This window comes from Ictidomys tridecemlineatus, chromosome 4 (genome assembly GCF_052094955.1).
Source record: "Ictidomys tridecemlineatus isolate mIctTri1 chromosome 4, mIctTri1.hap1, whole genome shotgun sequence".
NCBI classification, from domain to species: Eukaryota; Metazoa; Chordata; class Mammalia; order Rodentia; family Sciuridae; genus Ictidomys; species Ictidomys tridecemlineatus.
The window spans coordinates 44,010,073-44,082,161 of NC_135480.1; the positions used below are offsets into that span (position 1 = coordinate 44,010,073).

The window sequence follows — 72,089 nt, forward strand, 5'->3', positions numbered from 1 at the left end:
TCTAACCACCAAGTTCTGCATTTTCTCATTGGCCACATCGGTGGGACCTCTAAAGTCTCAGTCTTGAGATCACCCTCCCTGTGATCACTCTCTCTTATCTCTGATCTGGACCATAATTTTCCTGACAGACAGCTCCAAAGACCCTCCCGCTCCATCCACATTGGATCCAGTCTCTTGGCCTGACATGTCTCCCTGGCAGTCTCTCTCTCACCTCCATCCTTGAGAGCTTTAGATTCTAGAACTCACTGTTAATATCACTACCTTGAACACACCCTCTATCTCTCGGCACTTCTTACTGCCAATTTACCAAACAAACCCCATCTGGTTTAATCCAGCTCTCACTCTCTGCAAGCCTATTCCTGGGACTCTACCTTCTTTACACCTCACAGGGCGAATTGACTTAAACACTTGTTAACACTTCTTAACTTGCAATTTAAAAATAGAAACAAAAAAAAATTACTGTTCAAAAGGTAATTTTAACTAATAAAAGATATAAGAACAAAAACAAACATATTGTCACTTCTAGTAATAGGGTTTAGGAATCCATTCGTCTTTCATTTGATACACATCTGTGGCATTAGGAAAGAAGTTGGAAACATGCATATTATTAGTGCTTTAATAAAGCAGTTTCCTAATTGGGAAGTCTTCCAACATGGCTCACATTACTTGGCATTGTTTGGCAAATGGCAGCAAGAGGCTCCAAAATAGCAATCGTTTAAAGGAAGGAGGGCAGGAAGTAGAAGGTAAAGGCAAGGGTTGAGTAGATAGTAGTAGTGCCACATCGAGTGTTGAGAAACCTCCCATTATGAACGTGACGCAACAGACTCCACACTCTCACTGTCCAACAGGTCTCTGCACAGGAAACCACTGGGCTGTCCAGCATCTTGATAAGACGTATGCAGGCACCAAACTTCCCTCCAGCTCCAGGAGGCCCTTCTCCTCCAGCCAGAGAGTTATCCTGTAGCAACTTTCCATCCCGGAGGCTCTTCCTTTCAACACAGGCCAGCTTGCCACATCCAGCAAGAAGAATGGAGGAAAGGTAAGACTTTATCAAGAGCTTATTTCTAAAGTCACTGCTGTGCCTTTCCTCTCTATCATGTCTACATTGGGTGGAGTATTCAGGGAGCCCTAGGGCCCAAGGAAGAGAGAATAGGAGACATGAAGCTCTCTTTTAGTGACTTTAGCTCTCTAAAGGTTAACAGTGGAGGAAAACAAGCTGCTAACCCAGATTGTTCATTAGGATTGTTCCATCTTCATTCATTTAACATTAGTCTTCTCTTGCAAACTTTTCAACTGGTAGACTCAAATGATTGTATTTTCTGATCACAAATATACTCTGTGGCCCAGCCAGATCTGATCAATTGTAGTTCACATCCAGTAGCTGAGCTTATGGCAGATCTCTCAGCCAGTAGTCTTGGCACTTAACCACCAAGCCATATCCCCAGCCTTTTTTTTTGTATTTTATATATAGAGAGGTTCTCACAGAGTTGTTCAGCATCCCTCTGAGTTGCTGAAGCTGGTTTTGAACTTAAAATCCTTCTGCCTCAGCCTCTGGAGTCATTGGGATCACAGGCATGTGCCACAGTTCCTGGCAGAAAGACTGGATTTAGTATAATAATAAGAAAGTCTGATTGAAGAAGGCAGGAAGGAAAGAGTTGCCCACATTAACGTTCCTTCAAATGGTGTGGAGAAAGATGATGCTACCTGAAAAAGGAAGAGGAAATTAAGTCCAGCCCTTAGACTTAAAACCCAATGCCAGGCTGTCACAGTCAAATCTGGTACCAGATAGAGTACAGGCTCTGATCCCAGGTCTGTATCCAAGCACTGATTCTCTGGGCCTGCATTTGTCAGGAGGCCAAGGGACTATCTCCACCACCCTCCCCCAATCTCAGGTAGCCCATGGTGCAGCAAACTCTACCTGCTGGTAGATAGGACAGTAAAATGAGCATAGAACTTTGCCTTAGGGTTCAATCCCAGATACACTGCAGTGGGCTCTAGGCAAAGCTAAAATATCCCTATCCCTGGGCAAAAATTTGCAGGCATAGTGGAGACTTGCCCTGGCACCAGGCAGAGATCTTTGCCCTAGAGGGACAGACCTGCATTTTGGCCAACATTGCCATAAATCTCACTGTGGGCCTGGGGAGCACCTCCAAGACTTTGAAGTCCTTGAAGCTGTAACACTTAGATGTGACCCAGCTTAGAATCAGCCAAGGGAAGGTTTTTTTTAATTCCCTCCTCCAACTTCAGGTTGCAAAGAGGGAAGCAAAGCTCCATCCACTGAACATTAACTCAGGGTAATAAGCATAGAACCTTCTCTTGGAACTCAGGTCAGTAATAGCTATCACTGTGCAGATACTTAGAGCCCCTGTCTTCTGGCAGGTAGCCATAGATAGATGTATAAACCTACCTTGCTTCCAGGCAGAGTCATGTGGCTCAGTTGATTGGACTTGTGTTCTGGCCATAATCACCTGTGGATAGTTGGGTCTATCATGGGTCTCAGACTTGACTTTATTACAGCAGCAGGCAGCCTATGACAGCATGGGTCCTGGTGTACACCTGGGGTGCACTATTTTAAGTGGATTGTGCAGTCCGAGTGTGATCCAGCATGGTGGCATGGGCCTGGGGGCACAGAATTGCCCATTACATTCTTTCCCATACAGGCAGTGCAAACAAAGAGAGAATAATTGTCTGTCTGGGGTCAGAAAAGGGAGGTAGGAGCCAAGTTGTTATATAGAGGCCTGGAGCTGATCCTCTGTAGAGATGGACAGAGCTGAAGGGACTCCCACAGTGCCTAGCCACATAGTGTTGACTAGAAAAAGTATGTATGACTACCATGGCCTCAGGCAGAGGATTAAAGAGAGAAACTACACCTTTAGGCACTCCGCTAGATCCTTCAGAACACACCAACTGTGGTTTTGGGAAAAGCTTGGACTTGGACCACCCCCTACTGTTGAAAAAGCAACACACCAAGAGCAAAATCACAATCCTGGAATGAGGGGAAACCTAGGTATGAAACAGGAAAATGGACCACAGATTCAGAGAAAATAAGCAGGCTGATTGGAATTTCTAGATCAGAGGAGGCACAATGTCAGATTGTAAAAACCGGAAAAATACTCAACCCTTCAATATGCAGATAACCACATAAGCCAACAAGGATCAAAAACCATCAGGAAGGGCTAGGGGTAAAGCATGTGCTTCAACACACACCTTAAGTTCTATCCCGAGCATCAAAAAAATATTTTAAGTAAATAAATAAATGACACAACAACGACTTTCTTGGAACCATGACTTCACTTAATGAACAAAGCAAAATTCAGGAAAAGGGCCATAGGTAACTAACATGTGCAAACTGATAAGTAGGCAGAGAATTTAAATGGCTGTTCTAAGGAAAGTGAGCAAGCTTCATAAAAGCACTGAAGAACAATTCACAACTCATTCAGAAAACAGAGAGGTCGAAGTGAGTTTTCTGTTATATTGTGTGCATGTATCAATATGTACAACATATGCCATCAACATGTACAACTATAATGCACCAAAAAATGAGTAAATAAAAATGACATAAAAAATCTGTAAGTTGAAAAGTACATTAAGTAAAACTTTAAAACAATTAGAAGATAAAAATAGGAGAGGTTAAACAATCAAAATCAGTGAACTCAAAGTTAGGCTGTATGGTTGGATGTACATAAAGGAGAAAAAAGCAAAAAAAAAAGTGGGGGGAGGAGAAAACTAATGAGAGCTTTGGGGCAGCCTTAAAGAACAATATTTTGTATTATTGAGATTCAAGAGGGACCTGAGAAGGCCAAGGGGGTAGAGAGATCATTCAAACAGGTAAAAATGAAAATTTTCCTGAACCTAGAGGTGGAAACAAATGTCCAAGTTCTGTAAGGTCAAAGTTCACCAGTCTCAGTTACCTCAACCAAGCACAGCCAAGACCATGCTAATCAAGCCTTCAAAGCTGAAAGACAAATATAAAATTCTCAAAGTAGTAGGCCCAAAAAGGAATAAATAACACATTAGTGTGGTCTAATTTATCTGACTGCAGACTTCTCAGACACACCTCATAGGCCAAGAGGAAGTAGGAGGATATTTTTCACAGTTCTGAAGGACAAATACTACTGACCCAGAATACTGTGCACATCAAAGCTAGCCTTGGAAATGAAGGAGAGGTAAAGGTATTCAAAGCTGAGAGAATATATGAGCACCAGACCTGCCCTACAAGAAATGCTGAAAGGAGTTTTTTAACTAAATGAAAGAGATGATAATGAGGAAGAGGAAAACATCAAAAGTTATAAAAATCACTGGTAGGAGTAATTATACAGAGCAATATAGAAAGTTCTAATATTATAAACATGTTCTCATATTATTTAGTATGTTATAAACATGGTGACTAAAGCAACCATCTGTTTAGTATGAAGACTAAAATACAAAACCACTAAAAATAACAATAAATACACTAATATTTTAAGAGATAAGCAAAATAGAATGTTGTAATTGGAACGCCAAAACCTTAACATCTAAAGAGGAATGGATCTCAAGTGTAGAGTTTTTATTTGTATTTTTTCCTTGTTTCTTTTACTACCTTTGTGATCAAAGTTTAGTTACTCTCGCTTTAAAATATCTTGTTAAACTCTAAAGATATATTTTGTTAGACTCATGATTATCCTAAAGAAAAACGCTAGAAGAGATATCAAACGTAATAAGCAAATAACAAACGATACTATGAGACTAAATCATTTAATCACATAGAAAAACTATACAAATGAAAGGAACTACAAACAAATAGAAATTAACTACGAAATAGCAGTAGTAATAAAGTGTGTATCAATAATTGACTTAAAAATAAATGCATTGGGAATGAAGGGAAGGGAGGGAGAAAGGGAATAGGAAGGACAATAGAATTAATCGGACAAAACTTTCCTATCTTTGTATTTTAATAGACAACCAGAGTAACTCTGTATCGTGTACAATCACAAGAATGAGATCCTAATTAGAATAAAGTTATACTCCATGTTGTATTATATGCAAAATATATTTTACTATCATGTATATCTAAAAAGAACAACTAAAAATAAATAGATTGAATTCTCTAATAAAAACACACCAAGTGACTGAGTGGATATTTTAAAAGATACAATACACTACTTACAAGAAATAACTTCAGCTCTAAGGGCATACATAGATGAAAAGAGAAGAAAGTGAATAAGATATTCCATGCAAACGGATTTCTAAAGAGCAGTAGTAGTCAAAACTATATCTGATAAAGTAGATTTTAAATCAAAAGCCAAAATAAAAAAGGAAGGTCATTGTATTATGATAAAGGGGTCAGGTCAACAAGAGCAAGTAATACTTGTAAATATATGAGCACCCCATACTGAAGCACCCATATATCCAAATCAAACATTAACAGACTTTATTAAAGGGAGAAATAGAAAAATATGATAATAGTAGTGAACTTCAAAATCCAACTTAAAATAATTAACAGATCAGACAAAATACCAATAAAGAAACAGCAAAGCAAATCTGCACCCTAGATCAAGTGGATCTAAGACACATCTATAAGAGACTCTGTCCAATATTTGCAGGACAGAAATGTGTCCAAACGGCACATGGAACAACAGCACAAGGTAACAACTAAGCAAGTCTCAAAAAAATCTTCAAAAAGTAAAATCTTACCATACATCAACTCTGAGCACAATGCATTGAAATTGTAAACCAATAAAAAAAATGCAAAACACATATACATTAAAATTACTCAACACACCCCCAACCAACAAATCAGAGGTTAAGAAAGTTTGAAAATTTCATCAAATGATTGAAAACAGAAACACAACACATGAAAACCTACGGGATGTAGCAAGAACAATACTAACAGGCAAATTTAGAGCAGTCAACACTCACATCAGAAAGAGCCAGTCTTGCTAGCTCCTGTCTGTAGTCCCACCTATTTGGAAGATGGAGACAGGAAGATTTTTTCACCCTGTATTTCAAGTAGCAAGACCTATCTCAGAAAAAAAAAAGTGCAAAAAGATCTCAAATGAATAACCTATCAAGGACAAAAAAAAACAATAACTAACTAAACATAATATTAGTAAAAATAGGAAAATAATAAAGGTCAGAGCAAAACTAAATTAAATAGGGACTAAAACACACAAAGCTCAACAAAGAACTAGCTCCTCAGAGCAATAAACCAGATGGACAAGCACTTAATAGAGTAGAGGACTATCTACAGAAATGGCAGGATTAAAGGAAATGAGACACCCTAAGGAAACCAAGGGTGATATGCTATTTCCACCCCTAGACTATTGTGGAGAAAGGGAAGGAGCCATTACCAGAGAGAGTGTAGCTATGGGTACAGCTGTATTACTAGAAGGCGACAGGCAGGTGGAGAAGATCCACTGCCAACACACAGCCTCACAGCACAGAGCTAAGGGTTCGAAAACTCACACCCCTCTCCCCTGCCTTCCAGTGACCTAAAAGTATCACCCAGTAGCCCAATTCAACCAGAAACAAGAAGGAAAACGATGCCCTTGCAGGGCTCTCAGAAGCCACCTGTTGGGAAGTCAAACAAGGCAGAGAAGGATGGAAAGAGAATTCTCCTGACACATGAGACTATCCTTCACATCTCCTTGTATCTTCCCATTCCAGGAGGGTTTGTCAAACTAAATATCAGTGAAACATTTCTCATCTTATCTGCATTAAAGTTATTTTCCCTGTTTGCATATGCTTTCTTTGTATAGATTTTATGAAGTAATCACCCACCTTGATCAAAAATACCTTCAAAATTGAACAGAAATTAAAATGAAAACACATTCCTTATTGCTTAAAGTCTAAGTGTGGCTATTGAAATGCAGAACAATGACAACAATGACCTTAAGAAGATATTTATGAGACCTCAGCTGGGGCTCTAATGGTATAAAACCAAAAACCTTCAAAATTGCTATTCCCAAATCCTGAAAGGGTATGATCATGCTTGCATTCCTACATGACTCTCAGCCATAGGAACATTCCATCTGAGGGAGGAGGAAGATGGGAATGGGAGGCTATGACACTTCTATTAACCCCATGACCCAGGAGTTGGTTACTCACTCTCCTTACCTCCCATGGGTCAGTGCCCAGCCACATGGTGCCATCAGCATCAAGAGAGGATGGGAAACAGGATACATTTTTGGACCTAAAATTCAGGGAATCAATGGTACAAAATAGAAGAATGGCTACTGGGGAATTCTAGCAGTCTCTACAGGCCCTTGTGGTCTGTGAGATCCTATGAAATTTTGAGTGAGCTCCTAAGAAAAAGGATTCATCAGACCAAGAACAGTGGTAAAGCCTCAAACAGGGATCCAGAACACCAGGGGCTGGTATTGGGTCTTCCCTTGAAGATATCTATTAGAGCCTCAATTTCTTTCTGTTAAGTGAAAATTTTAAAATTCCTTAAGGCTCTTCAGGAATGCATTCTAAATATCAGGATATAGTAATAAATAAAACCCTCATGACATAGTCCTTATAGAGCTTCATGTCTGATGAGGCAGAAAGATACATTGCACCCTAAAAACAGATGTAAAGACTGTGAAGGAACTGGAATAGAGACAGCAAAATTTCTACTTTGTCTTCCATTTTCCCTTAGAGTCAACCAAGGCTGTAGAGCTTGGCTTTCTAGAGGATCTCATATGGAGGCATTCACTTCTGGGTGCCCCTCTGCAGGCCTGGCATGTGTCCTCCTCATTCCACTTGAGAGCTTTCTGCTCTGGTGGGTCCTCTGGATTCCAAAGCAATGTCTGCCCTTTGGGGACAGCTGCTATCTGTTCCTAAGTGACTTCCACCCACCTCTTTCATGTTGCCCTATTTGATTGGTATTTGGTATTTCTTCCCCTCTGTTTCTAAGGCTTGTTTATCTAGATTTTGTTTCATCCACAATTTTGATTGCCAGGTTGGATATAACCTAGGAATTACTCTTTGCTTTTCCCACATACACCTATAATCAACGCACAGTGGTGGTGGTCTAAAATGCTGGTCAAAAGGACAAAACCTCATGGGTTCAATTCCACCCTTGAGAGACCAGTGACTCTCATCCTGTTTGTTCTCTAATTCCATCTGCTATAAAATGGACAAAATATTATTTTTATCTCATAGATCTTGAAAGGATCCCAAGAGAAAATAGGGTAAATTCTGAGATTCTGTTCATTACAAAGATATGCATCGATCCCCTTTTTCTAGGTAAAATCTGTGTGAGCAACTTCTGTAAAACTTTAAACCCTGAACAGTTTCTATTTCCCCTCATAGATTCCTTTCACATAGAAACTTTTAGCAAAAATAATACTCTATGAGTGTACCTTTCCTCCCACATTCTCACCAACCTTTATTGTTGTTTGTATTCTTGATAATTGCCTTTCTGACTGGGGTGAGATGAAATATTAGAGTAGCTTTGATTTCCATTCTCTAATTGCTAAAGACATTGAACATTTTTTCATATATTTGTTGACCAAAAGTGCACTCATACATTGCTGGTGAGAATGCAAATTGGTGCAACCATTATGGAAAGTGTTATGGAGATTCCTCAGAAAACTTGGAATGGAACCACCATTTCACCCAGCTAACCCACTTCTCAGTTTATACCCAAAGGACTTAAAATCAGCATATTACAGTGATGCAGTCACATCAATGTTTACAGGAGCTCAACTCACAATAGCTAAACTATTGAACCAACCTAGGTGCCCTTCAATAGAAGAATAGATTAAAAAGAATGTGTTATATATTCACAATGGAATATTACTCAGCCTTAAAGAAGAATGAAATGATGGCATTTGCTGGTAAATGGATGAAGCTGGAGAATATCATGCTAAACAAAATAAGCCAATCCAAAAAAAAAACCAAAGCCTAATGTTTTCTCTGATATGTAGATGCTAATTCACAATAAGCAAGGGCAGCTAGGGAAGAATAGATGATTCAGAGGGGAATGAAGGGAGGTGAGAGGGTATAGGAGAAGAAAGGATGAAACAGACATTACCTTATGTACATATATCACCACATGACCAATGTGATTCTATAACATGTGCAATCATAAAAATGAGAAATTATACTTCATTTATGTATGACATATCAAAGTGCATAAATGTATTCTACTGTCATGCATAATTAATTAGAACAAATTTTAAAATTTTTTAAAAAGAATACTAAAGATGTTCTGGAATAGAGAATTAAATAGGTTTAGATTAGAGATTCCCTAACACAACAGTAAGCAGTCCTTCATTCCTGCACTTCAAATACCTCATTTCAATGGAATTCAGACTTCACAATTACTTTGTACTTTATTTTCTATAAAGCAGAACAATTCTGATCATACACAAATCTCACCCCCACACTGTGCACCCAGTTGACTCTAGGTGCTTAACAAAGCTACACTGAAACCTCACTTCAAAGGAACATTGGTGGTAAAAAAAAAAATCACTAATTTTGGAATACATAAGTACTTCTAAATAAACCCAGAGGTGCCAAAAAAAGAATGATGATGAATAAAATTATCTTATCTCATTTCACATGTGTATTCTGATACTTTTGTGGTATTTTCATCTTTATTTTCCACTTAACCAGAACCGTCTAAGATCACAAGATGCCTCCCTCGTGGGTTCATTCATTGAATAAGTGTTGAGCACACATGGGCCACACAATGGTAGGCACCTGTCTTCAAGGCCTCACACACAGAGCTACTTCTAGGCCCAGCCATCCTCAGACCTGCCTCTTCCTGGCTCTAAAAGGACTTCTTTGGAAGGACCCATTTTAGTCCTGGGGATGTCATCATCACTTCTGCATCTGTCTCAGTTCTTCTTCTTGAGAGAAAACGTCTGGCCCAGATCAGTATAGAGATGGTTCATTGTCTAGCCCGTTAAGTGGGAGTGTTTGAACTGCAATGTGTTTCCATGTCACTTGGAAGTCTTGAGGTTCAGGTCTGGGAGCTCAGGGTGTTCAGACAATGGGTACTGAGTTGAATTCAAATTTGAATTCTGGGCATCTCTAAATCTTGGTAGGAAACTTCAGCTCTATAATCCTGTTTTCCTCCTCTTTAAAATGGGGATAGCAATTTTCACATAGCAGGATGATCCTGAGAATCAAAGGTCATGTGGCATGTGCTGATCTTGTTTCTGTTCCCAGGGCCACCAGAGAAGAGTTTGGGAGCCTATATCCAACTATCCCATCCTGGAGGACAGAAGCCACACCAATCAACGGAAATTACCAGGACCTTCCTCTCACTTGTGACATACAGAATGTGGTCCCTCACTTGCTAGCCCTCATCATTGCCCTGGTCGGACTTGCAGGAAATGGAGTTGTGCTCTGGCTCCTGGGCTTCCGCATGCACAGGAACCCCTTCTCCGTCTACCTCCTAAACCTGGCTGCTGCCGACTCGCTCTTCCTCTGCTGCCACTCCACTGGGTCCCTGGTGATGCTCAGCATCTTCCCTCACACCCCTCCCCTTATGTATGACATCATAGAGAATGTGAAAGTCATTTCCTACATCACAGGACTGGGCTTGCTCAGCACCATCAGCACAGAGCGCTCCCTGTCTGTCCTGTGGCCCATCTGGTATCGCTGCCACCGCCCCAAACATACATCAGCTGTCATGTGTGCCCTGCTCTGGACAATTTCTGTGCTGCTGGACATCCCGAAATGGTGCTTCTGTTCACCAGAAAATGACAATTTTGAACACGATAGGTGTAAAAAAGTTAAGTTTTTCATAGCTGTATGGCTTATGTTTTCATTTCTGATTATCTCAGGGTCCAGCCTGGCCCTGCTGAGCAGGATCTGTGGCTCCAGGCAGATGAGGCTCACCAGGCTCTATGTGACTATCCTGCTCTCAGTGCTGGTCTTCCTCCTCTGTGGCCTGCCTTTTGGCATCTTCCAGTTCCTGATACTCTGGATTGAGAATAATATCGGTGCTCTGTCCTGTCTTTATGTGGTTATAGTTGTCCTGTCCTCTGTTAACAGCTGTGCCAACCCCGTCATTTACTTCTTTGTAGGCTCCTTTAGACAGCAGCTGCAGAGGCGGCAGACCTTCAGGTTGGTTCTCCAGAGGGCTCTGCAGGACACATCTGAGGAGCATGAACTTGGCAACAGCAATCTTCAGAGAAGACTGGGGATGTTGGGAAAGAGGGGAAAAGTGATGAGAAGCCCCTGCCCTGCTCCATCAAGCGTACCTATGAAAGTCAACCCTGCCCTGCCAACTTGACAGTTATCTGCTCTTCTCTCAGCTTCAACTCCCTAAAATGCCTCAGCAATTCCCCCAATGCCTTCAAATGGATATATTTTAACTATATTTTCTTACTTAGAGTGATCAGTCTGTAATAAGAATGTCTCCATTCTTTTTGACATTTTCAATAACTTTCTCACCTTTTTTTTCCTCTAAATCTTTTTATTTCTGATTTTCCTTGAACATTTCATTCTGATGGGAAAAATAATCATTGTTTAGAATTATAACTCTCTTATTTATGACTGCTTTCTACTTGAAGTTGTAGAAAAAGATCATTTCTATATATCTCTCAGAGTACATTCTGAGGGAATCGTGTTGGGTTCTGTGTGAGAGCAGTGCTTCAGGAAGAAATTTTGGATCTGAATAAGTGAATTCTCATACCTATAAGACTCATTGAAATCCTAAGATATTTAGGAGTACATAACTGGGAATGATAGATCAGAAAGAGCCCTGGATGTGTGAATTCTCAAGCTGATTCTATCACTAAACTGGGTCACTTTCCCCATGGGCAACCCAAGAAGGTAGTGAGGTTATTGAATTTCCAAATCTGAATCTTACACCATTTGTGATTTGAAATTTGTTTTCAGAAGAAGACCGTGGATTTGACTTCATCATACACTGAAGGCAACCACCAGCAGCCTCAGAAGTTCATGTCTTTTCAATATGACTGATTATATTGAACACATACTTTTCCCACCCATGAGGCAGCTCCCTGGACTTAAGACATAGTGCAGTATGTATTGGGCCCAGATATTGTCAATACACCAATGCTGGCTGTAAAAATAGATTTTTGGCTTTTCTCCAGGATATTAATGTAAAGTATAGAAGAAGAGCTCTCCTTGTACATGCTGGTCATACCGATACAGTTGGTATAAATATTTTACAGATGCAAACACACAGACAGGGATCAGAGTGCAAGGAGATCTCATTAGTGTGTACAAGGTATCCAGTAGATAGGGAAGACTTCTTGAAATATCTAGAAATAGAATTATGTGTGTACATTTCACCAGACTTGTGCCTCTGCCACTTATTTTTGAAATTGCCAAGAAAAAAAAATAACATCTGGAGGAAATGAGAAAAGAGGCAATTTATAGTGACATTATTAATTAAAGCATGGAAGTAGCTCTGGGAATGCTATTCAGCAGGTAAACAAGTTTCAGTGGTAAAGTTTTTCCTGTGACACCACAGTATGTAGTTGTGGTTGCAAGGGCCCTCTTAAGAAGGATCTTAAGGCTGGAGCACTGTGAGCCATGATCAATGACGGTGTGGCCTTGAGTGATAGGGTTTGACATAAGTTTTGCAAACTTATTTGGAGTCCACTGTATAAGTGGAAGTCCAGAAATGAGCATCTGGGTCACCACAAAAACTTTCTCGCTGGAATTTATTCCCAGGAATACGTCCAATCCAAAGATTCACACTCCAAAGACACAAACAATAGAGAGGTGAAACAAGAAGTATAATTTGTAGGAGTGAAGAGAGAAACAGTAGAAGGTACTCACTTCTCTGGATCAGTTGTTTTGCCTTCAAATGATTGAAAAGTGGGTACAGGGGGATATTGTGTTTTTAAATCAGTTCAACATTTTATTACTTTATAAAAGAAAATCAACTCAACATATTTTTATAAGCTCAGATATCTACGATGGCTTAACCAGTTATCGGAAACCCCATATTCAAAGAATTCAAGAAACTTTCTTTGAAGTGCAGCATACTGCGATTTACAATAAACTTCTGCTTTAATGTGCTGTTTCACATGGGACAAAATAATGCATATCAGCTCCAGAACTTCTGAAGAGTAATCAGAGATTTTAGGTATATCTGCAAAATTCTATTGATTCATTTTTAAAGAGCAATCAGAAAAAAAATGTGATAAAATTTTAACATATGTTTCATTTTATCAAAGTCCTACTTGCCAAAGCCTTGGCAATCACTGTTCATGTCTATAATTTTGTCAGTAGTGGATGTGTAAATGTTTATGATATAGTCATGCATTACTTTAAGATGGGGACATGTTATAAGGAAAGAATCCTTAGGCAATTTCATCATTGTGCAAACACCATGGTGTACTTACATGAAGCTATATGGTATAACCTACTGCTCACCCAGCCTATGTGGTGTATGTATTTACACACACACACATATATGAACATACATGTAATATACACACATACACTATAGCCTACTATTGTTGGGTTACTATGAGAAAATAGTATAACATTGCATCAAACACATGAAAAAATGCTATAATCAAGGAGTTGTATTAACATGAGATGTGTGTGGTTCCTGCCACATAATGTGGTATTCAGTTTTATGTTTTTCTTATGAGTAGGAGTATACTCTTAATTATCCATTAAAGTATACTATAAATAAATACATAATCCAGTAATATAGTCTCTTATTACCATCACCAGATTTTACATATTGTACATAATTGTATGTGCTTTCTTATATGCCAGTGGCAGTGCAGTAGTTACATTTGCACTGGCCTCACCACAAACACATGAGCAATGCAATATTATACAAGGTGGAAATGGCTACAGCATCACTAGGTGAAAAGAAATTTTCGTCTCCATTACAATCTTGAGAGGCCACTGTCCTATATATGGTTTGTTATTGATGGAAACATCATTAATATGTACATGACTGTATACACTCTTGCCTGTTTATCTGGTTCACAGAGTTCTGTCTGGCATACCGGCCGTCCTCATTCTGATTGACCTCAATATCCCTGGAGGTGGTCTAGTCCACAAACTGAACTTCCAGGAACTGTTTTTTAACCTTTTTATTCTGAGTTAATTACAAGACTAACCAGAGTTACAAAGCTAGTACATAGAGTTCTGTGTTCCCATCACCCAGCCTACACCAATAGTAAATATATTATAGAAATATAGTATATTGTCAAAATCAGGAGCTTGACATTGGTTTAATACAATTACCTGTGCTATAGATGTCACCTGAATTTCACCAGTTTTGGATGGATTTCATTTTTATTGGGGGGAGGATTTGCTTTTTTCTACCACATTTTGTCATGGGTAGAGACACACATAATCAACTTCACACCAATATACACACTCTTTACCACATGAAAACCGCTTTGTGTTTCCTCTAATAATCAAAGTTCTACTAGCCAAAGCTTTGACAATCATTGTTCATACCTATAATTTTGTCATTTCAAAGTGTTAAATGAATAGCATCATACAGTATCTAAGTTTTATATATATATATATATATATATATATATATATATATACACTTTTAGTTGTAGGTGGACACAATACCTTTATTTTGTTTTAATGTGGTGCTGAGGATCCAACCCAGGGTCTCATGCATGCTAGGCAGTTGCTCTACCACTGAGCTACAATCCCAGCCCAGTATCTAAGCTTTTAACTGAGATTTTTTTAGTCAGTGAAATATCCTCAAGATCCATGCAAACCATTGCATAAATCAACATTTTGTTATTATTGTTGTCTTAATGCAGAAGTGTTTGTGAGTTTTATGGATGTACTATGTCTTGTTTCACTGTTCACAAGTTGAAGGATGTTTAGTTTATTTGCAGTTTTCTATTATAAACAATGCCTCTATAAATACTTTTGGGCAGATTGTCAAGAAAACATGGTTTCCATCCTCTAGGATAAATTTCTGGGGTGAAATTCAAGAAGATTTAATAGTATATATTTAACTTTTTCAAAAATGCAAAGGTGTTTTACAGAGTAGCTATATTATTTTACTTTTTCTCTAGTGATATACAAAAAAAATTCACTTTCTCCAAATCCTGTTCAATATTTGAAACTCTGAGTAGTAATAATTTAGTCATTCTATGAGGTGAGTAGTGATATCTTATGTGGGTTTCTTCTCAGGGAACTCTCCTTGTTATGTAGATGGAGTCTTCTCCTGATGTTTCACATGGACTTCCCTCTGTGTCTCGGAGTGTTAATCACATTTTATATCAATACACCATTCATGTTGGATTAAAACTTATTCCAATTACCTCATTTTAACTTAATTAGCTAATTAAACACTTTATCTATGATTACAATTATACTCTGAGACACAGCGGATTAGGACTTTAACCATCTGAGTACAGCACAGACACAATTTAGCCCATGATTAGGTACTTCTCAATTATTTGCAAAGTGAATCACTAAGGAACTTTTCTTAATGTTTCAAAATAATTTTTATTCAGATGACACTACTAAAAAAGTAATAAGTAGCATAACTTGTAGAATAAGTCACAAAAAGGGAAACCATAGGCAATAAGGCAATATTTTTAAGGTCTACTCTAAGTGAATATAAATAGCAAATATTATGAAGTAAATAGAAGAAAAAATGTATGTGTTGAACACTTCAGATTTCATAAGGGAATTCATTTGACCCAATTCTTCATACTGATAAATTAAAAATATAAATACAAGTTTACTATTCAAAACAAATAATAATAGAAGTGAGAATGGAAAGGGTAGAAAGTGGCAGTCTCTGGAACATGGGGTGCAGGGAGACATTGAACTTGCATACACTTCTCTGTCATTTGGAACAAAATTTGTACACATAAATGTATTACTGCTGTGACAAAGAAAATTAATAACAATAAGTAGGGTCATGCCAAGATGATTCTTAAATGATCCTATAAAATTCATAATTGTTTAGTTATAAAGCCCCACAATGTAAGCTCAGATTGTTTGACATTACCACCCAAGCTTGTAGTTGGCAATTAAACACAGAATAGTAATTACTTACAGGGAGGTAGACAATGTTTGAAACAGGAGACGATGGTATGAGGGTGGAAAGGGGAAAGAGCCCTAGAAACATCTTTCAGGAATCTCATGAGAACAAAGAAATGTACTCTTCTGTCACTCAATGCAAGAAAGCGTCTTGCCCTTGAGAACTTCTGCACAGGTGAATGGAGACAGGTGAGATTCATTCCAAGTCCTGTCTTATTCCTGAAGTTTGTGCAGGTGTTGTGGTCTAAAGTCATATCCCTATTTTTCCACTTAGGTGCGCTGCATGCAGCGGGTAATGGAGCTTTCTTGAGGGAAAGACATGAGATGTAGATGTTATCTACCATGGGAGATCCAAATGGAGTCAAAAAGACATCGTTCTTTCTGATCATGCTCCTCATATACTCCATGTATTCCAATCATTAAAATCACTTTAACAGTGACAGTAATGCCCTACATTCATTTGAGGAGCAGGTGATGTACAGGCATTGCTTTCCAGAGCTGAGTTGCTGAAAATCCAGATTTCAATGTTTTGTATGCATTTTGAAGTTTCCTTTGTGTATCTGGAAAGGTTCCAGGAAGAAACTGATGGGCAAACTGGAATAATTGAGTAGTACTAAATGAAATCATTACTTACAACAATGAGTACATTTAAGGGAAAGTAACAGTACATGATGAAACACTCCAAGGCAAGCGACAGTGAAGCACTATTTCTACATGTAGGCTTAAAAGCACAAGAAAAGGACTGGTTTCCACACAGATCATAGCCATACTACAGCTGCAATAATAGGACAGGATGATCAAGCAGGTTGGAAAGCACTGCTATTGCCAACACAGGGTGTCATGGCAGAAAACTGAGACATGAAAATCTGAGCTGAGCAGTTCAGCTGATACACACCCTATGCCACATGTGCCATAATGCTTCTGGGTACCCAAAAAAGCTACATGAATCCTACATCAAAGGCAGTTCAATTGTCAACATCAGTTATATGGGCATACACAAGTCCTTCTCAATGTACACAGGTATGTCCTCAATAAGAATTATAATGAATGAAATTATCTTCATAACATTATATGTGCATGTTCTAATAGCCTTTTGCACTTTCGTTTTTTTATATATTCCATTTAATCCAAACCATCTAACACTCCTTATCCACACATTCATTCTTTGAATGACTATTGAGAACACTCTGGAGCATGCAGAAAGAGGCACTAGGGACATAAAAGTGCTCCTCTTTTAGTGCCTGATACACTGAACCTTTTCTAGCCCACCTGGAATAGCTGGGCTCCCACCTGTCCTAGAAAGGACTCATTACCCTCGGAGTCCCAAGCTATGATCTTCTTTTTCCTTCACACCTGGGCTAGTCTTTGTCATGAGATGGCATTGTTCTCCATGTATCTGAATTCTCTGAAAAATGGTCCTGAGGATCAATGATAAAGTAACAAGAACTAAGTCTATTTTTGTATCTCAGTGTATCAGTGGAGGACTTCTGAGCATGAATTCAAGTATTCCAGCCTAGGTGATGAAACTTACATTCCTGAATGGAAGTGACAAAGCCAGTCCTGGAATTTTCATCATGAAAATCTTGATCCTGAATCAATCAGAGTTGAGGAAAGAACCTCTCACATCTAGGTTATGTCCAGGAAATTATTTCTACTATACATTATTATCATAGTTATCATTAGCTTCATAGCTACATTTGTTGAGCATTTTTATGGGTTATGATCTGCATACGTTTCTTCACAAAAACTAAAGCATTTGAGCTTCACATTAGCCTTATAATTTTTAAGTCATTACTATCCCAGAATTGTTAATGATATTAAAAGTGACATAAAACTAACATTTATTTTAATGTATTTTATCTTATCTTCATTGATGTTAAAGAATAAAAGGACAAATTACAGACTGGAAAAAATATTTGGCATTTATATATTTTAGTTTTCTCCAGAAAAAAAAATACCTTTGTGTGTGTGTGTGTGTGTGTGTGTGTGTGTGTGTGTGTAGTGAGAGATTCATTTTTTTATTGGCTAACACAATTGTGGAAGCTGGCAAATTCAGATTTTATAGGGCAAGCAGGAAGAAGCCTAGAGACCCACAGGGAGGTGATGCCGCACCTGGAACGTGAAGGCAGAATGGAGGCCATTTCTTTCATGCTTGGGAAATCTTAGCCTCTTTCATGAAACATCTTGGACTGATTGGATGAGTCCTTCCCACATCATGCAGAGTAATCTACTTTACTCAAATTCTACTGACATCCAGAAAGCAAGACTAGCATTTAACCAAACATCTGCATACCCTAGACTAACCAAGTTGACCCACAAAATGAACAGCACATATCCAACAACAGAGTGGCATTCACTACCTATGAAGAACATCCAAACTCAAGAGTAAAAAAATAACACTTTTTAGAATAAGCAAATATTTGAACTTTTATCAAGGAAGATATATAGAAAGTCAAGTAGTATATACAAGATGTTCAACACAATTAGGCATCAAGAAATGGAAAATAGGCCACGTTAAGATATCACCATATACCTATTAAAATAGTTCAAATAGAAGTACTGACAATATCAAGAACTTATAAGGATGCAGTACAACTAGAAATTGCATATATTGTTGGCAGCAATACAAAATGATACAGTCATTCTCGAAAATATCTTCTGAAAACTTAAACATATACTTATCACATGATCTAGGTTGAGAAAAGCTGGAAACCTACTATGGGCTCTAGGGCTTTATGCAGATGGGTTGTAGAATGTACTGGACACTTCTCCCAGACCTTGCTTAAAAGGCACACTAGAACAAAACTTTATTATTCAGAAACAGCAGTGGCAAATTAATAGAAAGAAATGACTCCCATCTTAAGGGGAAGTTTTGTTTCACATCAAGACAAAAATAAAATATATTTTAAATGTTTCTTTAAAATCCTTCTCTGTGTAAGAAGCTAGATAAGAAAAAACAGATCATATGATACCATTTACATAAAATGCCCACAATACACAAATGAATACACACAGAAAATCTCTGGGACTGAGAAAGCGGTATGGACGAGAAGCAGGAACAGGGAATAACATTTAAAAGATTCAGCATTTCTGGATGTGATAAATATGTTCCAAATTTAGATTGAGATGGTGTTTACACAACTCTATATAATATTCCGAACACCAGTGCATTGGGCATTTGTATCGCATTAATACCCCCTAGAGGGCGCCTACTGCTAAAAGGGAATTTAAAAAACAAGTGAATGAATAGCATCCACTAGATGTCACCCAGCCTCTGTACATTGCCACTCTAATGCTGACACAATGAAATCATGGATGGAACAGCCATGGTCACAGAGATGGCAGTAATGCATGTGGCCTGCAGCCTGATGTCACTCACGCTGTTATGGTTTGGATATGAAGTGTCTTCCAAAAGCTCCTGTTTAGGTAGAAATGTTCAGAGGTGAAATGATGAGACTCTGAGAGATGTAACTTAATCGGCGGATTGATCCATTTCGTTTCATTAATAATTTGAAGGGAATAACCAAGAAGCAAGTGGGAGGTAACTGGAGGAAGAAGGGTGTAACTGGTGGTGTGCCTTTGGAGTTTTGGAGTTTTTATTTTGTTCCTCATTCTCATTCTCTCCCCACCATCACCCCGCCGACTCCCATCTGTCTGTCTCTCTGTCCGTCTCACTTTCCTTCTCCTCTCCGGCTGTCATAAGCTGAGGAGTCTCCCTGTGCCGTGCCCTTTGGCCTTGATTTTGTGGCTCACCTTGAAAGGCTTAGAGTGATGGGGTCAGCCAACCATGGACTAAACCTATTTTACATCTGAAACCATGAGCCCAAAATAAACTCCTCTAAGTCATTAATGTCACTTATGTTAGGCACAGCAACAAAAGGCTGACTAACACACTCACCAAGGTCCATCAGGCTACTGCACTGCTGCTGAATGTCTAACCTGTCGACAACAAAGACCCAGATTAAGGCCCCCAGCAGGGTACCACCAATCGAGGAGGCCCAGCAGCCACATATTGACATCTGAGTTATAGCGGAAACTTGCATCCAGAAAATGACAGCAATTCATCCTGACCAGGGTTGACGTATAATTTTTGTGTTGCCATTTGCCTTTCCTTCCCACAATACCTCCATCAGTTCCATTATCCAAGGGCTCACAGAATCAGGGTCAGAAGCAAGATGAGCAAGTGAGATACCTAGTGTAAAATAGAAAATTTTATCTTACTGTTGGATTCCAAGGCAGATTACTCTCCTCACCTTAATTCCATCCCTGCAGAGAGAATCTGCTTCACCAACATGAAACCACATGCAGCATTGTGTTGAGCCAAGAGAAACTCTAAGAGGCCAAAGAGGAAAGCAGTGGGGGCATGGAATCCACTGATCATTCCTTGTACCCCATCATCTGAGACTGATAGCAGTGAAAAGCCCTCTCTTAGATACAATTGAGATGGCAAGGATCCTTAAACCAAGGGTCACTCAAGGCAAAGGAATGTTCATGGGAAGAACATTTGAACCCATGTAAGAAAAGATGGAATCAGGAGTGGCCCCACTAACCATCACTCTCAGAGACTGTTCAGAGAATGTGGGCTTCTCACACCAGCAACTATAGGTTATGAGTATCTAGAGATTCTCTTTCCCAAAAGACCATGTTCACAGCATGTCCAAAACAAGGGTCCCCTGATCTTGATAGGAGTGCTGCCCCTGGTCTTATTGTGCTCTCCATGCCAACAAACCACCAAAGAAAGCTATCAGCATGCTTCCAGGAGCAACTGACCCTTATCAGCATAAGGAGGAGGGGTTGCTGCCACATTAGAGGGGCAAGGAAAAATGTGCTAGCCACAAGTGTCTCTTCTTATTCACACGCCAACTTTAACTGTAAATGGGCAAAAATTAGCACCATTACCAAGTAAGATTCTGACTAAAAGAAGTTTAGACCTTCCGGATCTATTCACTGTACCAGATAAGCCACCCAGACCTGCAAAAACTCTAGCAAGAATAGAGAAAACCAGTAAGTTGCAGCCATGTGATCAGTTACAGAACCAGAGGCTATAACCCTTTCCATATCCCTCTCTAGCAAACTGTGGCCAGCATGAATCCTGGAGAAGCTGTGTCTAGACAGGGTGAATTCAATATGAGGAGTAAATGGGTCTCAGGGGTGCAAGTGCGGACAACAGCAGACACTGTTGGTGCCAGCTGGGCACACTTATCCTCAAGTGTCAACTGAATTCCTCTTCATAGCTCACAAGGGAAAGTCCACCAATGAATTGCTCTCGGGAGACTGGACCTGCTTCACAGTGTGCATACCTCAGTGCAGGCTCCCTGGAGCAATGACTGACCAACGTGTGTGGTGCACAGGAGCCCAGCTCCCTGAATCAAGGAGAGACAATCTCTCTGTTGATCTACACTCCAGAGACCCCTGCAAGACTATGCTGAGGCTAGACTTTGATGAAAGCTTATTTTCGCTCAGATTCTTCTCTTTTCCCATAATCCTTTCTCATTTCCTTACAGGCTTCTCTTGAGTACATTTCTTAATAAATCAAAGGCACACCAACCCCCATGTCCAATTCTCCTTCTAAAGAACCTGGCCTGAAATTAGAGAAGTGATCTCAATTTTAACATGGATACAGAATTTTAGTGAAGCTTAAGTTAAAGAAAAGTAATTTGAAAGTCAGTCCCTAGGCCAGTGACTGCCAGACCTCATTGTGCCTGAAATTATTTGATAGAGTTCTTAAAATGTCATTTCCTAAGTCCTACCCTAGAATTCTTACCAAAACTCCAGAATAATGACTTAGAAATCCCATTTTTTAAAGTTTTCTTTTTATGTCTACTTATCAAGGGTTTGCATTTTTACATTGGTTTAGAAAACACATTTGTATTGAATGATTTGTACATGCCCTATATGAACTGGGATATTTAAAGTAAAATTTTGAGAATTCTTCCAATTTTACAAGTCTGTGATTTAGTTGCTTATTAAAAATCCTTTAACCCTTAACTTAAAAAAATGATCTTGATTTCAAATCAATCATAAAGTGGTTATAAATTAAATGTAACATTAATGTGATAGTTTCTGAATTTTTCCCAAAAAAACACTTGTATTTATTTGATAATATTTTATGAAATAGCAATAGTATTAGTAATACTACATAGTTTTCTATGCTAATTACTATAACAGCTGGTATAAATAGGGGTACTCTGAGGCAACCAATACCACCAAAACCACTGATGTAATATAGTAAAAGTTGATTTCTTTTTCATTCAAACACAACAGCATGTCTGGGCACTGATCCAGGACTGTCCCCCAAGTTTGCCATGTAGCAGTGCACACAGCTTCCACCCTGAGGCCCTCACATCTCAACATAATGTTTAGAGGTCATTGTTGCTAGGGATACTCCCACTGGAAATTAGGTGATGTCCTAAGACATCACTGACCATGACCATTGGTCACATGGATCACAACCCCTGGGCCAGAACATGTCATATTGACCCCAGTTAAGAACAAGAGCCAAAGAATGCTAATCTGCTTATTAGTTTATTTCCTTTGAATCTTTGATGATTTCATGCCTTCTGAAGAACATTTTTATTGACAATTATTCATTTCACTGTAGAATATTTTTCAATTATATCAATACACACAAATGAAAAGTTATAACCCTTGAAAACTCACATTATATAAGATTTAATTGGTTTGGAATAATTATTTCCAGTTATTTGTAATATACTTTATATATATATATATATAAAATCTATTTTAATGCCAGTTTGCCACTTGGGGCAAGACACTTTTCTGACATTCATTCACTACAGCTCTAAAATAAGGATATTATAAGAGAATTTCTCTAAGTTGTTTTCCAGTTCTGGTGGATTGTGAGTATATTGTAACTCCTGATGCCTGCACATCATTTCCTCATCCTCTTCTTTCTCCTGTAGGCCATGTGCAGGACAATTTTCACCTTGGAGCATTAAGACTTTGAACCAGCCTCCCTCAGAGTCCACTTTAAGAACCGGAAACACTTCAGTGATAGGGCTGCTATCTGTCAATTGATGTCCAGAGACCTCTATTCCTTTCACTGTGATGTATAAATATATGAGAACTCTAAACTGGCCAAAATCATGGTTGAAAATTCTTTCCAAACTAGAGTACCATCACATGGAATTCATTAATCTTAGACTATGGTTAGAAAATAACAGTAGGCAGTGTTTCCCCCAATAAAACATAATCTACTCAAACAAGGACTTCCTTTTGCTCCCAACTGCAAAACCTGTTAGTTAAGACAATTTGGGGAACAGTGTAGGTACCCAGTGAATACTTGTCATTTGAATAAGTGACACTAACATTACACCTCCATAAGGTTTAATTCTTAAGAAGGACTCATACAACATTAGCTTCTACATCTCTAACAACTGAGACCTGATCCTCTCCTGAAACAACCCAGCTCATTATTTCCCTGAGAATTAAGTTACCTAGAGGAAGGTAGTGCTTGGCTTAACACTCTGCCCTAACTGTTAAGAAGTTGGGGGAAGAAAACTGGACAAGCCAAACAGAAAATGTCAGCTCAAAGAAATTGTTTCAGAGAAATTGCCTTCCCATTTGTAAACTGTAATGTTTTAGACAAAGGCAGGATTTATTAAATATAGTAATATAAATGGCAGAAAATTTCTGCATTTTTGCATACTCACCAGAGAAATGACCTATGTTTAAATTCTCATAGCCCTGCTGCTGGGGACCTGCAAAATCTGAAGGCTCTGCTGGACTTAAAGAATAAGTAATCAGAAATATTCAGGTCCTGTCACTCTCCCCATCTACAACCAACAAATTGTGCAAAAATGGAAATTACCAGCATGGCAGATACTTGAGATAAATGGCTATAAATTTCTATCAAGTAGATAGAAATCCCTAATTCATTGCTCATTAGGCATCCAGAGGAGACCCAGAGGGAAGAGACCTACAGCTCCATGGTACAGCTTTAAGGGGAAGGGATCCCAAGGCTTTACAGATGTAGAATCAGAGTGGTACAGCTGTTACCTGCTGATACTGCTGCACTGCCTAAAATCTGGTTGTCTCCTTGGAAAATGTAAGGCTTCAGGGAACTATAAGAGCATTCTGCCTTTTCTCCTCTCTTTTCTTTTTCATATGGGGAATCTGAGGCCCACAGAGAAATAAAAAATTGTTCACATTCTAATGATTGTATATTTGCACAGGCTTGATTAAAACCCACCAAGTTATTTCACTGAATATTTAATTGCTTAAATGGTAGGAGGTGCTCTTTCAAAATAACCCTTTGGGTTGAGAACAATCTAACCTCTATTGGTGGTTAAGACTGGTCTTTGTAGAAGGGCTTATTCAGAGTGATATCTTTGCTCAAAAGAGAGAAATAGAAAAGAAAGGAGGGAATAAGAGAGGAAGATGGGAGGAAACAGTAAATAATAGATATTTTGATGGAATGGTCTTGGCCATCTTCTCCTGTTTCTCTGACTTCTTAGCAACTACAGCTATGCTTCCTTGTTCAAAGTCCTCATTTTGTTCAAAATCAAAGATCAATCCATGCTTTTGTGATTATGTCAAGGTGTATCCTGGTATTGTGTAATAACTAAAAAGAATTTAAAAATTAAAAAATATCAATATCAAGGATAAACTCCAAAGGCAAGGACATTTTGACCTAGAACACAGCTATACCATAATTCATGGTAAAATAAAAGAACAAAGGGTAAGCAATCCTTCTAAACCATTTACAAAACAAGAGAGCATTGTCAGTGGCACAACTCACTTCTAAAGTTCAGATTTTATTGGAAAACCAGGGTCTCAGAAGGGGGAAGGCCCTTGGAATCATCTTCTTCAAAAATTTCACTTTGCAAATGAGGAACGTGTGCTTTACAATCACAACTCAAAAATGTACAGAGGCCAGGGGAATGAAGCCAGATGGGTCAGATAAGAGATATCTTAGAATTGGTATAGGAAATGGTGTCTTTCCTCTTCAAGAAAAACAGCAAGGCAAATTTTCTATAAATGGCAAGTAAAACTTAGCCTTAGAATGAGGTTAAGAGCATGGACTAACTGCTGCCCAGCTCCATTTGCAAACTGTCATATAATGATGTGACCTTGATGTTGCCCAATATTGTTATTTCTTTATAATATGAATTTCTACTTGAAATTCACCAATACTTTTTTTAAGAACAACAACTGCTTCAAATTAGTTGCAGCCAAAAAGAAATCTTCCAGAGTTTGATTCAATGTCAGGTTTGTAGTTGTGCCCTAGTCTAAGGGAGAGTAGGCAGGGAGAAAGGGATTCTAAAAAGCCCTGGGTTCTAGTTTCATCTCAGCAGTCCAGTTGCTTCATGAGCTTCCAGAAATCATTTTTGTCACTTAGGGGGAAAAAATGCTTGAGAAATAGAGCTATAACCTGTGTCCAGCACCATAAATGAAAAGATCAAGGAAACATTAGGGAAGATAACAGAGACCGTGGTTTTCCTTCACATTCTCCTTGGACCTGCAGGGCTGCAGGAACTGAGAGAGCACATGATGGATGCCTTCAGTCTTGGCGCACAGAGGGCCCTGCCTTCTTCTACTAGGATCCTCCTGCTCTGTTGAGCCCTGGGCAGTCTGGACTCCCTGGGCCTTTTTAGAGGCAGAAATGGACCATTGGACTTTGGAGTCTGTTCTCTATTGCCCCAACTCCTCTGATTTGCATATTAAATGAATTGTTCTTATTTGAAGTTTCCAAAGTTCACCTATTCTGTTGGCCATGTCTACACCACTAAGAGTAAAGCTTTCAGCCCCATACTCTCTTCCTGTGTAGTGGGCACACAAACTGGCCATGGAGATTCAAAATTGAAGGAGGAGGATTGTGACTTGGTATGATTTGCTCTAGGCCTTGTTCCTTTTGCTGAGCATCATGTAAGGGAACTGCCGAGGCTTCCTGTTGGGCACTTTGATTCTATTTGATGTCAAGCATTTTGTTTCTTCATCAGCACATTGCAATGTTCTTATTTGTGGTTCTTTCTGGATCCAGAGTTATCGTGTTGATCAGGTTCCTATGTGGCTCCAGGGATGCAACTGACCAGCTCTTTGGGACCCTCCTGTGTCAGGTCCTAGTCATCCTCTCTTACCACCTGCCTGATGGCATCCAAAGGCTCCCTGGGTTGTGGGTTCAAACGGAATATGTTTCATTCTTTTGTGACCTTATTGCATTGTTTTTATCCTGCCCTGAAACAGCTGAGCCAACCCTGTTGTTGACTTCTTCTTTGGCCCCTTCAGGCAGAGGCTGAAGCCACAGACCCTCCAGATTCTTCTCCAGAGGGCACTATGACACTGGGGAACTGGACGAATGCAGAAGCAGCTGTTCTCAGGAAACCCTGGAGATGCTGGGAAGCAGAGTGGAGCAGTGGTGACGAGCCTCTGCCCAGTGACCAGAAGTGGCTTTGCAAGTGAACACGACCCAGTCCCACTTGACAGTTGTCTGCTCTTCTCTCAGCCCCCTGCCCCTGAAATGCCTCAGTGATGCCCCAGTGTCTTCAAATGCATTTCTATTAACCTGGCTTGCCCAGGTTTGCTCAGAGAAGTTACGTGAACGTGGAACAACTGAGAATAACTGCATCCCTCTCTAAACTAATAAACTTCTCATGTTATCTTCTCTAAATCATTTCTCATTCAGCACTTATTACTTAGTTTCACTGCAGTGAGAAGAATCCCTCATCAAACCACAAAATTCTGTTTATAATTGTACTATACATGACAGTTTAAAAATGATTCCTTATTTTTCTCTCAGGCTTTATTCCCCTGGGAATCATATTCTGGTCTGTGACTAGGTGTTGCTATAGATAGACACTTCATTTTTTGATTGAATGATCCATAGAACTCATTAAATCATAAATTCTTTTGGAAAACAGTGCCTACAGTGGAATAGTCAGTGGTTTATGAAAAGTCCTCTGGAGACATTTGTCCCTGATATGGTAACATATTGGCATTGGGTTCTGGTAATGAAAAGTATGGCCTTTTACCCTTGAAAATTCACATTTATTTAGCTCTTAAAAAGACATACTTAAGTCTAAAAATATGAGTGACTGATCCCATTTCGACACGCAATCTCAGTGTTTATTTCAAAATCCCAGTGTTTATTGGAAACCATTTAAAAATAGTTGGGAGATTTATTAAGCTTGAGAAGGCAATGAGATCCAGTAGTTTGCATCAATGTTCTGCTTAGGATGTTGGATTGACCATCTTGGTGGATATTGGTGATACCATACAGAAAGACAAGTTTGATGCTGGAAAAATCATTAAATTTGACATTTAGACTATGAAATAATATAGTTAATATTTAGATACCCACCAGTGACATTCTACCAACTTTTATTCCATCCAAACCATCATCCTATTGGTCAGTGCTGCCCACCCATAGGTCAGATGGTTCAGATAAGAGATATCTTAGAAATGGTATAGGAAATGGTGATTTTACTCTTCAAGAAAAACAACAAGGCAAATTTTCTATAAATTGCAAGCAAAACTTAGCCTTAGAATGAGGTTAAAAGCATGGACTAACTGCTGCCCAGCTCCATTTGCAAGCTGTCATATAATGATGTGACCTTGATGTTGCCCAATATTGTTATTTCTTTATAATATGAATTTTTACTTGAAATTCACCAATACTTTAGTCTAACTGCCAGTCTTTATGAGGAGCAGAATTAAACACAACTGGCCCTTCCATATTCAGGTCAACTATACTAACTAAAACTAGGGTCTGTACAAAGTCTGAACTATTTGGTACCAGAGGTTACTCATTCCACAAAGAACTCAAGTAGAGAGAAGGGCCCACTATGAGATGGCTTAACAACACAGCAGGTCCCTATGAAACACAGACACTGAGGCTGCCAAATAACTCTGAGGATTCGGGAGACAGTAAAATAATTTTATTAAAAAGATGACATTCATATAATTTTCAGTTTTCATAGCCAAATGTATTGACTGCTCTTATAGAATAATTCAGTAAAAAGAACTCAGGATCCCTGAATCCAGATCTGATGCTCTCCCCAGGCCAGCACTATGTTTATTCTATATCTTGGTATGCACTCCCTTTTCCCAAATGCTACAATAGAGATTTGCTATAAGGTAGGGCATCCTTCAGAATGGAGGAAACAATGACAGAGTTACCACCTATGCCCAGGCAGAGTTCTTCAATGTGATATCAAGAGCTCAGTTTTAGGGTCATTAGGAAAGTCACCTCTACTAAACTTTAAACATTTTTGTACTTTGATATAGAGAGTATGTTAGTAGTTTAGTAGCCATTTAAAAAATTGGAGAGTATATATAAATTCTTTTCATATTTTTTATAGCAACTTGATCTTTATAGTTACTTGTTTTTCTAACATCCTGTTACACATGTAAGAAATAATGCACACTGATTTCAGAATCTAAGCAGAGCCACAGACAGAGAGGTGATAGAAGGCTGGGTCATTAGTTGTCTCTGTAGTTTAATATATTCTTTTTTAAAGAAAAAAAGTTGTAGCAAATATAAAAAATTATATGCTTAATGTCACTGGTGGGTATCTAAATATTAACTATATTATTTCATAGTCTAAATGTCAAATTTAATGATTTTTCCAGCCTCAAACTTGTCTTTCTGTATGGTATCACCAATATCCACCAAGATGGTCAATCCAACATCCTAACCTCTCTATCTTCTTGATACCTCCTTCCTTTAACCTTACCATCCACTCCATTCTAACTATCCAGTTCTGCATTTTGTCACTGCCCACATTGGTGGGACCTCCAACCTCTCAGTTTTGAGGTCACCCTCCCTGACCCTTATCTCTAATCTGGACCATGATTTTCCTGAGAGACTCCAAAGACTTTCCCACTCCATCCACTTTGGATCCAGTCTTTTGACACTATTGGCTGTCTCACTGACAGTATCTCCTTCACTTCCATCCTTGCCAGCTTTAGATTCCAAACCTGCTGTTACAATGGCTACCTTGCTCACACACATTCTTCATCTTCTCACCATATTCCTCACTGCAAATTTACTAAACAAAACCCCATCTGGTTAAATCCATCTCTCACTCTCTGCAAGCCTGTTCCCATTACTCTACCTTCTTTATACCTCACAGGAGGAATCTGTTTATACACTTGTTGTAATAATCAATTTGAATTGTCAACTTGATTGGATTAAGAGATGGCAAGGATTAAGAGGTTTATGGATGTGTTGGTGATGGTGTGTCTAGGAATGACTGGCATGTGGGAGAGCCAACTGAAATGGTCAGTCAATGCTCTCCTACGGGTAGGCAGCACTGACCAATAGGATGATGGCTTGGATGGAATAAAAGTTGGTAGAATAAAGAAGTTGATGCAAGTTGATGCAAGCTTGATTCTTCTTTAACGGGTTCATGATTGTCACTGTGCTTATCTGAGGATATTGGTCTCTTGCTTCTTAACTCCAAAGAGTACTCTGACAATGATTCTTCAGAAGGCTTAGGTCTCAGACTAGGGCAACACTATTAGTCCCTCATGTTCTGGGGTTTCAGCCTCTTGGACTATGCAGCTACTAGTTCTTCCAGCTCTTCAGCCTGCAGATTGTGGCCCTCCAGTAAAAGCAGGATCTTATTGAGGTCAGGTAATCAATGGAGTTTTGGCCAAAGTCCTACTCATAGTTGGTTCAGTGGGCCTCTGAACTCATCCTCTGTTATTTCCCCAGTCCCAGAATGTATAATTGAGATGGATATACTTAGCACTTGGCAAAACTCCCACAATGGTTTTCTAACCTGTGGAGTGAGGGTTATTATGGTGGGAAAGGCTAAGTGGAAGCCTCTGGAGTTGCCTATACCTGGGAAAACAATATGTCAAAAGCAATACTACATCCCTGGAGGAAGAGCAGAGATTAATGTCACTATCAAGGACTTGAAGGATGCAGGGGTGGTGAGTCCCACAACATCCCCATTTAACTCTTCCATTTGGTCTGTGCAGAAAACAGATGGCTCTTGGAGAGTGACAGTTGATTATTATTAGCTTATCAGGTGGTAACTCAAATTGCAGCTGCTGTACCAGATGTGGTTTCTTTGCTTGAACAGATTAATACATCTCCTAATACCTAGTATGAGGCTATTGATTTTGCAAATGCTTTTTTCTCCACCCCAGTGCATCAGGAACACCAGAAACAATTTGCTTTTAGCCGGCAAGTCCAGCAATATACATTTACCATCCTTCCTCAAGAGTATGTCAACCCTCCAGCACTGTGTCACAGCTTTGTTCATAGAGACCTTGATTGTCTTTCTCTTCCACAAGGTATTACACTGGTCCATTTTATTGATGACGTTGTGTTGATTGGATCAACAGAGCAAGAGGTAGCAACCACATTGAACTTGCTAGTAAACATTTGCATATCAGAAGGTGGGAAATAAATACCACTAAAATTCAAGGGCCTTCAACTTCAGTAAAGTTTTTAGGAGTCCAGTGATATGGAGCCTGCTGAGATATTCCTTCTAAGGTGAAGGTAAGTTGTTGCACTTGGCCCCTTCTACAAATAAGAAAGAAGCACAATGCCTGGTGGCACTATTTGGATTTTGGAGGCAGCACATTTCTCTCTTGGGTGTGTTACTTCAGCCCATCTAACCAGTGACTAGAAAAGCTTCTTGTTTTGAGAGGGGTCTAGAACAGGAGAAGGCTCTGTAACAGGTCCAGGCTGCTGTGCAGGCTGCTCTGCCACTTGAGCCATATGACCCCGCAGACCCAATGTCAGTGTCGGCAGCTCAGAGGGATGCTGTCTGGAGCCTTTGGTGAATCACAGCGGAGGCAATTGGGATTTTGGAGCAAGGTCCTGCCATCATCTGCAGACAACTATTCTCCCTTTGAGAAACAGCTCTTGGCCTCCTACTGTGCCTTAGTGGAAATGTAACCATGGACCACCAGGTTACTGTGTGACCAAGCTGCCTATTAGGACTGGATATTATCTGACTCACCAAGCCATAAAGTTAGATGTGCTCAGCAGCACTCTGTCATTAGTGGAAATGGTATATAGGCAATCAGGCATGGGCAGGACCCAAAGGCACAAGTAAATTGCATGAAGAAGTGGCTCAATTGCTCATGGCTCCTACTCCTGCTGCAGTACCTTCTGTCCCTCAACATGAATCTATGGTTTCATGGGCTGTGTCTTATGATTAATTAACAGAGGAAGAGAAGGCTAGGGCCTGGTTCACAAACAGTTCTGCACAATATGCAGGAACCACCCAGAAGTGGACAGCTGCAGCACTGTTGATCCTTTCTGGAATGACCTTGAAGGACAGTTGTGGAGAGCAGTGACAGAGAATGGGAGAGCAGTGTCTGAGATTGGGGTCTCTGATGACCTCATGGCTGTGGCAAGCCTCGTGCCTGGGAATATTCCTGTGCAGGGGTGCAGGATACCTAGCTGCTATGGCAATGCCCTGCATGAGAAGGCTCTGCAGAAGAGTCTTAGCCTAAACCTTGATCACAGGCACATAGTTCCTGAGAATAAAGGAACTCTCTGCTAGACAACCACAATGTTTCACCAGCTTCACTACTTCTGAAGCTTCCCACTTAACCGTAACTTTAAACAATGAACTTTCTTGAGAGCTACACAAAGCTTCTAACACTTACATTGCAACTGTAAACTGCACCTACAGAAAAGCTACATAAATGTTTCCAGCCCTATAACTTTCTTACAAAGAATAGTCTTTAACCTGATAATAAGACATACATAAATTAAGATTGCTGGTGTAACTCTGTAGACCTTCTTCTCCATCAGAGAGCAGCACTCCACCTGACCCCAACTAAATAGGTAAATTCTTCAAAACCCTCATCTGAGAGTCTTTATTTTTCTAATGCCCCCATAACCCTTTGCGGAAATCTGCGAGTTTGGCCAGGCTGGTCATGGCAGACAGTGGTGAAGGGAAATCTTCACAATAGGCAGAACTTTGGGCAGTGCATCTGGTGCCTGGAGGGGAAAATGTCCAGATGTGCAACTGTAAACTGACTGATTTATGAGCCATCAAAAACAGGTTGGCTAGCTTGTCAGAGAACTGGGGAAAAAAACATACTTGGAGAATCAGTGACAAAAACATTTAAGAGGTATGTGGATAGACCTCTCTGAATGGGCAAAAGATGTGAAGATATTTGTGTCTCATGTAAATGCTCACCAAAAGGTGACCTCAGTCGAGGAGGATTTTGATAATCAGGTTGATAGGATGACCTGATCTGTGGATAGCAGTCAACTTCTTTCCCCAGGCACCCTTGGCATTGTCCAATGGGCTCATGGGAAAAGTGGTCATGGTGGCAGGGATGGTGGTTATGCATGGGTCAGCAGCATAGACTTCTACTCACCAAGGCTGATTTGGCTACAGTCACTGCTGAGTGCCCAATTTGCCAGCAGCAGAGACTGACACTAAGTCCCTGATATGGCCTCATTCCCCAGGGAGATCATCCAGCAACCTGGTGGCAGGTTGATTATATTGGACCACTTCCATCATGGAAGGGGCAGGGTTGTTTTTTTTTTTTTTTCTTACTGGAATATACTTATTCTGGATGTGGATTTGCCTTCCCTGCACATAGTACTTCAGCCAAAACCACCATTCATAGACTTACAGAATGTCTTATCCAGCATCATGGGATTCTGCACAGCATTGCTTCAGACCAAGGAAATCACTTCACAGCCAAAGAAGTGAGGCAATGGGCTCATGCTCATGGCATTCACTGGTCTTACCATGTTCCTCACCATCCTAAAGCAGCTGGTTTGATAAAATGATGAAATGGATTCTTGAAGATGCAGTTACAGCACAGTTAGTTGGAAATGCATTGCAGAGCTGGGGCAAGGTTCTTCAGAAGGCTGTCTATACTCTGAATCAGCATCTACTTATTGGTACTGTCTCTCCTATTGCTAGAATTCATGGGCCCGGGAATGAAGGGGTGGAGACAGGAATGGTGCACTCATCATTATCCCTAGTAACTCACTAGCAAAGTTTTTGCTTCCTGTTCCTGCAAGCTATTCTCTTAAGTCCTATTAGTCTTAGTTCCAAAAGGAGGAATGCTTCTGCCTAGAGATACAATAATGATTTCATTAAACTGGAAGTTAAGAATTCCTCCTTGGGCTCCTCATGCCTCTGAGTCAGCAGGCTAAGAAGGGAGTTGTGGTGCTGGCACGGGTGATTGATCCAGATTACCAAGCAAACATTGGACTATTACTCCACAATGCAGGTAAGGACACACATTCTCCTGGAATGCAGGAGATCTTTTGGGGTGCCTCTTGGTATTACCTTGTCCCATTATTAAGGTCAATAGAAACTACAACAACCCAATCAGACAAAATGACAAATGTCTCAGACTCTTCAGGAATGAAGGTGTGGGTCACACATCCAGATAAAGAGCCAAGACCTGCTGAAGTGCTTGCTGAAGGTAGAGGGCATACAAAGGCACAAGTAAATTGCATGAAAAACTGGCTCAATTGAAGAAGTTTGTATCATAAATACAAACTACAGCCACATGACCAGTTATAGAAATGAGGATTATAATTGCCATTGATAATTCTTCCCTATTCCATTAAGAATATATTTGGGCAAACTTTCACATGCACTAAGAGGAAATAATTGTTACTCTCCTGTTATTCATCATGTAATGTAATACTGACTGATTTAACATCAGTAATGTTTTTGTTTTTTTATTCTGGGGAAAGAAGTAGTGCATTATGTTGTAGCAAGGACAGTCATGTTAGGTGGAATTATAACCTTGTTATTGTATTTATTTGGAGACTGAGTATGAGGTAAAGAGTAATATTTGGATATCAAGTTGACAAAGGGTGGAATTGTAATGGTTAATTTGAATTGTCAACTTGATTGAATTAACAGATGCCAAGGTTAAAGAGTTATGGATGTGTCAATGAGGGTGTGTATAGGAATGAAGGGCATGTGGGAGAGCCAACTGAAATGGAGACCCTCCTAGGTATGGGCAGCACTGACCAATAGGGTGATGGCTTGAATGGAATAAAAGAAGCAGCAGTTGATGCAAGCTTGATTCTTCTTGAACCAGTTCTTGATTGCTGCTGCGATCATCAGAGGATATCGGACTCTTGCTTCTTCACTCTTCCAAAGTGAACTCTGCTAGTGATTCTCTAGAAGACTTAGGTCTCAGACTATGGTAGCACTGTTGGTCCTTCTTGTTCTGGGGTTTCAGCCTTTTGGACAGTGCAGCTACTGATTCTTCCAGCTCTCCAGCCTGCAGATAGCCATTGTGAACTATCCAGCTTCTGATCACCTAAGCCTCCCTAATAAGTCCTCTTTTTATAATTATATTTCTTGTTCATTATGTTCCGGTAGAGAACCCTGATTAATAGACTTGTAAACATAGAGTCCAATTTAAAAATAGAAACAAAAAATTTACTATTCAAAAGTGTAATATTTCTTTCATTCTTTTTGTGGTGCTGGGAATAACCCAAGCTCCACACATGCTAGGCAAGTACTTTAACACTGAGTTACAACCAGGCCCCTAAAATAAAATCTTAACTAATAAAAGATAAAAGAACAAAAACTAACTCTAACACAACGTTGCTTCTAGCAAATAGAACTTAGGAAGCCATTCACCTTTTCTTTGATACACTCTGTGGCAGGGAGAAAGGAGTTGGAAACATGCACATATTAGTGCTTTAACAAAGCAGTTTCCTAGTTGGAAGCCTTCCAACATGGCTTACATTGCTTGGCATTGCTTGGCAGGTGGCAGCTAGACTCCAACACAGCAATCATTTAAAGGAAGGAGGACAGGAAGTGGTGGGCACAGGCAAGAGTTGGGTAGATAGGAGTAGGGCCACATCGAGTGTTGAGAAACCACTCGTGATGAACCTGATTCAACAGACTCCACACTCTCACTGCCCAGCAGGTCTCTGCACAGGAAAAACTGGGCTGTCCAGTATTTCGATAAGACTTACGCAGGCAGCAAACTTCCCTCCAGCTTCAGAAGGCACTTCTTCTCCACCCAGAGAGTTATCCTGTAGCAACTGTCCATCCTTTCAACACAGGCCAACTTGCCACATCCAGGAAGAAGAATGGAGGAAAGGTAAGACTTTATCAAGAGCTTATTTCTAAAGTCACTGCTGTGTCTTTCCTCTCTGTCCATGTCCTCATTGGTGGAGTGTTCATGGAGCCCTAAGGCCCACAGGAGGAAAGAACATGAAGCTTTGGTGCTTTCAAGCTTTACTGTGGAGAATACAAAGCTGCTAACCAAGACTGTTAATTAGAGTACATCCTCTTGCATGTAACCTTAAGGCATGTGCAAACTTTTCAACTGATGGACTCAAATGATTGTATTTTCTGACCAGGGAATCCATTCCATGTTCCAGCAAGATCTGAGGCAATTGTAGTTCACCTCCAATAGCTGAGCTGATGGCAGATCTCAGACAGTGGTCTTGAAAAATACCATCTACCTACTTAACCTAGAGCAAAGGCACTATTCCAGTCACATAGATAAAGTGAGAGTGTGCTCTGCTCACCCAGGGACAGTAGCAGCTGCCTATTCAAAACCTAGGCTAAACCATTATTGAAGGTCTACCCCTACCAAAGAACATCACTAACAGTCAAAATAAAAGTATGATTATCTACACAAATGTATAAAAATCACACACACACACACACACACACACGTACCTTACAGACTCAGAAAATAATGACACCTCCAACACAAAGTTCACACAAAAGATGCTAAACAAAGAGATGTCTAAGAAGCAACATAGAAAAAAATCAGAAAACTCATTTTTAAAAGTTCAGTGAACTTAAAGATCATACATATAAAAAATTAGTTATGGTGAGGGTAAAAGTAATCATCTCCCACAAAGATACCAATTTAAACAGCTCTTCCTTCACCAAAGTACATTCACAAGAGATAAGGAAGCCAGGGAAGAGACTGGTTTTAGTATAATAAAAAGAAAGTCCCATTGAAGAAGGCAGAAAGGAAAGAGTTAGCCACATCAAACTTCCTTCAAACTGAGTGGAGAAAAATGCCTACCACTTGAAAGAGGGAAAGGAACTTAAGTTCAGGCTTTAGACTTGAAGCCCAATACCAGGCCCATCACAGTCAAACATCCTGCCCAACGGAGCACACAGCCCCCGCTCCCAGTCCAGTATCCAAAAACTGATTCTCTGGACTGCATTAGCCAGGAGACCAAGGGACGGTCTCCACCACCCTCCCTCAATGTCAGGTAGCACGTCATGCAGCAGACTCCACCTGCTAGGAGGCAGGACAGCACAGTAAGCACAGGTCTTTGCCTCAGAAATCAGTTCCAGACACTCTACAGTGAAACACAGATCTAGGCAGAGCCTAAATGCCCAAGTCGACAGGCAAAACATTGCAGACAGAATGTAGACGTGCCCTGGCCCCAGGCAGAAAAGAACAGACTTCTATTTTGGTCAGCATCACCATAAGTCTCAATGTGGATGCGTGGAGAACACCCTTAAGACTTTTAAGGTCCTTGAAACTATGACAATCAGGTGTGACCCAGCTTAGAATTAGCCAAGGGAAGATTGCCCTTACCCCATGCCCCAATCTCAGGCTGCACAGAAGGAAGCAAACTCTATCCACTGGGGATTAACAAAAGGTAGTGAGCAAAGGATCTCATCTTGGAACTCAGTGTTGAGCCAGTGACAGCTATCACTGTGCAGATCATTATAGCCCCTATCTTTAGGCAGGTATCCATAGATAGATGTGTCGACCTGCCCTGCTACCAGACAGAGAGTCAAGTGGCTCAGCTGATTGGACTTGTATCCTGACCAGAATCACCTGTGTATATTTGCATGGGTCTCAGCCTTGACTTTACTACAGCAGCAGGCAGCCTATGAACAGCATGGGTCCTGGTGGACACCTGTGCTGCACTGTTTTAAGTAGGCTGTGCAGTCTAAGTGTGATCAGTATGGTGGCATTAGGGAGCCACAGGATGGCCCACTCTATCACTGCACAATTTAGGCAATACAAACAAAGGATGAATAATTTTCTGTCTGGGGGCAGAAAATGGAAGTAGTAACTAAGTTTTAGAACAGAAGCTTGGAGCTGGTCTTCTATAGTTATGCTCAGAGCTGAAGAGAATCCCACAGTGTCAAACTGCATAGTCTTTTGTTTTGGTTTTTTATTGAATTTATTAATACACAACAGCAGAATGCATTACAATTATTATTACACATATAGAGCACAATTTTTCATATCTTTGTATATAAAGTATGTTCACACCAATTCATGTCTTTATACATATACTTTTTTGCATTACAATTCTTAATACACATATATACCACAATTTTTCAGATCTCTATCTGTATATAAAGTAGGTTGACCCCCAATTCATGTCTTCATACATGTACTTTGGATAATGATGTCCATCACATTCCACCATCCTTGCTAATCCCCTGCCTCCTTCCTTTCCCTCCCTCCCCTCTTCCCTATCTAGAATTCATCTATTCCTCCCTGCTCCCCCTCCCTACCCCAATATGAGTCAGCATCCTTATATCAGAGAAAGCATTCAGCATTTGTTTTTTGGGGATTGGCTAACTTCACTTAGCATTATCTTCTCCAATGCCATTCATTTACCTGAAAATGCCATGATTTTATTCTCTTTTATTGCTGACTAAAATTCCATTGTGTATATATGCTACATTTTTTAATCAATTCATCCACTGAAGGGCATCTAGGTTGGCTCCACAGTATAGCTATTGTGAATTGTGCTGCTATAAACATTGATGTGGCTGTGTCTCTGTAGTATGTTGTTTTTAAGTCCTTTGGGTACAGTCCAAGAAGAGGGATAGCCGGGTCAAATGGTGGTTCCATTCCCAGATTTCCAAGGAATCTCCATACTGCTTTTCAGATTGGCTACACCAATTTCCAGTCCCACCAGCAATATATGAGTATACCTTTTTCCCCACATCCTCACCAACACTTAATGTTGTTTGTCTTCATAATAGCCACCATTCTGACTGTAGTGAGATGAAATCTTTGATTTGCATTTCTCTGATTGCTAGAAATTATGAGCATTCTTTCACATATTTGTTGATTGATTGTATATCATCTTCTGAGAAGTGTCTGTTCAGGTCCTTGGCCCATTTCTTGATTGGGTCATTTGTTTTTTCGATGTTTAGCTTTTTGAGTTCTTCACATAACCTAGAGATTGGTGCTCTATCTGATGTGTGAGGGGTAAAAATTTGGTAAAAATTTGCTCTTATAGAATAATTCAGTAAAAAGAACTCAGGATCCCTGAATCCAGATCTGATGCTCTCCCCAGGCCAGCACTATGTTTATTCTATATCTTGGTATGCACTCCCTTTTCCCAAATGCTACAATAGAGATTTGCTATAAGGTAGGGCATCCTTCAGAATGGAGGAAACAATGACAGAGTTACCACCTATGCCCAGGCAGAGTTCTTCGATGTGATATCATCAGCTCAGCTTTAGGGTCATTATGAAAGTCACCTCTACTAAACTTTAAATATTTTTTTACTTTAATATAGAGGGCATGTTAGTAGTTTAGTAGCCATTTAAAAAATTGGAGAGTATATATAAATTCCTTTCATATGTTTTTTATAGCAACTTGATCTTTAGTTACTTGTTTTTCTAACATCCTGTTGCAAATTTAAAGCAATCAATACTTGCATCAGAAAGAGTCAAACATGATGGCCTATGGTCTCTGCTATTTGGGAGGCTGAGGCAAGAGGACTTCTTGACCCCAGGATTTCAAGGCCAGCATGAGACAAAAAAAATGTGGTTTTCACATCTCAGAGAGAAAAAACAGTAGAAAGATTTCAATAACCTATCAAGGACTAGAAAAACAATAGCAAACTAAACACAATGTTAGTAGAAAGAGGAAAATGATAAAGCTCAGAGCCAAAATGAATACAGACTAAAAAACCAAAACCTGAACAAAATAAAGAAAATTTACAAACACATAACTAGACTGAGAAAAGGAGAGAAGAGTTCTTGAGGAAGGACTATCTACAAAGATGGGCAGGACTAGAATAAAAATGGCATACAGGTCAGGTGCCCTAAGGAAAGCAAGAGCAAAACACTATTTCACTCCTAGACTATTAGGGAGGAAAGGAAGGAGCCATTGCCAGGGAGAGCTACCACAACTGTAGCTGCATTACTAGAAGGCGACCAGGCAGGTGGAGAATAACCACCACTGCCAAGGCACAGCCTCACAATACAGAGCAATATCAAAACTCACATCCCTCTCCCCTTGCCCTCCAGTGTCCTCCTGGTGTCACCTAGTGGCTCAGTTCAATCTGAAATAAGAAGGAAAAGGATATCCCTGATGGGTTTTCAGAAGCCACCTGTTGGGAAATCAAATAAGGCAGATAAGTAGGATGGAAAGAAAATTGTCCTTCACATCTCCTTGTATCTTCCTACTCTCTGGGGATTTCTCAAACCAAAAATCAATGAAACATTTCTCATCATATCTGCATTGAAGTTATTTTTCCCTGTTTTCATATTCTTTCTCTGTGTTGATTTGATTCAGCAATCATCCACATTGATCAAAAATGCCCTGAAAGTGGAACATAATTTTAAAAGGGAAAACATACCTTTCCTTCGTTAGAGTGTAAGTGTGGAGACTTGAAGAACCACTAATGACCTTAACAGAATATGTCCTAGACCTTGTTTGGAGGCTCCACAGCTTCAGACCCAAGACATCTTAAAACTTGCTGCTCCCCAACCCTAGAAGAGCCCTATCATCTTTGAGGTCCTAAATGATGCCCAGTAATATCAACATGACAGTCGGGGAGGGAGAAAATAAAGATGAAAGTGGGAGCCTGTGCTCCCTCTGTTAATCCTATAACCCAGGAGCAGGTTACATCACCTACTCACTTCTCATTGGTCTGTGCCTGGTCACATGGTACAATTAGCATCAGGACTGAAAAACAATAGAAATGGGATCCTTTTTCTGACCTAAAACTCAGAGAATTGTTGTTACCAAAGAGACAAATAACTCTTAGGAGACTCTAGCAGTCTCCGTAGCCCATAATGATCTCTTGGATTCTTTATTCATATGATTTGAAAATACCACAGAAATAAGGGGGAAATGGGACACGGAACAGTGGCAAAGCAAAAGACAGGGCTCTACCAACCTAGATGCCCTTCACTGGATGAATGGATTTTTAAAATGTGACATATATACACAATGGAATTTTACTCAGCAATAAAAGAGAATAAAATCATGGCATTTGCAGGTAAATGGATGGAGTTGGAGAAGTTAATGCTAAGTGAAGTCAGCTAATCCCCAAAAAAACAAATGCTGAATGTCTTCTCTGATATAAGGAGGCTGACTCATAATGGGGTAGGGAGGGGGAGCATGGGAGGATTAGATGAATTCTAGATAGGGAAGAGGGGTGGGAGGGAAAGGGAGGGGGCAGGGGATTAGCAAGGATGGTGGAATGTGATAGACATCATTATCCAAAGTACATGTATTGGTTGTCAACATACTTTATATACAAACAGAGATATGAAAAACTGTGGTATATGTGTGTAATAAGAATTGTAATGCAAAAAAAGTATATGTATAAAGCATGAATTGGCGTGAACATACTTTATATACAAAGATATGAAAATTTGTGCTCTACATGTGTAATAAAAGTTGTAATGCATTCTGCTGTTGTGGATTTAAAAAAAATAAAATCAATTAAAAATTTTTTAAATAAAATACCTGAAAAAAAAAAAGACAGGGCTCCAGGACACCAGAATCCTGTATTGAACCTGTTCTTGAGGATCCAATTTCAGAGAAGTTTGTATGTTTAAATCTGTTTCTTTTTTTTTTTAAGAGAAAGAGAGAGAGAGAATTTTTTAATATTTTTTTTTTAGTTTTCGGCAGACACAACATCTTTGTTTGTATGTGGTGCTGAGGATCGAACCCAGGCCGCACGCATGCCAGGCGAGGGTGCTACCGCTTGAGCCACATCCCCAGCCCAAGTCTGTTTCTTTTTAAGTGAGAATATTACAATGGATGGTCTGTAAAAACACAAGCTAAATCTTGGGATATAGTAGTAAATAAAACAGACATGGCATAGTCTTTAGAGAGCTTCAGTTTTCATTAGAAAGACCGATACACCACACTCTAAAAACAGATGTACAAACTGTAAAGTGCCTTGAGTATGGCAAACAGAACTTCTGTTTTTTCCCCTTATTTCCTGTTCAAGCCAAGCAATGCTGGGGGGAATTGTCTTTCAAAGAAAATTCAAGAAGGATCTTTTCTGAGGTTCCTCTGCAGGCCAAAAGAGGAGAATGTGACCTTTTTCCACTCAGAAGCCTCCAGCCCCCCTTGAGTGCTCTGTGTTCTGAAGTCGTGGCTGCCTTTGTGAGACAGGAGAGGGCTTCTCATTTCTCATATCTTCTCCTAACTGCCTTTCACCTACCTCTTTGGTTCTCTGTTAGATTGACTTCTCTCCTTGTCTGTTTCTGAAGTTTGCGTACATTAGATTTTATCTCAGCCACAATTTTGATTGCCACCTGGGATGTAACCTGGGAGTTACTCCTCTGCTTTTCCTTCATCCACATATAACGGACACACAGTGGTGGTGGATCCAAAGTACTGCTCAAAGTGTAGAACCTGGGTTTTCAAATCTACACTGTATGGGGGAAAAAGGCGGGGGCTATTGCTCATCCTGTTTTGCTCTGATTCCATTCATGGTAAAAAATGTGAAAAATACTAATTCATACCTCATAGCTCTTGAGAGAGTTCAAAGAAAAATTATCCAATAAACTGCAATCAGCTCCTGTTAATCATTACAGTATGATCTTGTCTTCTTTCCTTAATGGAAATCGGCTTGAGCAATCTCTTTACACTCCCATCCCTCAACTTTTTCTATTTACCCACATACACTCCTCTCACACAAAAGCTTTTGTCAACAAAGAATATGTAAATAAGGATCACCTGAGAGAGAATGAGTGAGTTTATATTGTACCCACCGCTCAGTAGTCCTCCATAGATATTCCCTTATTTAAAACACTTCTTTTCAGTGGCTCTAAAACCATTATTATACCCTCTTAAGAGGGTAAGCAATTTTGCTAATACACAAATCTGAACCAAAATGCCTCTAGGTGCTGAAAAAGTCATTTAAATGCTCACTTCAAAGGCATATCAGCAAACAATAACAGTTATTTGGGGACATGCAAGTCATTGTGAATATACCCACTGTTGTTCACAATAAGAATTATGATGAATGATATTTCCTTCATCTCATTATATGCATGTCAAGGATTTTATTTCCAATTTTACTTTCTATTTAACCCAAATCACATAACACTTTAAGCCTCCTCATTAATACATTCATTCTTCAATGAGTATTGAGAAAATGTGGGCCACACATAAAGCTAAGCATCAGGGATTAAAAAGTGATCCTGTCTCCAATGTCTGACACAGTGAGGTATTTTTAAACCTAGCCATCCTCTCCTGTCCTACCAGAAGCTCACATTCCCCTCATGGATATAAATCCAGGTCTTCTTCTCCTTGGATGGAACACTCATAGGCAAGGGGATGTCATGATCTGGGATGTAACCTGGGATGTAACCTGTGTCTATCTCAATTCTTGCACCTAATAGCAAACTTTAGTGCCAAGGCAGAGCAGTGCTAACTAGTCCTTAACTCTACCCCACGAGTGGAGGTTTGGATCATAATATATTTCCATGTCATTTAATTTCAGGTCAGAGAGCTCAGAAACTTTTTAGACAATGAGTGTTGAATTTGAATCCATATTTCAAGAATCCCCCACTCTTTGTAGGTTCCTTCATCTCTGCAATCTTGTTTTCCTCTTCTTTAAAATGGAGATAACTAATTTCCACATATCAGGGTGATCTGATAAACTGACCTCATGCAGCAAGTGATGAGTCTTGCTTTTTTTAATATTTTTGTATTTGTTCTATTTAGTTATACATGGCAGCAGAATGCATTTCACTTTATTGTACACAAATGGAGCACAACTTTTCATTGCGTTGGTTGCACCATATTTCCTACCCCTGTGCTCCCTCTCCACCTCCCTTTTGTTCAAACTTCTTCCATTCTTCCCACATACACACCCCATTATGGAGCAGCAACCACTTATCAGAGAACATTCAGCCTTTGTTTTTTTTGGGGGGGGGGGTTGGCTTACTTCACTTAGCATGATATTCTCAACTCCATCCATTTACCTGCAAATGCCATAATTTTATTCTCTTTTAATGCTAAGTGATATTTCATTGTGTATATACACCATAGTATTTTTTATCCATTCATCTATTGAAGGGCATCTAGGTTGGTTCCACAGTTTAGCTATTGCCAATTGAGCTGCTATGAACATTGATGTAGCTACGTTACTATAGAATACTGATTTTAAATCCTTTGGGTATAAACCAAGGAACAGGATAGCTCGGTCAAATGGTGGTTCCATTCCAAGTTTTCTAAGGAACATCCATACTGCCTTTCAGAGTGGTTGCACCAATTTTCAGTGCCACTAGCAATGTATGAGAGTGTCTTTTTCCCCACATCCTCACCAACATTTTTAATTTCTTGTGTTCTTGATAATTGCCATTCTGACAGGAGTGAGATGACATCTTAGAGTAGTTTTGATTTACATATCTCTAATTACTAGAGCAGTTGAGCAGTTTTTTTCATATATTTGTTGATCGATTGCATATCTTCTGAGAAGTGTCTGTTAGTTCCTTAGCCCTTGAGTCTTGTTTTTTTCCCAGGGGCACCAGTGCAGAGATGGAGAGCCTGGATCCAACCATCACAGCTTGGAGTACAGAAGCCACACCAACCAATGGAAGTTACCAGCACCTTCCTCCAACTTGTGACAGGAATAACCTTCTTCCAAAAGTGCTGGCCCTCCTCATTGCCCTGGTTGGACTGACAGGAAACGCATCTGTGATCTGGCTCCTAGGCTTCCGCATGCGCAGAAATGCCTTCTCAGTCTATATCCTAAACCTGGCTGCCTCTGACTTCTTCTTTCTCTGTTTCCATATCACTGCTTTCCTGATGGACATCGTCAAAATGTTCTTTCACTTCTCTGTCCCTACATATGACATCGTGCGAACTGGGGGAATCATTTCCTACATCGCAGGCCTGAGCATCCTTAGTGCTATTAGCACCGAGCGCTGCCTGTCGGCCCTGTGGCCCATCTGGTATCGCTGTCGCCGCCCTAGACACATGTCAGCTGTCATGTGTGCCCTGCTCTGGGCCCTGTCCATGTTTTGGGGCGTCCTGGACATGGTCTATTGTTCTACCTTGATTATCAATAGTGGAGTTCGTTGGTGTATAAAAGTTGATTTAATCATAACGGCATGGCTGATTGTTTTATTTGTGACTTTCTCAGGGTCCAGCCTGGCCCTGCTGTGGAGAATCCTTTGTGGTTCTAGGCATAAGACACTGACCAAGCTGTATGTGACCATCCTGCTCACATTGCTGGCCTTTATCCTCTGTGAACTGCCCTTTGGCATCTATTTATTTCTGTCAGACTGGATTTCAGTCGATTTTGATGCATACACTTGTCTTTATCTGGTTTCAAATGTCTTTTCTTGTGTTAACAGCTGCACCAACCCCATCATTTATTTCTTTGTTGGCTCCTTTAGGCAGCGGCTGCAGCATCAGAACCTCAAGCTGGTGCTTGAGCGGGCTCTGCAGGACACTCCTGAGGAGGAGGAATGTGGAGACAGCCTTCCTCAGGGATCCCTGGAGATGTCAGGTAGCAGAGTGGAGCAGGGATGAAGAACCTGTGCTCTGGTCCATGTGATGTATTTTGGCGAATCAACACTGCCCCCACCACACTTGACAGCTGTCTTCTTTAATTTCAGTCTATGCCTCTGAAATTACTCATGGTCTTCAAATGTATTTATTTTAAACTGGATTGTCTTGCTTTTCTTAGAGAAACCAGGATGAAATAAGAACATTTCCATTCTTACTGATATTTTCAATAAATTTCTTATCCTATCTTCCTCTGAATCTTTTCTCTGTAATTTTCATTTCAATGGAAAGAATTGTTGTCCAAAATGCTAAACCTCTTTTTTATGATTGTTTTCTACCAAAGTTATTTAAAAAATTAATGATTCCTTATTTCTCTCTCAGACTATGTTCTAAGAATCATGTTGCAATTTCTCTCTCAGACTATATTCTGAGAATCATGTTGCAATTGTTGTACAAAGAAAGTTTGGTTCTGATGGAGTTCTACTACTTTTAAATGTTATTTAATTCTCTGGGTTTGGAAAAATAATGTCCTTGCTGCCCTACATAAAAAAAAAAAACAGCTCACAAAAAAATGGTAGAATTTGTCCATGGCATGGTGACCAGTTGGCCATGGGGGTTTTTTTAGTGGTTTAAGTAAGAGCCTTTCATCCTGAGAACTGGCAAGCAGTTACTTACCTCTTGCCCTGACCAGTATTCCAATAGTTGAAATCTTGGAATTATGATTTAGATATGAGGTGTCCCCAAAAAGCTCATGTGTGAGACAATGCAAGAAGGTTTGGAAAAACTTGGGTTATAAGAATAGTAACTGAAGTCAGGTAGGCTGTGGGTAGAGGAGGTGGGTTATTGGGGTATGATTTGGGAATGTATATTTTTTCTTGGTGAAAGGAGAACTCTCTGCTTCTGGCACCATGTTCCCAGTGGCTTTCCTCTGCCACACACTGTTCTGTTGATGTCCCCAAGGAATGGAGTCTGTCGTCTATGGATTAAAACCTCTGTAACTGTGAGCCCCCAAATAAACTTTTCCTCCCTAAAATTGTTCTTGTCAGATCTTTTGGTCACAGAAGTGACTAGAACACTTGGGACACATTGTGATACAGAACTTTTAAGTGCTAGATTGGAAAGAGCACTGGACATGGGGTTGGGACACATGGATTCTCAAGCTGACCCCATGACTAAACTGGGTCACAAGATTCAAATCTGAATCTTAAAACATTCATCATCTGGAATCTGTTTTCAGAATAAGACAGTGGGGTTTGACTTCACCATGGCATGGACTAGAGGAAACTACCATTGTGAGTCCAGCAGCCTCTGAAATCACAGTACTCTTTCCACCTATGTGTCAGCTATCTGTCTTGGGCACCAATATTGTCAATACATCAAATTCAGGTGTAAAAATAGATGTAATTTCATTCCTGTTCTGCAGAAGATTTGTGCAGAGTTTAGAAGAAGAGATCTCCTTAGACATGCCTGTCATATTGATTCTAACTGGTCAAAATCCTCTTGGCATGCAAATTCTGAGACAGGGATCAGAGTGCAAAAAGATCTCACAAGTAAGTGTGTATGTGGTGGCCAGTAGACAGGGAAGACTTCTTGAACTACTTGGAATTGGAACCAATGGTTCTACAATTACTAAGAGTGTGCCTCTGCCACTTCTACAAGCCACATCAATTTTTTTTAAGTTGGCAAGGAAAGAAAACGTGGACCTGAACAAATGGAAATGGAAGAAGAGATCATTTGTAGTGATGTTGTAAATAAAAGCATAGAAATGTAAATGAGTTTCCAAGTGTTTAGTTTTGATTGCAAAATCCCTTTAAAGAAAAATCTTAAGGCTAGAACACTGTAAGAAATAAGCAATGACTGTATAGCCTTGAAGTGATAGGAGTCAGCATAAGTTTTGTAAAATTAGTTGGAATCAACTCTACAATACTGGCAAGTGCATACAGGAGCATTCAAGTCACCACAGCAAGACAAGCAAAAAGCAATGTTCTGCTCTCTATACCATCCCCTCAGGAACATGTCCAATACAATGGTTTAGAAATAAAGATACAGAGGGATGTAACAAAAAAGAAGAAGTAGCAGAGAAAGAGAAACAGTAGAACACACCTACTTCTCTTGTAGTCTTTCTGCCTTCAAAAGGCCCAACTAGAGCAGGGAAGATAATTTATCTATAAATAGTTCAACATTTTATTACTCACATAAAAAATAAACCCCAAACATCTTGATAGCCTTGATATGGATGGTGGCTTAAAAATTGCTAACCAGTTATCAGAAAACACATATTCAGAGTCTGCATGTCACCTATACCTCTTTTGAAGTGCAATATTTTGATATTTAGAATAAACTGCTGTTTTAACATAATGTGTTAGAATAATGTATATCAGCCTCTAAAATTCTTAATTGTACATTGAGAAGAGATGCAGAAGTATGCTTTAGGGGTACCTGTAGAATTCTATTTATTCACTTCTAAAGAGTAATTGGAAGAAATATGACAAATGAATGCTTCGTTTGGGGAGTGCATATGTGAATGCTTATTATACACTCACTTATTGCATCCATAGGCAATTTCATCTTTGTACAAACAAATAGAGTTGACTTAAATAGTCTTAGATGGTAACAGAACAGCCTATTAAGCAAACAACACAAAATTATATCAAGCACAAGAGAAATGAAGCCATCAAGAGAGCTGATTAAGATGAGATGTATATGGCTGCTGCCAACATAGCATGCATATAATTTTATAGTAAAACAACATATATTCCATGCTTTTATAGTTGTTCCAGAATGGATTCTACTGTCATGTGCTAAAAACCTACAAGAAAATAACTGGTACCCATGTCACTCTCTCTTGGTAAATGCAGATAGTTGTGTTCTACAGGAGATGTTGTTTTATGCAAGAGAAATACTAACCAAAGAAAAGATAAGTAGCCATATAAGTATAGTGGAAAAAAAGCAGTCTTCACAATCGGGAATATTATGGGGTATTTTTTAATGATAAGGAATTACTACATCAAGAACACATAAGAATTCTAAATGTGTATGTTCATAATAAATTATCTTTTTTAAAAAAACATTTATTTTTTAGGTGTAGAAGGACACAACACAATGCCTTTATTTTTATGTGGTGCTGAGGACCGAACCTAGGTCCCGCCCATGCTAGTCCAGCGCTCTACTGCTGAGCCACAATCTCAGCCCATAATAAATGATCTTAAAAACACACTAAATAAGGATTGATAAGCTGCTGGGGTTTTGGCCCAGTGGTAGAATGCTTGCCTGGCACATGTGAGACACTGGGTTTGATCCTCAGCACAGCATATTAAAAAAAAAAGAATAAATAAAATAAAGGTATTGTGTACATCTACAGCCAAAAATTTTTTAAAAAGAAGAAATAGAACTGAAATGACTAATGGGCAAGCCAGACAAAAGTGGGGTTTTCAGCATTTCCTCTCAGAAACTGATAGAACAAATCAAAAGAATCAATTAGGATAGTGAAGACCAGAACAAGAGTAACAACCAACTTGACATTTTGAGAGCAATCCATCCAAGAGTGGAATACACCTTATTTTCAAGTGCTCATGAAATATTCACCAAGACAGATTCTATTATTACCATGTTATTTGACATCACAATTGATATAAAAGGATTAAGTACTCCATATATATACATTTTCTATTACTAACAAAGTTTAAAATCTAACAAAATGATATTTGGAAATTAAATAACATAGTTTCTAAGGCAGGGTGGAAATGCCAGATGGCAGATTTTGTGATTTCATTTAAGCACACACAAAAACAATGTGCATGTGATCTGTCTATCCATTTTATTCCCTGCACAGTCTGACATTGGGAGTGGTGACTCTGATGGCCAGTTGGGCTACTTTGCTTTCCCTGATGGCTTTGCAGTTCTTGGAGAAAACATTGTGGGTAATCTCATCATGGTAAGATTTGCTGCATGTCAGCAGCACTTCCAGCTCCTTGACATTATTAACAAGAAACTTCCAGAAGTAACTGAGTAGCATGTGCTTTGTTCTCTTATTGTTCCCATAACCAATGTTTGGCATCAAGATCTGACACTTGAATCTTCTCTGCACGTTACTGTCAATATCTCTGGGTTTCTTCCAGTTATGCTTAATTTTGCCATATTGGTTTGACTGGTGCCAGATGAACTTCCTAGTCCTCTTCTTGACAATTTTGGGCTTCACATAAAGACTTATTCAAGTGTAAGTCCTGTTAAATTTGGCTCTGAAAGGTTGATGTCTGTTCACTGTTGTGGCTTGAGTTCTACAGGACAACCTAAAACCAGAGACATGGGCTAAAACCCATGAGAAGATCTGAGGACAGCCATTATGCTGAATAGAGTTAGCTGGCGCTTTTGTAGGCAATGCTAAGGAAGGGAGAAACAACAGTTTTAAACAAATAGTAGTCAAGAAATAACTGAAACTAAGAATAAGAAAATATTCTGAACTGACTGAAAATAGAAACAACATCAAATGGTGGAATGCACAAAATCTTACAGGGAAATTTTTAGCTTTAATTATTAAACAAGTAGAATGTAAAAATAATAAATATACTTTAACCTTAAAAATTAGAAGTATAAGTGCTTATTAAATATATGACAAGAAAGGAAAGAAAATATTGAGATACGTAAATAATGGAAATGAGAACAGATGGGAAATACAGAAAACAAGTTGAACTAAATTTGAAAGATCAATAAAATTTATAAACATATGATTATATAATCAAGGTAAAATATAAATAAGACACAAATTGCTAATGACAGGAATAAAAGTCACAACATTGCTAATGATGAATTTCAGAAACATAAAAGTAAAAAAATGAGAACAAACTGAGGTCACCATATTTGATTACACTCACTGATAGATTTCAAAGAAATATGTCAGCCTCTAACAGATTCCACAATTTTCCAGCATTCTGAAACTTAGCTACAAACAGATTAAGACCTGATTCCACAATCAGAGAATGGAATACCAAAAAGAGCAGAGAAGCAAGGGGCCAAAAAGTGGAAATAGTCTGACTCCGAAGGGCTCAGTATCTACAGAATACCCAGGCTTCTTCTCCAACTGTATCCAGGTTGCCTGCTGAACACATTGGGAAACCCCTCAATGTGGACCAACCAGACTGGAACAGCCAGTTTAGGGGCAACCCTCCCTGGAGCAGTCAGGCTTGGTACTCCCAAGCCAGAAACAATCAAGCCTGGAACAATCCATTTCACAGTGGTGGAGAGGAATCCCTGCAGCTCTGTATGCATCTCCAGCGAAATATTTTGCAAGTGATTTGGTACCCATCTTGGAAACTGCTTGGGAAACTCTATTTTCTAGCTTCTCTAAAACTGAATATTTATTCCTAATTACTCGATAAACAAATATACCAGCTGAAGTTGTGTGAAGGTGTTTTCAATTTCATTCTGGGCAGTGGCTGAATTTCTTTCTTCCTTATAAGATTCTTTTTGTTTTAGAGATATGTATCCCTGCCCAATATTCTGGCTCTAGTTGTGCCTGTGTGTCAGTTTGGAAGGTGGATGACTGGAGCCTAATCAAAGAGGTTTAAATAACTTTAATATAGACTAGAAGTTGTCTCTGGCTATACATAAGTAGAAGTAATACTAGTTTGGTTATATTTACAATATAAAATCTAATCTCAAAAGTATGAAGTAAAAAGTAAAATGATGTGTTAAAAAAGCTCTTTTATATTTTCTGAGATTTGGAAAGATTTACTTTTAGAAGCTCAATTGCTGGGTCAAATGTGGTTCCATTCCAAGTTTTCTAGGGAATCTCCATACTGCTTTCCAGCAATGTATGAGTGTGTCTTTTCCCCACATCCTCACCAACACGCTTATTGTTGCTTGTATTCTTGATAACTGCCATTCTGGCTGGAGTGAGATGATTGCATTTCTCTAATTACTAGAAATGTTGAACATTTTCTCATATATTTGTTGATCAATTGTATATCTTATTCTGAGAAGTGTCTGTTAAGCTACTTAGCCCATTTATTTATTGGGTGTTTTTTGGGGGAGAGGTTGTTTTTGGTTGTTGTTGTTGTTTTTTTTGGTGTTAAGTTTTTTGAGTTCTTTATATATCCTGGAAATCAGTGCTCTGATGCGCATGTGGCAAAAATTTGCTCTAAAAATGTAGGCTCTCTGTTAATCTCCTTGATTATTTCTTTAGCTGAAAAGTTTTTTTTTATTTGAATCCACCCCATTTATCATTTGACCCACTCCTTGGTCTATACTAAAAGGACTTAAAAACAGCATACTATAGTGACGCAACCACTTCAATGTTTATAGCAGCACAATTCACAATTGCTAAACTGTGGAACCAACATAGATGCGCTTCAATAGATGAATGGATAAAGAAACTGTGATGTATATGCACAATGGAATATTACTCAGCATTAAAAGAGAAATATGTCATGTGCAGATAAATTGATAAAGACAGAGAATATCATCCTAAGCAAAGTAAGCCAATCCCAAAAACCAAAGGCAGGATGTTCTCTCTGATAAGTGGATGCTGATCCATAATAGGACAGGGGCAGGGGGCAGGGGGTACCGGGAAAATGGAGAAACTTTGATTGGGTCAAGGGGAGAGACATAAGGGTAAGGGGCATGGGAGTAGGAAAGATAGTGGAATGAGATGAACATCATTACCCTAGGCACATGTATGACTGCACATGTGATGAGACTCTACATCGTGTACAACCAGAGAAATGAAAAGTTGTGCTCTATTTGTGTTCAATGAATCAAAAAGCTTTCTACTTCAATGTATGACTGATTAGAACAAATAAAATTTTTTTTGAGAGAGAGAGAGAGAGGGAGAGAGAGAGAATTTTTTTAATATTTATTTTTTAGTTTTCGGCGGATACAACATCTTTGTTTGTATGTGGTGCTGAGGATCCAACCCGGGGCCGCACGCATGCCAGGCAAGCATGCTACTGCTTGAGCCACATCCCCAGCCCCCAAATAAAAAATTTAAAAAGAATTGTTTTGTGCTTTTGCTCCACAGCAGAAGCTGAATGGTGAATATTTATTAGTATTACCATATTATGTTTAATAAAGGACACTTAACATGCTAAAAAAATAAACTAAAAATAAAAAGCTCAATTGCTAAGGTCAAGGGTTAAATTATGATGTGTTTCATTGATATCCTCAACCTTTTTGGCCTCTGTGCCTTACACCACCAAATATTTGCTCACAAATATTTGTAGGTATTTGGCTGCAACATGGTGAATAAGTACCAGTTTGGCTGGTTTGAGCACAAATGAATGAAATATCCACTTTATCTTTTAAAATCCTATAAAAAATATTTGCCAGACAGGGAATGATATTTGTCAAATTATATTGTTACATTATTTCCATGTATAAATATGTAGCAAAGAATCCCACTATATGTGCAATTACAATGCACCAATAAAAACTGGAAAACATATTAGCCAGGAGAATCTGTCAATATATAAAAAGAATGACATATCACAACAAAATGGGGTTTATTTTGAGAATGCAATGTTCTTTCAACATCAAGAAACAATACACAGGACGGGCCTAAACCTGGGGCTGAACAAGTACAAGAGAGCACCACCCCCTGCTTCCACACAAAGCCTAGCACTGACTAGCAATCAACAGTAGTCTACCATGGGGGTTGACCATGCTCATGCAGACTGACATTAATTGTAGTAAAAACATGTAGTACAAACAAGGCTGAAGGCTGAATGAGTACCAGAAACAGTAAGAAAAATCCACTGACATCTCAGACCTCATCCTAAACACAAGACAACGGCAGCAAATAATTACACAATTGAAGTCCACAATGCAGTGAGCTACCAACACGAATACCACCCCCCAAACTCATTCAGCTCCTGTCTAGATTGGCTCCAGCACACTGAGAGAAAGGCATGACCGTTTCCATACCAGGACCTTCCAGTGGTGCCCCTGGGAACACATATGAAACCTCATAACTGCCGTGATTGTTATCCCTAAAATCAACCTGTAAGATCAGTAGGACAGCAAGTACTTTGAGATGACTAACTAGGATTTCTTCTCCAACATAATTCACTATTAGTCTCTCCCCATTAAATGAAAGATACAGGTGTGATCGTGGCGATGGCTTGGCGGGGTGTCTGCGGGCTTTGCGTGTGGGATTGGGGCGGCGGTGAGCTTTGCGCGGTGGTGAGCTTTGCGCAGGCATCGGCGTCCGGGAGGTGGGATGGAGCGCTGCGGAAAGCGTGGGACAGCGGTGCTCGCTCTGGCGCCTGATCGGTTCCGGACTGCAGAGCCTGCCATCTGCCAGTTGCGGTCTCAGGTCTCGTCCGCCACACAGTGGGCCCCAACGGGGGCAGCTACGGGCGAGCGGGGCGAAGTCCTGCAGGATCAAACCACGCGACAGGCGCCCACGAGCGGAGTCGTCAGGGGCTCCCACGAGCAGGACGTCACGGGCGCCCACAAGCGGGCGCTGTTGGAACGTTGCGGAGCTCAGATTTCAGTTTTTCTGACTGGTAACGGATGACTGTTAGAGGATGATTGCTTACAAAAAGAAAAAGGCAGAGAAAAACGTGTTTGGGCATCAGGCCACCTTCTGAAATGGGATTCAAGTCCATAAGCTCCAACTCTACTTTTGATCCGGACTACATCAAGGAGTTGGTGAAGGATACCAGGAAGTTCCCCCATGTGTTACTATATTTAAAAGAGGCTATTCTTTCAGACTGTCTTAAAGAAGACATTCATAGACTTCTGGATGATCTCCTCCATGTTTTAAAGTCTGAAATGATAAGCATCAGAATCTCAATTCTGTTGATCTTCAAAATGCTGCAGAAATACTGCAAAAGTGAAAGCTGTGAATTTCTCAGAAGTTAATGAAGAAAACAAAAATGACCTATTCCTAGAAGTGTTTTCTTCTATTGAAACTTTGGCATTTAACTTTGGGAATATCTTTATGGACTTCCTTATGGGAGATGTAGGCAAGGACTCATTGTTACAACTGCCTATTTCTCGGGAAAGTAAGTCTTTTGAAAACTTTTCTGTGGACAGAAAAGGAAATTTTTCTCCTATAGAATTAGACCATGTGCTGTTAAAAAAAAAACTAACTTTATTGAATTCGCCTTGTTATATGCTAACATATAGTCAAAATGTACAAAAGAACATAGTGTCATGGGTTGAAAAAAAGCTTAACTTGGAATTGGCATCCACCAGAAATATTGTAAAGTTGATAGAAGCAACTAGAACTAACATTGGACTACAGGAGTTTATACCCCTACAGTCTCTATTTACCGGTGCTCTCCTCAATGGCATAAGAATAGTCACCTTTTACAAGAAAGAGTTGCAGCTCTCCAAGTCAACAATTTGTACAGCCTCCACTGGAGAGGAAAAATGAAATGGAAAAACAAAGGAAAGAAATAAAGAAACTTTGGAAACAACAAAATAAAATGCTCAAACAAACTGCTCTCAAGGCAAAATTGTTATGCATGCAATGTGAAGATGAAAATGAATATGCATGTTTCATGCAGAGGAGGAGCATCAGTGCTCAAGTGGTAGATTAGCAAAAAAATCCCAACAAGCAACTACCAAAAAAAAAGAGAAAAAATAAAAAGGAATGTTGGAAGAGGAAGTGCTTCAAAAAGTAGGAGCATCAAATGAACTCTACAAAGCTTGTGTAACACATATTGAAGAAAGACAAAATTATCTAGAAAATACCAAAAGAGTAATTTTTAAACATTTTTAAAATATTTATTGCTTATTTGTAGTTGGAAACAATACTTTTGTTTTATTTATTTTTATGTGGTGCTGAAGATCAAACTCAGAACCTTGCACATGCTACTCAAGTGCTGTACTGCTGAGCCACAACCCCAGCCCCCCCCCAAAAGAGAAATTTTAACACAACTCAAGACGCTTGTTTTCCAGTATGATCTTACCCTTAAAGCTGTAACAGTTAACCTCCTCCAGATGCAGCACCTGCAGGCTGCCTCCCTTGCAAACAGTTTACAATCTGTAATAACACCAAACTTCATGATCCAGGCCAAGAGTACAGTGAACTTGTGAAGGCTAAAAATTCAACTGAAGAAGAAAAAGTTAATGGGAATGTAAATTAACCATTAGCAAATAGTTCCCAGATGTCTAGATGTGGCCCTGCTGATGCTTTAGAGAATGTTATGCACCTTCCTGACAGTTGTACTAAAATTGAAGAGGACAGATGCTCAAACAATGCAGACCTAACAAGTGCTTTTCACTCTGAAGAGAATACAGATTTAAGAAGAAGCAGATTGCTCATTTGATTATTAAATGAACTGGAGCTCTGGAATTAGAAAATAGTGCTTTATAAAGTAACTCTATGAGATGTAGTCACAATTATAACCCCCATGCCTGCCTTAAAATCCATTGGTCATTGTTAAGGGAATTTGAATCATTTTGTTTTATGTCAGTATTTTACCTTATGAAATCCACCTGTAACTAAGTTTTAACTTTTATTATTCTTAAAGATTCTTATTTCATGGGGCTGGGGATATAGCTCAGTTGGTAGAGTGCTTGTCTTGCATGCACAAGGCCATGAGTTCAGAGTCTATAAGTCCAGGTACAAATAAGTTTAGTGGTGAAAAATCAATGAAAATATTAAAACTATAATTCAGGGAGTATTTATAACTGCCTTATTTTTATAATGAACTGTCTCAGGTATAGAAATGAGAATGTACACATATATGTACAGTTTAAAGAAAAAGAATGAAACAAATCCTCAATAAAAAATATTAGTACATTAGAAGCCCCCTGGATACTCCTTCTTGATAACACTGCCTTAGCTCCCACCAGAATAAACCATTATACTCTTTTAAATTATGCTATAGATATTTTAAATGTTTTCAGTACCTATATGTAGCGGAGTTTTGCCCTCCCTTCTGGAAGTTCTTCATATTCTATCATACTAATTATGACTTAATCCATGCATGTTGTGTTAATGTGAGTAGTTGCCTTTATTTTTACTACTATATTCTAGTCTATGAACTTGAATATCATGATCTATCTTTTGCATTATTTTGCAATAATTGCTATAATAAACAATTCAATTATACCAAAAAATATCAAAGATATGTATTACATCAGGGAAGATGAACTATTTTTATCTCTGGAGCAGAGCAGGAAACAGGCAGCTACTTTTGTCTTTCAAATTGAGCTACTAAAAAACAAATCCTCTGCTCCTTTCCATAGATACTGAGAAGTCATGTGACAATATTCAATCATTCCTGATGAAAACACCCAATAGAATAGTAATTAATAAAAATCTTCATTTGTAAATATGAGGTACATATATGTAGAATGAGGGGCAAAAGACATTGAATAAGTTCATGCTAATATTAGAAAGGCAGTGAGGATGTCAAATATTGTCAGTAAAATACTGCACACTTTAGAGGTATGCAATAAATAATAAATAGAAGCATGAGAATCAAAAATGAAGAGGCCAAATTGTCTCTATTGCAAGAGATACAATAGTTTCATTGTATCTGGAAATCTTAACATTTTATCAATAAAAGCATAACCATATGATTAAAAACTCAAATTATATATTTATTTAGTAAGGTTAATATACAAACTCAATAGCCTTCATATATATAGTCATGATTGGCAGAAGATAAAATTGATAAGATCCTATTTTCATAGCCAAAAAAAAAACTGTAAACTACTTAGTACACTTGACAGGACTGTGTAGAAGCTATTTGAGGGAAATAGTCAAATTTTGCAGAAAAACACAAAAAAAATAGTTTTGAATAAATTCAAATACATATTGTATTGTTGGAAAGGTAGCTTAAATATCATGAAGATGCTAATTGTCTCCCAAGCTAAAATGTAATAGTATGATTCAAATAAAAATACCAACAGCATTTTATTTCATTTAAATTGATTCCAAAGTAAACATGAAAATAATGAACAAGTAAAGTTAACCCTGAAGAAGAGTGGAAGAAGGTAGGTAGAATTCCTAAATGAAAAAAAAAAAAAACAAAACTTTTACGATGAATAGGCACACTGTAACTAGAACTACACGGAAAGTTTAAAAATAAACCCAAATATGATAATTTAGCATATGGTAAAGAGGAGACAACAAATCACTAATTATTTTTAAGTGTTTCTGAAAAACAATAACTATTTGGAAAATGATATAACCAGATTTATAGCTTATACGATCCTCTAGAATATGCTACAAATACATCATGGTTCCAATTTTAAATATTAATACTACTTAGCACTAGAAGAAAGCAAGCATTTATCACCTCAGACTGGGGAAAACTTTCTAACACAAATCTAGATGTATTACATATGGAGGAATTTCATTAAACTGATAATTTCAAAAATTTTTATGGTAAATAAACACTGTAAATGAATTTAAAAGACAAACACCAAAGTGGGAAAAAGTGCATCTCATCAAAACGATATAATTCCCTGTTACATAAGGAATTCCTGGAAAACAAGAACTAAAGCACAACAATATAAAATTTTTAAAATGAGAAAAAAATTCTTAGAAAAAAATGAGTAAACTTGTTTAAGAGTGTTTAAATATGCAAGATGGTTAAATCAATCATAGCCAGGAAAATGATTTTAAAAAAACACTGAGGTACCATGCCTCACTTGTTAGAATTATTAAGATCCATAAGTCATATAGAAACTTCTGTTGGTAAAACTGGAGAAAAAGGCATTTCCATACTAACCATTGCTGTTGAGACTGGTACAATCTCTATAGAGCACAATTTGAAAATATCTAAACTTTTTTAAAAATATGTACTAACACTTTAATACAGAAATCTAACTTCTAGGAATCTAACCCAAAACACACTTAGACACATACCGAACAAATAATCACAAAGTTAGTCATGTGACATGGTTTAAAATAGGAAAAGACTGAAATTACTCATATAAAATACTAGTCAGCTATAATAAAGAGGAAGAAGAAGAAGGAGAAGGTGCAGGTAAGGGGGGAGGAAGCTCTGTAATATGTGGCAAAACTCAAGATACATAAAGTAAGAAAAGGTGAAATTGCAAAACAGGATTTGAAAATAGTTTCTTTTGATTAAGAAAAGAGGAAAAGAAACACTATGTATATATTTGTTTTTATTTGAAAAACACATCAGAAGAATAAATCTGAAACTAATAAAAAATCTGAGGTTAGGAGAGAGGATAGACAGAGTAAACAGAGAAGCAAAATTACCCTAGGAATGTTTCTTTATATAAGTTTTCACTTCTGAACAACATGGAGTTTTTACATATTTGAAAATTAAATTGAGGAGCAACCTCTAAAATCAAAAAACAAACTGGAATAAAACATGACTAACTGCATATCAAATCAAAAAAAACACCTCTCAGTAAAAATTCTTACAATAGAACTTACTACACAATAATTTGTATATCCTTACGGGAATGCAAGAATGACTAAATCTACAACTTTATTTGGCGATTTAATTAGAAGTAGCCATCAGTGTTTTCATTTCATGTATGTTGTAGAATAATGCTGATGAATTTTTGTCAGTGTTCTTAGGCAAAATACACAAAAATAAAATCAAGGAGGTTAAGTAAAAACCCAATAAATTTAAATTTAAGTTGGAAATTCAACACTAATTCACAATTTTTTAATATTCATTCCCTAGTTTGTCTATTCAAATGATATCCTGGTGTAGATTTTAGTTTTTCTAAAATTACACTCTCCATTAAATGAAACCACATTAGAGAGTGGAAAGAAAGTTACAGACTAGGGAAAAATATGTATTAGTATTCTCCAGAAAAACAGAACCAATGTGTGTATGTGTGTGTGTGTGTGTGTGTGTGTGTGTAAATTTATTCTTTAAAATTTGGTTGTCATGATTATAAGAGCAAGGAAATCCAAATTCTGTAAGGCAAGCAGGAAAGCTAAAGACCCATGAAACAGCTAGGAGGGAGGCAGAATTCTCACTCAGGGGACCTCAATCTTTTTCTCTTGAGCCCTTCAACTGATAGAGGCCCACACACATTATGGAGAGTACACTGCTTTACTCAAAGTCTACCTATTTAAATGTCAACCACAACTTAACAGCAACATCCAGACTGTTGTTTAACCAAACATGTTCACAACATAACCTCAACAAGTTGACTCGTAAAATGAAAAGAATCACTGTGTCATCCTTGGAGGAAAAGGAGAATACTAAAATACCAGTTCCCTTGAATGCACCTCTCACTTCCCAAGAACCTAACCAAGTTAAGACAACAATGACAGCACGTCTGGGCCCACATAATCAGATATATATTTTTTCTCAGAGGACACCCGCTTTCTCTCATATATCCTGGGAAGTAGGGCAAGTTAGTGCAATCTTAGAAAGCTGCTTTCTTGCATGCACATGATGGATCTGGGATGCTGTTCACACAGTGGGAAGAAATCGTGCTTAGCTGGTGATGTCACAGCTAATGTAGTCTAACTTATAAAATTCCTCTCCCTGTGGTGACTGGTACAGAATTAAGAACACTGTGCACAGAATAACTGTCACTCACCCAGCCGAACATCTTTGGACAAGGAGTTATGTGGGCTAGAGATTCTATTTTTTGGTGCAGTATTAAGAGGAACTGAGGTGCTGTTTGTCCAGACTGTCACCATTGGACTTCCTGGAATAGTGTCAAGAGAGACAGAGGCACTACTTGGGTGGGGTGACATCTGTCTAGCCTATTGTCACTGAACATTGCCCATATAAACATTTTTCAATAAGACTTATATGTTGCTTGAAATATCCAGATATTTTCTTTTGTCTTGAGATGTGATACAATAAGGGAAAAGACAGAGGAACCCAGCATCATAGTGACAGTAGTACAGAAAATAGACACAACAGGATTTAAGACTATATGAAAAAGGTGAAGGAGAATGAAGAGACAAGATGTTTCTGGGGTTTGGAGCTTGAGCAACCAGAAAGACAATGTTCACCACTTCTCATGTGGGTAAGTCTATTGAAGGAGGTGGTTTAAAAGTGGGGATAAAGACTTCAGTCAGAAACATGTAGGTAAAAGCAGCAGGTGAGGTAGACAAAATTCAAAGATGACATCTCATGATCCATTACCTCTGTAATGCCCTCCACTTGTGTATGGGTGAGAACTTTAATTTAAATTTAATCAGTAGAATACACAGAGAAGATGTATCTCACTCCCAGGATTATGATACATTGCAGAGCAAAAGTAGTATACATTGCATAGCAACTCAGTTTCAATTAAGTTCATCAAAGGTAAATTACCCTGAAGTAGGGAATGAACTAGTTTGTTAAGATCTTTCAAAGGGGTCTAGCTGTCAGAAGAAACTCAGGACCTTCGAATGTTGTCTTGTTGACGTAAAGTACTATGCTGTGGAGAGATCAGCATTATGCCAACAGTGAGCTTAAACAAAACCCTGAGCCTCAGATAGGACTCATAGCTCCAGACAACCCTTGATGCAGCCTTGTGAGAACCTGAGTAGAAGACCCAACTAAGACAGAACCTGTCTCTTGACTGTAAGATGATAAATATCTTGTTTTGGCCCTCTAAATTCATCCCAATTAGTTATGCTGGAATAAAAAACAAATGCATTAGGCAATTTGATATGTGAGCATGGAATTAAGAGGTTCTGCTGGCCAGGCATGGTGGCACATGCCTGTAACCCCAGAGGTTCAGGAATCAGAGGCAGGAAGATCACAAGTTCAAAGCCATTCTCAGCAAAAGCAAGGCACTAAACAACTCAGTGATCCTGTACCTCTAAATAAAATACAAAATAGGGCTGAGGGTGTGGCTCTGTGGTCAAGTGCCCCTGAGTTCCATCCCCAGTAGTCCTCCCGCCCCCCCAAAAAAGAAGAGGTTCTACTGGAGGAATAAATTGAAAAATAATAAATTGAATAAATTGAAAAATCATCAAACTAGATCATTTTTGCACTATTTTTTCTGCCCCATTACCTAATCTCCACCATCCTCTTTCTTCTTCTGTGCCCAGGATACTGCCCCTGATGACTACACACAGAAGTTTCCTTGGGTCAGCCAATGGGAGGAAACTCCAGGAGGTGAGAAAGTAGGAGACCTGTCAGAATATGAATTTCCCTACTCCCTCCATCTCTGGGTAGTACATCACTTAATGTGGATAACTCTGGCCCCTGTCAAACCAACAAAGCTCCGTGGGCAGGCACAGCAACTTTCTAATCCCTTCTCCCCACTCTGTAGGGTTGGTCTTAGCAGAAGCAGTGATAATCACCTCCATTAGCTTGTTTTCTCACATTTTGTGACCATCATCCCAAAGAACTTGGCATGTATACAAGAAAAGAGTTTTCCACAGATAGTACTCACTTCCCCTAATTCCCAGCACACATGAGAGAAATTCAGTGTCCTTTGTGATATAGTATTTTAGGGGATGTTGTTTCTCACACTTGCTCTCATTGTTGCCTCAACTTAGCAAGGTTCCTGGGAAAAAAGAAGTGCACTTAGGGGAAATGGTATTCGACTGTCCTCCTTTTCTCTAAGGACAACACAGTGCAGTTGGCATCAGTAGGAGCAGTGATAGCTTGCCTTCAAACAGTGGCAAAGATAGAGTGTGTGGCTAAAGATGCAAGTAGGTGGTATGTGCAGAAGTGGAGTTTGGAGAAATTGTTCTTCCAGTTGTGTCTATTCTCTGAGCAAAGGTAATCAGCTGAAGTGAGGATGATGGAGAGGTGTCAGAGATTTAATAATTTAATAGAAGGTCATGAAAAAGGTGATCTAGGAGAACAAGAATGACTGGAGAAACATACCAAGGTTTCCAGCAACATTAAGGATTCACATAAGGCTGTTGGGCATTTCTAAAGTGTTATAACTCAAAACATTCCCTCTTCTCTGACTATATTCAGTTGTGAGGGTGCAGACACAAAATAAGCACAGAGTTATTAGGTACTGAGGGTTGTCCATGTATAGTAGACACTGTTGGTGACCTGTCCAGATTTCATGAGACAGCATGTATCAAGTTGGTTCAATAATCCATCCACTACCTGGAACAGCTCCCACTGCTAATAGCTCACACCTGCAATCTTCTCCAGAGAATCATTCTTGGGTGAGTGGAGCCACCTTATCCTGTGATGACTAAACTCAGGGAAAGTTAGAAAACTCTTTTTTGCCACAAGATGAGACAGAATTCATGCTACAGTTGATAGTCAAAATCAAGATGAGACTGGACTTGGCCCAAAACCATTTCCATTATTAGGTCTGCCCCTTCCCTGTTCTGCTTGCCTTTCTCTTGCAGATTTCTCCTGAGAACCTTCTATTGTGTAATACCCACTTCTGGCTCTGATCCTCAGAACAACCCAGATGAATGAATAGTCTCCAAGGGGATAAGGAACAGAGTCAGGGAAGTTGGGGAGACAAGTGATTGATAAGCTCAGTGGTGACTGTTCTCTGCAACTGAAGGAGATATCATTACAGACCTGGGCATGCATTCATTTTTCATATGTGAATTGATTATTATCCCAAAGGTTGCCAACCACTGATTTTCTGGTTCTATTAATTTTCAGTGACTTTCTATTGTACAGGAACATTTTTTCTTCTCCCCATTTGTTTTGTTTATTTATATATTCATGTCACGTTGGAGTCATTAATTCCTATGATTCAGTGAGATCAATCTGATGTATGAATATTTTCTTGTTCAAATTGATATAATAACTACTATAGTATGAAATATTGAGTGGGTGTCTCTGAAACACTACTATCTTTTAGTCAAAGTAGTAAATATAAATAATATTGCATTACAGGAAAATGGCAGAAATTAGTACTATCCTCAAGGGTTGTCCTGATGATACACCCATTGACCTCCCTGGTCTTACCCTGGTAAGGAAAGAAAAGGGACATGTCCAATGGTGGCTGACTGACATCTATCAAGTAGTAGTACCAGTTGCAATTCTTGAGTCATATTAGGCATTATAATTACAGCACAGTAACATGGTTTCTGGTATAGGGTGTTGCTTTTGATGTAACAGATGTGTTTTTTTAACAGCCTTCAGGAAAGAGGATCAGAAACACTGTTTCAGATGGAAAGGGAAAGAGTATGCAACACTTAGGAACTCCGTCAAAATATATTCTAAAGATAGAAGTATTATACTGGACCCACCATATTAATGACATCGTATTAATATAAACTGATGGTTACCAAATAGAAAGTACTCTGCATATCAAAGAAATTAACATTACAAAGATTCCATGTCCTGACCAAAAATGAAATTTTCAGGGAGTTGGTGGTTTTAGGCAAGGATGGATATCTCTTTCAAAGATATTGTATCCCACATCAGCCATGGTTTGGGAAGCTTTTGGACTTTTGGAGACAACATATTGCACAATATATATATATATATATACATATATATATATATATATATATATATATATATATATATATATATAATCTATTCATTGAAACATGTGGAAGGATATCAGTTTTGAAGTGAACCAAAACTAAGAAAAGATTCTGAATTAGGTGAATTCTGAAATGCAGATAGCATTGCCTTGGGCTGTATGACCCACAGGTCCCATGATACTAGAGGTATCTGTGATAGAAAAGGAGGACATGTGAAGAGTAAAAATAAATGGCTGGCAGGAATGCAAAATAGTAACCACTGTGAAGCATGTTGGAGGTTCTTCAAAATATTAAACATAGTGTTAACATGTGTCCCAGAAAATCCAACACTATGCATATACCCAATCTAACTGAAAATATATCTTTATAAATATTCATAAAAGCAATATTCATAATGACCAAAAAGTGGAAACAGCCTAATTATATATCAACTAATGAATGGATAAACAAAATGTAGTATATCCACACAATGCACCATCATTTCTTAGTAAAAGATAATGAAAAACTAATACTTGCAGCAACATAGGTAAATTTTAAAAATATCTTGCTCTGTGAAAGAAGCCAGATATGAAAAACACATTATATGATGCCATTTATGTAAAATGCATTCAATCAATAGAGATAGTCACTGGGGATAAGGCAGAGGGAGTGGGTGAGGAGAAAGCATAGAGAATAACTGTTAAAATACACAGGGTTTCTATCTGAGGTGATGAAAAAATTTTAAATTACATTGTGATGATGTTTGTACAACTCTGCAAATATACTAAAAACCACTGCACCATACATATGCATCACACATTAATACCCACTAGAGGGCATCCACTGCTAAAAAGGATGAAACACCAAATGAACAGATGTCAGCCAGCCTTTATCTTTGACTACCCTAAAGCTGATTCAATGGTATCATGATAGAATAAGCCATGCTACCAGACAAGAAAGTTATGCATACCCCTACAGAATGATCTCACTCTCACCAAGGTAGATCTGGATACTGTACTGATGCTGAATGTCTGACCTCTCAACAACAAAGACTGTCAAAGAGGCCCACAGAATGGTACCACGACTGGGGAGGCCAGTGAGCCACATATTGACATCTAGAAAATAATTGGAAGCTTGCATCCAGGAAATGCATCAGTTCATCCTGATGAGGTTGACACACATTTTGGATTTAACAATTTTCCTCTCCTCCCCATAGTGCCTCCACCAGCACCATTATCCCAAAGGCTCACAGGGTCAGACCAGGAACAAGGTGAGGCAAGTGAAACACCTGGTACCAAACAGTAAGTATCATCTTAAAGTTGGTATGAAGGCACCTTATTTACCACTCCCTAGTCCCAACCTTATACACAGTAACTGAATAACCAACATGAAACTATATGCCGCATTCTCTTGGGCCAAAGGACACATTCACTGGGCAGAGGAAAGTGGTAGACATGTGGAATATGCTGGTCTTACCATGTAAACATCATATAAGACTGGTTGTAGTGAAAAGGCCTCACAAAGACAAAACTGAGATGCCAGGTATCCTTAAACCAGTAACCACTGTAGTTGGGAGGACCTTCATGGGTAGAATACTTGTGTCCTTGTGTCCAGGAACCAAAAGTGGATAAGAGTGGCCCTTCTCACCATAAATTAAAGTGACCCACTCAGGAAACTTAGGCTTCCCACACATGAAACTCTAGATAATGGATATTTAGAGGTCCTGATTGCTAAAGGAGCACACTTATACAATGGTACAGAACAAGAGTCTCCCTGATCTTCACAGGATGGCTCCCTGTTTGTGACAGTAGCCCACCAGTCAAAAAAAAAGCATCACTATACTGAAAAGAGCAATTTATCTTTATCATCATGAGGTTGCCACATCATAGTAGGCACATGGAGGAATGCATTTGCCCTAGGTCCCATGCCAAGCTTTATTGTAAATGGGCAAAATATATACACAACAACCTGATAAAACCTGACAAAAAGCAGTTCAGAGCCATGTGTGGTAGCACATGCTGTAATCCCAGCTCCTCCAGAGGCTGAAGCATGAGGATCACAAGTTCAAAGCCAGTCTGGGCACCTTAGTGAGTTTACATACCCTCATCCCAGGCTGCCTAGAGACAATGAATAACCAGTATGTGGTACACAGGAGCCCAGCTCCCTGACTCAAGGAGAGACAAACTCTCTGGTACAATCTAGACTCCAGAGTCTCCAGCAAGATCACAATGAAGTAGAGAATATTATTTTTAAAAATCATAATCTGACAAATTTGAAAACCTAAAAGAAATGGTCAAATTCCTGAGAATCATGAAAAATAGAAAGCTCTTATTACTGCTGATATTTTGATAAATGTCCTTGAATAATAATTTTTCCTAATGGAATCTAGACTGATAAAGCATTTCCAGGATGTTTCCAATTTACTTTGCCCACATCCATTAGATAAATCAGTATGTATAGTGGCCATAGCCTTACAAAATAGATTTATTTAATAATAAGGCTTGAAAGTAACAATTATTCAATTACTCTTGGATCCATGTCTGAAAGATGGATATTGGGTTAGCAGTTATAAGAACAACATTAATCTCTTTGGACATGTCTATCAGAGCTCTTGGGGGACCATGTACATTTTTTTAAGATAGGGCAGGTACCAGAAATTGAACTCAGGGACACTCGACCACTGAGCCACATCCACAGCCCTATTTTGTATTTTATTTAGAGACAGGATCTCCTTGAATTGCTTAGCACCTTGCTTTTGCTGAAGCTAGTTTGAACTCGCAATCCTCCTGTCTCAGCCTCCCAAGCCACTGGGATTTACAGGTGTGTACCACTGCACCCAGTTGACCATGTACATTTTCAATGAACAATAATATATTGAAAGAAATCTCTTCCTGAGCAGTGGATTTCAACAGTGAGCTTAAAATAATTAGAAAACCATATACTGTCAAACAGATGTGCTATCATCCAGACTTCGTTGTTTTTCAAAGAAGTTTAGTAGAATTAATAAGGGTAATTAATACACCAGTAAATTTGGTATAATTAATAAGGGCCATAACATTTTCAGAATGGTAGCTACTAATGCATTGGTTTCAACTTAAAGCCACCAACTGTAATAACATTGTATTAGATCCCTAATGAGAAAGGCAGTGTGCCCCTGGAGTCTCTGAAGTCAGACACTAACATCTCCTGTCTAGCTATGAAAGTCCTATATGGTTTATTTTTCCAATACAAGGCTGTTTGTCTACATTAAAAATCTTAGGTTCCATGTAACCATGTAATCATCATAGCTAGATTTAGATAACTTTCTATGGCTTTTATATCAGCACTTGCTGTCTCATCTTGTGCATCTGTATTATGGAGATGGCTTCTTTGGTTAAAACTCTTGAAACAACTCGTACTAGCATCAGACTTTCCTTCTGCAGCTTCCTTACTTTTCTCACTCTCCATGTGATTAAAGAGAGTTAGAACTTGGCTCTGGATTAGGCCTGGGTTTATGAAAATGTTGTGATTGGTATGGTGTTCTAGACAGTCCACTAAAGTTTTCTCCATATCAGCAATCAGGCTGTTTTATTTCCCAGTGTTCACTGAATAGCACTTCAAATTTCCTTCAAGAACTTTTCCTTTGCAATCACCACTTGGCTAAGTGGAACAAGAGGCCCAGCTTTCAGCCTGTCTTGGCTTTTATCTTGTCTTCCTCACTAATCTCAATAATTTCTAGCTTTTCATTTAAAATGAGAGATGTGCAAACCTTCCTTTCACTTAAATATTTAGAGGGCTTTTAGAGTCATTAATTGGCCTAATTTCAATATTATGATGTCTCAGGAAATAGCTAGGCTTGAGGAAAGAAGGAAGGTTAAGAGAACCACCACTCAATGCATTAATCAGAACACACAACATCTATTATCTTCTTCTTATGTAGGCATGGTTTTTAGGACCATAAAGCAATGACAACACTAAAATCCAAAAACAAAACTCACAATTCACCACAACAGATAATGTTATTTAAAATGTTGGAAAAATTTACAAGATTAACAAAATGTGACACAGACATGAAGTCATCATGTGCTATTGGAAAAATGGAACTAATAGACTTCTTCAAAATAGGGTCTTTGATAATTGCAAACTTTGAATTAAAAGAAAACATTTAAAATTTTACAAAGGAAGAGGAGGAAAGTAGGAAGGAAGGAAGGAAGGAAGGAAGGAAGGGAGGGAGGGAGGATGAAAGAAAAGTGGATAACCATGATAAAGCAAAGTTTAATAAAATGAGGTAAACCCAAACTTATTTATTAATAATTACTTTTAATGTAAATGAATTAACTTATCAAATTCAAAGGCATAGAATGATCAAGTGGATTTAAAAAAATAAGAACTATTGTATGCTGTCTTTAAGAAATCTGCTTCACTGTAAATGGCACACATAGATTCAAAGTAAAAAGATAAAGTCTGGAGATATATCTCATTCTCAGAGTGCTAGCATGTATGAGGCCTTGGGTTCAATTCAAAACATCTCCAACACCTCAAAAAGATGGGAGAGAAAAAATTATATTCTATGTAAATATAAACCATATGAAAACAGGAGTAGCTAAACTTACATCAGATTAAATAGGTTTTACATCAAACATGTAAGAAGAAACAAAGAAAAGCACTATATAATGAAAAGTGGGTCAATTAATCATGAGGACTTAATGATTATAAGTGTATATGCAGCTATCAGTGAAGCATATAAATACACAAGGCAAATCTTAAAGAATCCAAAGGAATAGATAAATTGCAATAGTGGAAAATTTCAATATGGCATATTCATTCATTCATGATTCATTCATTCATGATCATGCAGACACAAAATTAATAAAGAAACATTGGACTTTAATACCACTTTAGACCAAATGGATATGCAAAACATTCCATCTAATGGAAAGGCAACACATAAATCTTTTAAGACTAGCATTCCTCAGGATAGATCATAAAGTAGGCCCTAAATAAATTTTGGCAATTCTAAAAAAAATATTAAAATTAACAACAGGAATTTTGGAAAATTTATAAATACATGAATATTAAACATTATCCTGAGCAACAAATGTGTTAACGAAGAACTTGCAAGATAAATTATGAAGCATATTGAAAAGACAAAAATGTATGTAAAACACACCAATGTTTTATGTAGGATGCACAAAGGTATTTTTAAATGCCTACATCAAAAAAGAAGAAAGATTGCAAATAAACAGCTTAATGTTATGCCTCAGGGAATAAAAAAAGGAACAAATAAAGTAGAAGAAAAAAATACTGATGATCACAGAAGAAATAAATGAAACAGAGATTAGCAGCTCAGACCTGATACATAATGTTTCGGGCTCTGAGGTCCCGTGTTGGTGTCCAGTCTCCGTCTAGGATCTGAGTAAAGTTCGTAACTGGATGTACAAAGGGATCAACATGGTCCACAGAGATTCAGGTCCTGGGAAGGCAGGTTCAGCAATCAACTGCATGAGTCAATGTAGCCAAGGTCTGTGCTATTCTAAACAAACTGTTGTTTTCTCAGCCTAGGAAGAGAATGAGAGGAAAAAACAAAGTTAGTAAAAACATAAAATCTCTCATTGTATTTTCTTAAACAAGTATTTTAGGTCCCCCAAGGGTTGTGATGTCCATGCAGGAGAGGCAACTTCTGGCAAATCTCTTAGACACTTTTTCACTCTAGTATTGTGGGCCCAGAATTTTATTCCAGCAAGTTTCAAGGAAATGTGGGTCATCAGAAGCATGCCATAAGGTCCTGTCCACTTCTCTTCCAGTCTATGCTCCAAATACTACTCTTTCCAAGTCTTGGGTAGCACCTGGTCCCAGACTGGAAGGGATGAAGAAGTGATTTCAAACTTGGAGGGGACCTGAAAGAACCACAGTCATGCACAGTGGTTAATATTAGACTGATTTGTTGTACCTACTGTTATTAGTATGGTTTCTCCTGCTATATAGTCACATAGTCCACTCTCCCCCAGGGTTCCAGGAAGAGTCTCCTGTATACTATTTCATAGGCGCTCGATTTAAGCATACATCTAGGGCCACCCGTATTTGGAGGAGAGCAACTGGCAACATATTATCCCACTGCAGGTGGGTCTTGGCATAATTTAGCCATTGTTTCTTTTTAAGATGTGGTTCAACTTTTCTTCTACAGTATTCTCCATAGAGTGAGGTCCCCAGGATGCTTGTAGCTTCCCCCAGGTATCCAATGCTTTGTTCAATTGCTGGGTCCTTTTGCAATGAAAGTTTTACATGGAGGAGGGGAGCCCATATCTTGGGGTCAACTCCTTCAAGATAACTCTATTGAAACACAGAGGATAATCAGAAATTATTTTTGAAAATATATACTTCAATAAAATAGAAAATCTTGAAGACATCAACAAATTCTAGAGGAGGAGATTTTCTTACATATACAACTAAAATGTTGGCACAACTGGCTCTGAATCCTTCCAGGATACAAGATGAGATGGGGAAGAGAGAGGAAGAATATCTCATTAGCAAGTATGTATATGTAGGTGAGTAATCAGGGAAGGCTTCTTGAGATGTCTGAAATTCAAACTGATGACTCTTCAGTTTTACCAACCACACCAAGGATAAATAGACTGAACAAAAACAAAATGGGTGGAGAACCATAAATTCATATGGTTCTTTAGGGAATCATTATCAGGAAACAAAAAGGCTGTGCCTCTTCAGGTATTTCATCTTAGTTCTTAAGAGACCCCTCTTATGAAGCTAGAGGGCTGTGAGAAATGAGAAAAGTCTGTCAAGAGCTTGAAATGATAGCAATTGGCATAAGGTTTAAAAATTAGTTGGAATCAGCTCCAAAATACCACCCAACCAGAGAGAGACAGCCAGGTGAGCCCAGAACAGAGTAAAAAGGCAGTGACCTGCTCTCCTGACTTTTTTCACAGGGATATATCTAAACTACTGGGTCAGAAGCCATGCTAAAAACAGTGAGTGAGGTCTACAGTGAAAAGAACAAGAGAAATAGAACAACAGAAAAATAGAACAAGGAGAAGTTTGGAAGGTGGGGTGGAGAAGCAGGGCGATACACTCTCTAGTGATTTCCAGCTGCAAAAAGTTCTAGTTGAAAGCTAGATAAGATAGCTCATCTTCAAAATAAATTCAACACAAAACTTCTTTGTAACCTTGACATGGGTGATGGTTTAAGAGCTGATACAGAGTTATCAGAAACCTCCTATTGGAAGCTGCACATGGTGGCATACAATTTTAATCCCAGTTGACTCAGGAGGCTAAGGCAGAAGGATTGCAAGTTCCAGCCAAGCCTCAGCCAGTAAGTGAGATAATGTCTCAAAACAAAAAATAAAATTTAAATATTGAGGATGTCACTCAGTGGTAGAGCACCCCTGGGTTCAATACCCAGTACAAAAATAAAGAAAGAAGCCTCATATTTGGATTCTGGATGTTCTCTCCACCTCTTTTAGTTTATAGTATCCATATAACCTTTTTTTTTCAGTACAGGGCCTCCTGCATACCAAGCAATTGCTCTACCCCTGAGCTACACTCCTGGTTATATTCTCTTGACATTCAGATTAAACTCTTCTTTTAATATCCTGTTACACAAGTGACAGAATAATGATTCCCAACTTGAAAAGTCCTAATGAGTATAGCGGGAGAAGAGATACAGACTTACCCCTGTAATCTACCTATAAATTTTTATTTATTGCTTTTAAAATCACCATTGAAATAAAATACAATTTTAACACTTGTTTATTTATACTGGAGGTGTGTAAATGCTTACGATATATTTTTCTGACCTAGATACCTGATTTATAAACTTCACTCCAGCATCTCCTATATCCCCATTTACAGTTGACTTCAATATTAACGTAGGTTGTTCATCCAATAAGCCAACCATTCAAATGTTTTTTTTAGTATTTCCTTCTGAATTATAGACTAATCAAAGCTGTAAAAGTAGAGTACAGTTTCTGTATACCCACTACCCAGACTACACCAATGGTGATATTTTCCACTAATACAGTGTGTTATCAAAACCAGGAAGTTGATGTTGATAGAACCAAATCACTTAACACTACAGATATCATTTGGGTTTCATCACTTTTTACATGCACAAATTTTAGGGGATTATGCATTTTTTTTAAATTTGATGTCACTTTATCACATGTATAGACTCACATAACAACAACCACATTCAAGATATGAAGCTACTAATTCACCACGAAAGAACTCTATTGGAAAGAACTGGTTTGTGCTTCACCTTTATGCCTCACGCCCACCTCATCTACTTCTAAAACCCCTGGCAATCACTGGCCAGTTCCCTTTCTCCCTATTTGTCACTTTATAAATGCTGTGAAAGGAATCACACATTGTCTAACTTTTAAGTTTGTGTTATTCTTCTCAGCATAAAGTCCTCAACAGTCATCCAAGTAGTAGCATGTATTAAAGGTTTGTTGTTGATTTGCTTCAATTTTGGAGCAAGATTCCATTCTAAGGATTTATTAAGCTTTGTTTCACAAATTATGATTGAAAGGACAATTTGTTTGCTTCCAGTTTGGCTATCACAGTAAACATGATATAAACATTTGTGAACAGATTTTTAAGTGAACACCATTTCCATTCTCTGGGCTAGATGCCAGGAGTAGGATGTTGGGTGGAAGAAGAAGTATAAACAATTTTTTTTAGAAAGTGCAACCGAATTTTTCTGAGTAGCCGAATTATGTCATTTTCCACTGGTGATGTAAGAAAAATCTAGTTTATCCAAATGCTTTCCAATTTTTTAAATTAAAAACATTTTTTATTTTAGTTATTATAAAAGAAGTCTAGTGGTCTCTTATGTCAGTTTCTCATGAGGCCTTTATCCATGGTTTGTAAATGGAATCCTCTTCTCTTTTTGTCTTCACAATGCCTCACCTCTGAGTGGGTATGTCCTAATCTCCTCTTCTTATGAGCACACCATTCATACTGAGGAAGGTCCACCCCAATGGCCTCATACTAATTTAATTAGCCCTTCAAAGACTCCATCTTCAACTACAGTCACATTCTGAGATCATGGGAATTAGGACTATTACTTATAAATATTAAAGGGACTCAATTCAGCCCATAATAAGGTCTTATTAAATATTTGCTGAATTAATCCACCAAATAAAATTTCTAAATATTTTAAGTAGATTCTTTATTAGTCAAA

At 38.7% G+C, this 72,089-nt stretch overlaps 2 protein-coding genes across 2 annotated transcripts; both read left to right on the plus strand.

Moving 5' to 3' along the window:
- Positions 1 to 10,087: 10,087 nt before the first annotated feature.
- Positions 10,088 to 11,215, plus strand: LOC101968630 (mas-related G-protein coupled receptor member X2). The gene has a single exon (XM_078044912.1). The coding sequence runs from the start codon at positions 10,088 to 10,090 to the stop codon at positions 11,213 to 11,215; it is 1,128 nt and encodes a 375-aa protein (XP_077901038.1).
- Positions 11,216 to 43,632: 32,417 nt separating this feature from the next.
- LOC101968916 (mas-related G-protein coupled receptor member X1) lies at positions 43,633 to 44,631 on the plus strand. Its single transcript, XM_005326847.3, has one exon. The coding sequence runs from the start codon at positions 43,633 to 43,635 to the stop codon at positions 44,629 to 44,631; it is 999 nt and encodes a 332-aa protein (XP_005326904.2).
- The last annotated feature ends 27,458 nt before the right edge of the window (positions 44,632 to 72,089 follow it).

What these genes read in the sequence shown, in the direction of transcription:
- LOC101968630 (XM_078044912.1), top strand. Translation starts at nt 10,088, where the DNA reads ATGATCCTGAGAATCAAAGGTCATGTGGCATGTGCTGATCTTGTTTCT.
- LOC101968916 (XM_005326847.3), top strand. Translation starts at nt 43,633, where the DNA reads ATGGAGAGCCTGGATCCAACCATCACAGCTTGGAGTACAGAAGCCACA.